Raw genomic sequence first — 67440 nt, forward strand, 5'->3', positions numbered from 1 at the left:
GAACAAATATACATATTAATTTTGATATTCGTTGTATCCATATTCATTGAAAAATATGAATATAAATATGAATATATCAATATCCGAACCGTATCTGGTCCGTTTGCAGCCCTAGTTGCAGAATGATGGATAACTATCTCAATAATCACATTATTTAATTTTACATGAACTATTGCCATAGCATTTGACATCTATCCTTGTATGGTATGGAATCTCCCATCTCAATGCCATTTGAATACAAATCTCATCAAGGATTGTCTTTGGGAAATGAAAATTATTTGAGCTTTATGACCTGCAAAGCTATAAATATTGGGCCCATCGCGTCCTTCAAGATCATTGAGAGTTTGAAGCCATATTAGGCCCACTTTTATCGCATTGTTTCCAGAGAAAGATTCCAAATTCCATTTGGAAAAATCAAATTACAGGTAGTAACGACTTTTTAATCATTGCGCAGTTGTCATCGACTTCTTAATCAAATTCCATTTGATCCAGAGTTCAGTCCACGAAGGGATATGGTGTTAACTTCCGCACATTTGGCGTGCAGCGTTGGATGGTCCATGGTTAAAACCGCATACTATTCAGGGGGGGTCCAGAGTCCAGTCCACGAAGGGATAACGTGTTTACTTCCGCACTTTTGGCGTGGTCCATGGTTAAAACACAAGGCCCACAAGTCTGTATAGCTCTAACAAGCGATTTAAGTTTTAAGAAAGGTGACACCTTCGAGGCATACTCTTTCACACCTATCCTCCATTTTGAGCAAAGCTAACTGCACCCCTAAGACAAGATCGACAAAAGAGAATCCTCAGCTGCAACCGACAAAGTAGCGTCCACCTCTCTAGCAACCATTAAAGACTCATTTGATTCGCGGGAAAAAAGTTTTTTTCCTGAAAAGCTGATTTATGGAAAATATGATGCATAAAAAAATGATTTTGGCATATTTGGTTGACCAAAGAAAAGTGGTACATTTCAGAGCGGCTTATGTTTGCTTAGGTATCTACTTTTTAAAAAAGTTGTGTGAAATATCTATTATACCCTTAATAAAGTGAAAGACCTTATTCAAAAATTTTGATGACTTAAGGTTAGTTTTAGAAAAAAAAGATTCCACTTTCCAACTAGTGGAAAAGTAGTTCTTTCATGTCACTCATGGTTTTTTTTCATGAAATTTGGAAATCTTATTCCATAGCAATGCTGCTTTTCAATCTCTTTTCTTTAAAAACTTCAATCAAATAAGAGATCTTTTTTTATTTTTTTGTTGACCATACTTTTCTTCTTCTATTCGCTTGTGGCAAGGAATGAACTAGGCCGCAACAACACGTTGCTGCCAAGGGTCTTCTTGGCCCGCAGCTACTTGATACGCAATGTAGAACCATCAGACTATTTCCTACTACTACCACAATTCATATTACAAAAAATTTGAAAAAAACAATGAAGTTGCAACTGGTGGCAGCCTTTTCTGTGCAAATTTTTCTTCTTATGCTCTTTGCAAAAGAAACAGTGACAATTGATTTCAATTAAATTTCATATACTATCTGTAAGTTTCAAAGAAATGATCATCTAGTTTCTTGCTTGCTGCATTGTGGGCTTGAGAATCATAAATCCCATATCTAACATATTGTGAAGGCCCGCACTACAAGAAACTTGGACATTAGCGACGCTTTTTTTGGCTATTAGCGACGCTTAACAGCGTCGGTAGAAACCATCCCGATGCTTTCCAAAGCGTCGGTAAAGCGTCGCCTATGCTACAGTGGAAAAAATATTTTCCGACGCTTTTAAAAGCGTCGCTAATTCCAATTTAGCGATCTTTAACACGTCGCTCTTTCCCGACGCTTTAAAGCGTCGCGAATTCCCGACGCTTTAAAGCGTCGCGAATTCCCATTTGCAAAAAAAATTACCATTTGCGGTCTGCATCTTCTCCTCCATTTACAAATACAAACAACCTTCCCGATCGGTACCTTCATTCCATCCGTGCAGAGTGGTTGGGTTTGGCTATATAAACAATTTTTTTTTTCAGATCCGCCGATGTGGGACTAAAATGAGGCGATTTTTTGGCTTCCGACGGCGCTTTTAAGCGTCGTTATTTAACAACGCTAAAAAGCGTCGTTAAAAGTGTCGTCAATTACATATTAACTTCGATGACGCTTATAAGCGTTGTCATTAGCCGACGCTTTTAAAAAGCGTCGGCAAATGTTGACGGAAAATTTTTTTTGCCGACGCTTGGAATAAGCGTCGGCAAATAAGAGTCGGTAATGTCCTTTTTTTGTGTAGTGCCGCCTGGGCCTGGTCCGCTTAACTGGCCTGACTGGGCTTGAGAATCTTTCTCAGACCAGGCCATGTTAGCCCTGCACGTGCTTTGCATGTGATGGGTGGAACTTCCATCAGGAGTCTTTCTTCCTCCCTTCTCCCAACGAGTTCAACTAGGAGTCGGAGACCTAGGGCCACCGGAGCCGTAGGTCTCGTCTATATAAACACATTTTACCCTTTCTAAGCCCTCCACCGACGATCATCATCTCTCCTTCTCTCTTTTTTCTTCCTTTGAACTCACACTTGCCTGTCTTCGTGCCGCTGGAATCATGGCCTAGTGCCTCCTCAGAGCCAAGGTAAGGTCCCCATGTCCTCCCTTATTCTTTCTTTTTTCGATTGACTCGGTAATGGCCGAAATCCAGCAAAAGATCGTTGGAAATCCCCATGTCTCTTTCTCGTTCTTGTGTTGGTCACCTCGGCAGCCGTTCTCTTGCCGTCGTGCCATTGGTCCTCCACCTCAGCCGTTGTTCCTCCGGCCACAACTGCTGTCGAGCTAGAGGCCCCTTCCTCCTCCCTCCTATTTCTCGGTGGGGGCGGGCTCACACCCCCTCCCCTGTTCCGCGAAGAAAAGAGGGGAGAGCGATAGAGAAAAAAAGAAGAAGAAAAGTTAGAAAAGAAAACAAGAAGAGAGAGAACTTCTCTCTCTTATTTCTTCTCTTTCTACCTTCTCTCTCATCTCTCTATTTCTCTCTCTAAGAAGATCCATGGATCCATGAACCAAGTCCTATTTTTCTATTCTCTGGACTCGTGTTGACCCTTGCAAAAGGCCCTGATCTGTCCTAGTGCCCAGGCAGCCTACTAGGCCTATCACTCCAGCTCTATAAAGTGCCTATGAAACCCAGTATTGATGAACCCTATTGAATGGCCTTAGTCCTAATCTAGTCCATGCCCCATGCCTCAACTAATCGGGTCTCTATCATTTGGCCAACTGTTTTCTTTGTCTTGTTATTTCAATACCATTTAAGTTATCGAATGAAAATTAATATTACTCTTAATATCTTTAAATAGGTTTAACTAGTTTGCCCAGTGAAGTTTGAAAGTCTAAAACAGAAGAGGTATGTAACCCTCACACTTTTTATTAAATGTCAAATTTTTACATATTTTTCATGCTTATGATTTATATGAAAAATATGAAGATAGTATTAAATATTGATGATAGTATGTTTTCTTAAAATTAAGGATCAAGCATACGATATTATGAAACTCATGATGTATTACGAAATAATGGTTTCATAAATATTTTAATATTAATGTCTTATTTATGAATTATGAACTCCATATTTATGAAAATTATATTTTTGTTATAAAAAAATAATTTCATGATTATTCATTCTATTGTTAAACGCTTATTTATAGACTATGAACTCTATAAAGCCATTTAGTATTTTATTCATATATGATTCAAGAAAATATAATTTTAAAAATATGACTTAAGAAAAATTATTTTAAGAACTATGACAAAAGACTCTCAAATAGCTATGTATGACCCCTAAAAGTGGGGTAGATCGACATTTGGAGTTAGTTCCATAAAATTCTGTCAGTGGATAATAGTAATTGGCTACGACTCTGCCAGCGGATAATAGTAGCTAGCATATGACCTTGTTAGTGGGTAATAGTAGTTGGCATACAACCCTGCAAGCGAGTAATAGTAGTTGGCATATGACTCTGCCGGCAGGTAATAGTAGTTGGCATATGATCCTATCAATGGATAATAATAGTTGGTGTTTATCGATTACGGCCCGGGTATAACAGTGACCTTACCATTTAGGTTGAGAGAAGTAATTGGATCAATGATATAGTTAAATGTTAAATAATTTATGATTTTATTTATGCTATACATTTGGGACCATGTTTATGATATATTGATGATATTGCATGCATGATTGACTTTATGTCTTACTTTATCATATGATACTATGAGATGTTATATCTTGCAATAATTATTATTTTATTTTATGTTACATTGATTCATGCAAAAACTTATGCTTGATCCGGTAAGCTAGTGAAAAGTTTACTTATTGAGCTGTATTGCTCATATATCTCTATTTTTATTTTTCTTTTTCTAGACAAATAAGTTCGATAGGAATGAAGGATGGTTTAGACTTGGAGTTCGTGCTAGAAAGCTTAACGATTTTTTATAAAAATTTTAGTATTTTAAATTGACTATGAATTTATAGTTAATAATTTTCTGAATATTGAGGATTATGGATTTGGTATTTATGTTTGGATTTAGATGCTTTGAACCAGTATTGATTTCATTTAATGGATAATCAAATTAGACTTTTATTTATTATATTATGTTTGAGATGAATTTAGAAGTTAAATGAAATATTTGACTTCATGTTATTGTAGGATGCACCCCTCGGTAGTATGGCCATGTCATGCTCTGAATCTGGAGTGTGACAAAATGGTATTAGAGCAACAGGTTTTATCATGGGTAATACATAAAGTCTAGCAATAGATAGTTAGGTCTCCTTTAGTTGAATAAGAGCAGATAGATTTTCTTAACCTTACTTTTGCTCAGCCATGAAAATTGATTAATGTTAGTATTTTGATAGGTGACAATGAGCAACAGAGAGAGTCTTAGTAAATTTTGCTGCTAGAAGGAGAGGAGCAAGAGTGACCGCAAGAGGAGATGCCAACTAGCCGGTCGAGCAAGCTTCAAATGGGCCAGCCACTCGGGCAGACATTGCTGAAGTGTGCCAAGTGGCAGCTTAGCTCCTTCAGCAGCAATAGCAGTTGTAGGCTGCTCCTCGACATGCACCATCTCTGAAGATGTTCGATGCACTACAGTATTCCGAGAATGTAAAAGTTAGGATGGCCATATCGATGTTGAGGGAAAATGCTGAGTTTTGGTGGACTGCTATAAGAGTTGCTAATGGGTATGAGGATGACCTGTTGACATGGGAGGAGTTTAAGAAGATATTTTATGAGCAATATTTTTTTGAGCCAACAATATTAGCAAAGGAGAATGAGTTCTTGGCTTTGAGCTAGAAGGATGACATGACAGTATTAGAGTTTGCAAAAAAATTTAACGAGTTAGGCCAATTCTGCCTCCAGCTCATGGAGTCCAAACAAAGCAAGGCAAACATATTTGAACAAGGTTTAAGATATGAGATTTGATCTTGTTTATCTTCTCATCTTTTTAACAACTATAAAGATGTGCTAGAATGGGCTTTGAAAGTTAAATTGGACATAACGGGATATGAACAAGAAAGTGATAAGAAGAGGCCTAGACTAGTGAGAACATAGAATGCCCTGCGGAAAAATTCAGGGAACAACTCTGACAAAGGAAGCGTGCTGATATTTGTGGTTGCGGTAGGAATCATGATGGGCCTTGTTTCAAGATACTTAGAGCATGCTTTGAGTATGGCAAGAAGGGACATTTGGCGTGGAATTGTCTTAACAAAAAGAATGACTCTAAGCCACCAAACCTACTAATTAGAAACAGAAAGAGAATGCACAGATGTTCGCTTTGATCCAGCACAAGGCCGGTGCAAGTGATCAAGCAGTGACAAGTATCATTCTAGACAACTCCATAAATGTTCTTGTGTTATTTGATTGTTAATCTTCTAATCCCTTTGCATCTTTCGAGTTGATACCTCTTTAAATTGCAAATTTAAAGAATTGAATGGACCACTATGCTGCCACTCCTTCTAAGGAATTTGTTCTTGCCGATGTTGTATTTAAAAATTGCATCACTCAGATGAGGAAGCTAGGATTAACACAAACCAGTCTAGAGTTTTGAGCTATAGAAGAGTTGGTTTCAATTAGAGTGGTGCGACGGAAGCATCGTGGAATGTTAGATTAAAGACTAAGTAGTCCAATTTGCTTAAGAATTTAGGAACGTTAAGTTTCGAGAATGAAACTCTTTTAAGGGGGACGAATGTGAAGGCTCGTCCGGGCCCGGTTCGCCTGACTGGCCCAACTGGGCTTGGCCCATGTTAGCCCCGCGCGTGCTTTCCATGTGATGGATGGAAGACTTTCATCAGGATTCTTTCCTTCCTCCATTGTTCCTGATGGCGCCAACTAGGAGTCGGAGACCTAAGGCCACCGGTGCCCTAGGTCTCCTCTATATAAACGCCTTTTACGCACTCCACCGATGGTCATTAGCTCTCCTTCTCTCTCTTTTCTTCTCTTGAACTCGTGGTTGCTTGTCTTCATGTCGTTGGAATTGTGGCCGCAAAGCCAAGGTATGGTCCTTGGCTCCTCCCTTGTTCTTCCTTTTTTCGATCGATCCGGCACTGACTGAAATCTAGGAAAAGATCATTGGAAAATCCTCATCTCTCTCTCTCTCTCTCTCTCTCTCTCTTGTGTTGGTCACCGTTAGTGGGCCTCAGCTGCCGGTCCTCCGACCGTAGCTGCTGTCGAGCTGGAGGCCCCTTCCTCGCCTCCCCCGTTTTTTGGTGGGGTGGGCTCACACCCCCTCCCCTGTTTCTCAAAGAAAAGAGGGGAGAGCGATAGAGAAAAGAAGAAGAAGAAGAAAAGTTAGAAAAGAAAAGAAGAAGAAGAAGAGAGAGAGAGAGAGTCTCTCTCTCTCTTGTTTCTTCTCTCTTTACCTTCTCTCACATCTCCCTATTTCTCTCTATAAGAAGATCTATGGATCCATAAATTGATTCCTATCTTCCTATCCTATGGACTCGTGTTGACCCCTGTAAAGGGCCCTGATCTATCCTGGTGCCCGGGCAGCTTGTTAGACTGATCACCCCAACCCTGTTAAGTGCCTATGAAACCTAGTATTGATGAACCCGGTCGAATGGCCTTAGCCCTAATCTAGCATGTGCGCCATGATTTATTGATCAAGTTGCTTAGACCCGACCTAATCGAGCCATTGTCATCCGGCCAATCGTTTCCTTTGTCTTGTTATTTCAATACTATTAAAGTTATCGAATGAAAATTAATCTTACTCTTAATATCTTTGAATAGGTTTAGCATGTTCGCCTAGTGAACTTTGAAAGTTTAAGATGGAAGAGGTAAGTAACTCTGACACTTTTTATTAGATTTTAAATTTCTACACATTTTTCATGCTTATGATTTATATAAAAATATGAAGATAGTATTAAATATTGATGATATTATGTTTTCTCAAAATTAAGGATTAAGCATATGATATTATGAAACTCATGATGCATTGTAAAATAATAGTTTCACGAATATTTTAATATTAACAACTTGTTTATGAATTATAATTTCCACATTTGTTAATATTGTATTTTTTTATGAAAAAAATAATTTCATGATTATTCATTCTATTGCTAAACGCTTATTTATGGATTATGAACTCTAAAAATTCATTTAGTATTATATTCATGTATAATATCACTTAAGAAAAAATATTTTAAGAACTATAACAAAAGGCTCTGAGATAGCTATGTATAACCTCTGAAAGTGGGGTGATTGACATCCAAAGCTAGTTCCATACGACCCTATCAACGAGTAATAGTAGTTCGCATACGACCTGCCAACGGATAATAGTAGTTGCTATTTGTCAATTACGACACTGTCATGGATATAATAGTAACCTTAGCATTTAGGCTGAGGGAAGTATTTTGATTAATTATATAGTTAAATGGTAAATAATTTATGATTTTATTTATGCAATACAACTAGAACCATGGTCGGCGGAACTATCTCGAACTGCTCGGTTTGGAGCTTCTCGAGCTGTACCGGTGACAGACCAGGATAGCTCTAGCAATGAAGCCGAGATCGGCGATGGAGGGGGAGAAGGAGAAGAAAAAAGAGAAAGAGAGAGAGAGTAGAAGAGAGGGAGAGAGAGGAAAGAAGAGAGAGGTTGGTCGGGGAGCCTCAGCATAGAGGTGGAGGTCGAGGAGCCGTGGAGGCGGGGCTTCACCTTCGAACCAGAGGTGGAGCCCCGCCTTCGCGAATCCTTGGCCTCCGTCCCCGCCGCACGACGGCTCTCCATCCTCCGCCTTCTCCGTGCGGCGACTCCTCGACGCTCTACTGGCACTACACCGGCCTCCATCGGCCTTCTTTTTTCTCTCTTTTTTTCTTCTATACTTCCTCTCTCCTACCTCCACTGTGTCGGTACAGGGCCAACACAGTCCAACACAGGGCCGTACCAACCTGTGCACTAGGCAACTGGTCCGAGACCCGATACCAGCACAACTTATGTTGCTTCACTACAGGAAAAACAACCTATCCCGTCACTTTTTGGGACCTTTAGCGACGCTTATAAGTATCGGTTAAAACCCCACCGATGCAAAGCGAAGCGTCGCCAAAGCGTCGGCGATACCCGAGTGGCAAAACTTTTTGCCGACGCCGGACAAAAGCGTCGGCAAAAATCGGGATTTGCCGATGCTTATAAAGCGTCGGCGATAACCCAACGGCCAAATTCGTCACGATTTTGCTCCTAGTTTTTCCCGACGCTTATAAGCGTCGGAATGTTCCAAGCGTCGGGATATCTTCATTTAAAGCATCGGCATAAGCGTGCCGGGGTATGCCACGACGTTTTTTACCGATGCTTAAAAACGTCGAAAATTGTATTTTATTTTTAAAAAATAAGAGCACACATTCATATTATAAAACATACATCATAACAGTATAAACCTGTATTACATTGATACATTGACACAAACACTTAGATCATTCGAAATATGAATATTATCATATCTGATTAAAAATTTGCTTAATAAGTTGATCATTACAATGTACTCTGAAAAATAAGAAATATATACATATCAAACTCATAAAAACTTGTCTAGAAGGCATCAGGGATGGGATTCAGCTCCATCATCATCATCTCTACGAGCGTTTGAAGTATTAGGAATCTACAAAAAAAAAAGAGAGAAATATTAGAAGTTAGGAATAATGTGATACATTAACTCATATATCATAATTGATAATATGTAAAGTATTCAAATATATATAGTTATTTACCTGAGAAGGGAGAAATCGTTGTAACATAGATGAAATATTCTCAAGCTGAGACTGCAAATTTGCTTGGTTCTGCTTCAGCTCTTCAATAGTTGATTGAAGATGACGAACTTCTGCAGTGTTACTACCTTCTCTGGCTTTTTAGGCGAAAACCAATTTTGCTGTAGTGCTTGAAACCATGTTTATGACATATTGATAATATTGCATGTATGATTGACTTTATGACTTACTTTATCATATGATACTATGAGATGTTCTAACTTGTAATAATTATTGTCTTCACTTTATGTTGCATTGATTCATGCAAAAACTTATGCTTGATCCGGTAAGATAGTGAAAGGTGTACTTAGTGAGATGTGTCACTCATATATCTTTATTTTTATTTTTCTCTCTCTAAACGAATAAGGTCGATAGGAATGAAGGATGGTCCAGACTTAGAGTTCGTGCTAACAAGCTTGACGATTTCTTAGCAGAATTTTAGTATTTTAAATTGACTATGAATATTTACTTAATGATTTTTTGAATATTGAGGATTATTGGTTTGGTATTTATGTTTGGATTTAGACGCTTCGAACCAGTTTTGGTTGCATTTAATGGATAATCAAATTAGACATTTCTTTATTATATTATGTTTGAGATAAATTTGGAAGTTAAATAAAATATTTGACTTCGTATTATCGTGGGTTGTACCCCTCGGTAGCACGGCCATATCAGGCTCCAAATCTGGAGCGTGACACATATACTAACATCAATTGTAATTGTAAGGACTATAAAATTTATAACAAGATGATTTTATTGCTATATGGATGGTTAATATTCAAGCCAAATAAGAATAAAAATACCAATTGGCTTTTAGAAAACTTAGATATTTTTCTAGGCATGACCAAAATCCAAGTTTACTTACGTTTAAACAACTTAGTAATATATATATATATATCTAACAAAGAATCCTAAAAATCTATATTGCGCTGCTTGGTATTATTCTATATTGAATAATGTAGGTCTCATATCGATGAATCCGAGCTATTGGATGTGATCTGCTATTTTTAATCTTCTCGTATATCAATAATCATATGATCCACTACTTTTATTTTTTTAATTTTTGTGCATAAATTTTTAATTTTTTTAAAACTATATAGCTTGGATAGATAAAATACATTTGGTATAGCATTTGAACACTTTTTAAACTAAGAAAAGAGAAATGGCGGGGTAGGAGATGTCAAATATGGGGAGAAAGAGGAAGTCACTAATTGGATAAGTAGGACGACCGCAAAAGTATTTTGTTTTCTAATAAAAAATAAACATATTGTGGTAATGAGACGAGAGAATTGATAGCAATACAGAAAATTCCATTAAAGAAAATCTTGTGATTTTAGAATCCATGGAATTTTGTCCTTTTTATTTTCTAAGAAGGAAAGGAGTCCTACCCTTAACATGCAATACATCCTTCCAAATGACTTTTCCTTAATTTCCATTTAATCTTGATTTTGAATTTTGTTGTTCATAAATAGAACTGCTTCTTATATTACTTTTATAAAATAACTATTTAAATAAGAGTTCTATTTACTTATTTTTGTAGTTGTTAGTCTATAAAAGTTCAAATTTATCTTTTCTATAAATGTTCATCATTTTACTAATGAGATGCCCGAACTAAAATTATAAATCAATTACTAAATACATTCCACTTACACTTTATATGTCATTTTTTTTGAGAAATTACTTATTCTTCAATTGTATAAATTCCCGTTTATAATTTTATTACCCCCCCCACGCATCACGCGGGCACCATACTTGTGATGGTTTAATGGTTTAAGATTTGTTTTATTATTAATGTTTAATGGTTTAAGATTTATTTTATTATTAATCTAATATATCTGATTTTTAAAGTTAAATCGAGCCTCAAATAACCAAATACAAATTATAAGCAAGAACTAATTAATTAAATAGCATGTAGATATTATCTAAGAACTTATTTTGGATCAAATTGATTGAGTACTATATATAAATGTTCATCAAAACAACAAAATCATGATAGCATACAATAATATATATGATTTCTAAGTCCAGTAACCTTTAATTTTTGGACCAAATTGACCTGATAAGTATTTATATTGGTTATGTGGTCATTATTTTGTGACAACAATCACTATATAACAAACATCGGCAACTGTTACAATTTATATGTCATCCTTTTTTCTGAAAAATTGCTTATTCTTCTATTGCGCAGGTATCATACTTGCATGAAATTAGACAAAAAACACATATTTCTCAAATTTACTCCAGAACTCGGGATCACAGCAGTCCCCGGACAAACCAGATGCATCACAAGTAATCAAATATAGTATTATAAATTCCCAACTTATCACTATTCAATTCAATCCTTAGAAGAAAGAATGAGAAGCTCTCAAGTCAAGCAGATACATTTGAGAAAGCTAAGGAGGTAAGCGAATTTTTTTCCCCCCGTCCTCGTCCCTCCCCGTGGTTGCTGTGTGCCTTTTGATAGTACCTTCCCAAGTACACATTGGCCAGTGCTTTCCTAGTGCCATCTCCGGTCACATGCAGTGGAGGCGCCAACCGAGACCTATACCTCTCCCTCCAAAGCGTTATTCCCACTTGGCTCTGTGGATTTCTGGTTTTGAAAGAATGCAGAATAAAAAAAAAGAGTAAATCTTCCACAACTCCTGAAAGATTCTTTTACTCCATATAGAACTCCTTTTTTTAAGGCTGCTGAGTCCAACATGGGGACACTTAGCACTGTTTAGGTTGTAAAGAAGTTGGGAGTTTCCATGAGGCTGCCTTTCTTCTTGGCATGCGTTTGGTTCATGATAAGGCGATGATTGACACCTGGCCTTGGAATTAGCTAAAGGCATTGGGAGTATATTTTTTATAGTTCATAGTAAAAGCCATCGATTCCAGGTTTTAAAATTTTTTAAAATCAGCCATCTTGATCATTCATTGATATTGTGTTTATAATATTGGCCGAGATGATACGCGAGAAAATTTTTAAGAGGATTAATATAGTCCAAAATCTCAGCCAATATAGCAAAATCGAGGTGTGGATAGTCTGTTCAATACAATGAAATCGAAATCAAACACTACTTTTAAGCAACAATCTGAAATATGCGGTTCATTAGTTTTGTTTTAGTCTAAATTAATTCATTCGGGTTCGAAGTGGAGATCGATATTTAAAGGAAGTCTTGTTTATATAGATCTAAGTTTAATCCATGTAACTTCAATCCGAATTGGATTAGATTATCTTCACATCAGACTAATATCCATTGATTAATCCATGTAACTTCCATGTATTAGTCAAGCAAGCGCCTTCTATTTAAGCAAACCAATAGCTGAAGAATCCTACTTAGCTCCAAAAGCAACTGAACAACTCATTGGAGGATCGAATCGTGTCCACGTGATCATGGCCAACTTGGGAGCTATCAAATCATCTGTCTCTCCAGGACAACTCCAAAGCACCAAACTTTGATGCTGATGCTGTTCGTGGGTGCTTTCCAACCATTCTTTTCACTGGCCTCCCTGCGAGATGGCTGAGTTCGATGTAAGCGTGCGGAGAGAGCTCTCGAATGGTGGACGGGATAAGGTTTCATGTCGTTCGCGCGCATGCCGGTTGCTAGGGTTTTGACACGTGCGTGAGAGTGATCGGAGCATGACGAAGTTCAGTGCTAGAGTTCTGAGACCAGGTCACTTGAACTTATCCATCTCTTTTAATTAACTGCTTGATACTTTATTCTCATTCGCTCTTTAGGTGCCCATCAGCTCAAGAAAGACAGCGTTTTTATTATAGGATTTGGTTTGTAACATGGTTTTCTTCCAAAATACTCGCCAGGCCAATTACTTGACAGTGAAGCATCAAAGGAAGGTCGACGTATGATTACAAAAGAAACAGGGCCAGATGTCAGTAGCGAGCTCGCTAACCAAGCAGTTTGCTATTGCTATAAATGGCAAAGAGCCAGTCTTGGTCAATCTAGTTGTTGTACTCTTTCTGATGTCTCTGAATCAGGGTTATCTAAATCTCTCGATATATAAGCTTGTTGCTTGGTACATGTTCAAGCGATTAAAATTACATTGTATCTGACAGATAAGATTTAGAGTCTACCGAGTTATTAGAGGCCTGGAGTTTCGAGTTGTTTGAGATTCTAAATAGTGAGAAGAATCAAACGGTAAGGATACAATAAGGGTTTATTTAATTTGTAGAAAGGTATGAGGTTCAATGAAGTTTTTTTTTTTTTTTTTTTCAAGTACAGTCTTGTGAAACTTCTTTGAATAAATACCGGGTGTCATAAAAAAAAAACAAGTACAATCTTGTGAACTTAACTAGATCCTTTATTAAATTAATGGGATAAATTAGCATCAAAACATATGTTATTGAGCCATAGAAGACCTTAGTTGTTTTCTTCTGTTTCAATGCATGCTTCATCCTTCATCCTAGACCTCAAACTCATCCCGCCACCTCATTGCCATCGTCCTAAGACAATCACCCCATCTCCTTATTGTCACCATCCTTAACTAGCCATGCGGACCTCGGTTGATTCGGATTCCTCTTCTTCACTTACATGTTCTCCCCTTCTTATTCATTCCGTGTTAAAAACAAAGATCAAAAGCACTCCACTAGCCTAAAAATATTTTTTTTGATATTTTTGTTATTTTTTATTCAAAACTTGTAGTTGGATAGTAATTATACTAGCCTGGTTTAGATTATTTTTTTGCTCAAAATCACCATGCATCCTCCATCTTATCGAAGAAAAATGTTTAATAAGACATGCAAATAGAAATTGATATCCTTTCCTTGAATTGTACTTATAGGGGGAGGAGCTTTTGATGGCTAATTATGCATGTCTCTTCAATTACTAGATTGTCTTCGAAAAATTGAGTGAGGAAAACTAACATGCCGATAAATTAGAGTTAGGCTCGGCTTGGCTGCCAAAAGTGAAAGAAAAAGTTTGTTAGGAAAAAAAAATCTTCTTTTCTATTGTTTAGTGGTAAAAAAATCGAGAAAACAAAATCAAACAACCAAAATTTTGGATAGTAGGCTTATTTTTTTCTCCAAAAGGTCGTGATTTTGAGGTAAAATGAATGTAGGCAATGGTTCAAGACATGACTTAGTCATATATATCTTAGCTAGTTGCTCGAAAGCTTTCTTTATAAATTTCTTAGTTAACCAACCGTGAGAAAATTCTTAGTGTCCTCAAATCAAACACATACTGCTAATCAAGGCAAAGACATCATGCACAAGACTAATAGCATCGATCACTTCTTTAGATAATATGCGTCATTTACCAGAAAACGTTCTTTATTTGTCCAAAATTTCTAGCTATAGGATGGAGGGCCACCATTACCATTAACTAGAATTGTTTTGGTGTTAAACTTGTTTTGTGAAGTATTATTTTTGGCAATTGCTAGATACTAAATTTTAATAATAACATTTTCAATTATAACACACACCCGTCAAAATTGTTATTGATAATATTATTTTATGAGTTTCTCTCTACCTCAAAATGTATGACTTGAAAATATTTAACCACTGTAATATTATAATAAAAATAACAAACAACAATAGAAGAATGGCAGTGTTATGATCAAATTACTATTCATTTATAAATAATTATTATTATTTCAAATGGTAAAAACTTTGTTGAAAGAAATTATTATAAAATTTTACTTTAAATATTATATTATTTATAAAATTAGTAAAAGTATAGATAATTATTATTTTTGTTACAAATGAATAGTAATAGAAATATAGTTTGTTTGCTACAAAGCATAAATTACTGGTCTACAGAGCATCTAACATGCCAGAATGCTTAGGTTGGTTAGTAGAATTAAGTCAACCAGGAGACATGCATGGTTCGGTTTGCCTTAGTAAGAAGATTTAAATATCTAATGGGATGAAAGTTTTGCAAAGAAAGAAAACAAATAAGGGAGTAATAACTTGCATATAGTAATAACTCTTGAGTGGAATAGTCCATGTATCGAAGAAGAACTGGATATGTCGATAAGGGACAAGGTTACAAAATCATTTTAATGTTCAGTCCATCTTTTTGAAGATGGAGTGAGACTTCATATTGGAGAATATTAGTCTAGATTCGAGGATGTAAAATCATCTCAAAGCCCATTATGGTATATTGGTGAGACAAAAGCCTTGTCTATATTAGGGTAGTCAAATGTCTACGTGGCGGAGTGTGAGTGATCTCGAATGAAGTCTTCTTTCTGTTATTATATTGTAGATTAGTAGTTATCTCCAACAATCTTCTAGGTGGTTTCTTGTCTTTATAACTCTTCCCATGGTGGTTGCCAATAGTTACCTACATGAATAATGTCCTGTTATTCTAAAGGTAGTTAATTTCCATGATCAACTATCTAAATGTGATCTCTTGTATAAATGATAGGTTGCCAACTATGATCTTTCCAAGTGTCAGGATATAAATTATTATTTAAATCTTTGTTAATGTAATATTATTGATTAATTTTTAGTGGTAAAGATTTTCCCTGTGGCTCAATCAAATGAATATTTTCTCTTGTGCCAAACAAGCATGTTATTACCCAATTGACCAATTAGTCATATAGAAATAAGCTATTATATGTGATTGGTCAATCATATATTTTGACTAACATATAGCCCCTAAATCATGCCTATTAACCATGATAAAAATTAAAATTTTAAAATTGACCAAGCATGCTTATCAGCCATATCATAGATTAGAGCTTTATATTATAGTTGGCAGATTATTAATACATATAATCGATCATAATGATATATTATTATACCTGATTGATCACATATGTTAACTATGGTGTTTGTTTTATTATAAGCCTATTAACAATGTTTATTTGATATAAACTGTGAGGACCATGCGGGCATTTATTTAGTCCTATATCGGTTATATACTAGGTAGATCTTAGATACTTATACAGGAACAAAAAATTTAAATCATACCTTCTAGCTAGCTTTCATGGAGGAGGGCCTAGGTTGTGATAGAAGTGGTACAAGAGCTAAATTTAAGATAAGTAGGGATTATAACAGAAATGGTATTAAAGCTTAAATTTAGGATCACTAGATATTTTGATAGCAATGAAATCAAAGCCTAGGTTTCTCATCCATAGAATTTGGCTTATAATGAGTGTAGAAAGGTTGGATAATTTGTGTTTTAGATTATAATTAGTAGGGTTTGACAAATTTTGGGCCTTATCAATTCCAATATAGAATAGTATTTGAATTGAAATCCATCTAGCAAACTCAGGGCTTAAATGGAGAAAGTATGTAAGGACTCGTATAAAAATGTATTTAGTCCCATATTGGCTATATATTGGGTAGATCTTGAGTACAAAAATGTAAAGCCTTTTATGTCTAATGGTCAAAAACATATAGAGAGGCTATTAGTTTTTGAAGCTTGACCATTACTGCCTAATTGCTCTTTCTTTTTTAGTGCATGTGCCCCTTATAATATCTAACTTGAGGAAACCTTTGCATGCCTTCGTGATGTTTTGGGAGGCCTATGCCCCATTCAAAATGTCTATTTGATACTATCTCTTGTTTTGTAGGTCATGGCATAAGGTTGAGGCTGACAATAAGTTCTTTCAAAATTGACTCTTTGTTCTTATGTTAGAAGTATTGCAATGTACCATCAAGTAAATGGTTCTACTCAAGTAAATACCTCTATGAATGAATGATTTAGATTGAAAATGGAAAGATCTGTACCTCTATGAATGAATGATGCGAATCATGCTTCCTATACATCAACAAAATTGACTCTTTGTTCTTATGTTAGAAGTATGCAAATTCATCTGGATGCTCAATTAATCACCTCCAAGGTGCGATAAGATCTCATGTTAGAGAACTTCAGACATACAAAATTCTCTTGATGCTCATTATGGTACATACGAGAGCTATGAAATTCTTATCTATACGTGGGTAGTTAGTTGTCCATGTAATTTTTTTTGGTGGTGGTTATCTATATCAATAACTCTTTATTGTCTTAATAATTTTTTTCAGATAGTTAATTTTAGTGATCAACTATCTAAATATGATCTTTTGTACTAATGATGAGTGGCCAACCATGCTGTCTCCAATTATTCCAACACTCAGCCTTCCTGAGGGACAAATTGGCCATTTCAAAGAAATGGGTAACGCTGAATACCGTAAACCAAAAGCGGAATCGCCAAACCACGGGCCAGTTGGGACCGTAGGACGCACGTACTCGTCCAACCACGCGTCGGCGATCTATACGGCAGGCGGCGGGTCTCAAAAGTCTCAATAAATCTAAAAGCAGTCGACGAGCGAAACGAGCTCCGTCGTTCTGCGGACCACGAAGAAAACATAAACAAAAATAAGCATGATAAACAAGTGTATAAAGAAGGAAGCGAGTGCAGAGCGGGGGCTCAGAATAGTTGGGTTTCATATGGATTTTTTTTGTTTTTTTGGTGAACATATATGGATTCCTTTCGCCATCCCAAACAATCGCCTCGTCCCTCCGTCAAAGGGAAGGAAAGCAGGGCCAGGGAGAGAGGGAACCAAGCCCGCCTATTGGCCACCACCCTTTTCCTTTCCTTTCTATTTTTGTCTATAAAATAGTAGACTTGATAGGAAAGGCACCACCACCCACCACTTAGGCCAAAGCCAAATACAGAAAGAGGCTCAAACTCCAGTTGTCTTCCCGGAAATTAAGGTTACAATCTCTCCACCAGATCTTCTCTCTGACCTTCTCTTCCTTTCCTTTTCTCTCCCACCTCGTTGTCTCTCTCTCTCTCTCTCTCTCTCTCTCTCTCTCTCTCTCTCTCTACCCCTATCCTTCTGATTCCTTGTTGTTAGTTTTCCATAGCCAGATCTGATACATCTGATACTGAGTTTTTGGTGGTTTGAGTGAAGGAGGGAGGAGAAGAAATATGGGGAGGGGAAAGATTGTGATCCGGAGGATTGACAACTCCACCAGCCGCCAGGTGACGTTCTCGAAGCGGAGGAACGGGCTATTGAAGAAGGCCAAGGAGCTCGCCATCCTTTGCGATGCCGAGGTCGGCCTCATGGTCTTCTCCAGCACCGGCAGGCTTTACGATTTTGCCAGCACCAGGTTCGTGCTTGCTTCCTCTTCTACAAACTCTCTATGTCATCCTACATGATAGATATGGTTTCAATTCGATCAGTCTTTCGTAAGGTCTTGTTGAGGTTATTGCATGGATGGACTGGGAGTAAGTCTAACCTATGGAAGAGTATTTTTACATTGAAATGATAGATATGGATGGGACTTATCGATCATGTTAGAAAAGGTGGTCGGCTGCATAGTTTTGATTATCTTTGTTGCATAGATGGTTTAGCTGATATGTTTTAGAGAAAGAACTAGAGAAAAGAGGAATGGTGTATCTCCCCCACCACTTCTCTCTTATTTTATTTATTTCATTTTATTTTTTCGAGAAAATATCACTTCTCTTTTATAGCTTTCTTATTCTTAGTTTTAATGTTAGCAAGAACTATTGTCATATGTTTTTTTTTATGTAACATTGTCATGTGCTTTTATATGCTCATGTCGTATATCTCTCTTCCAATTTCTGTTCTCTCCGCATAGATTTTCATTAGACAAACTCTCTCCCTCTCTCTCTCTCGCTCCCCACTCCATTCTACTTCATTTCTCGGATATTCAAGAGTGTATTTGGTGGATTTATTTTCTTGTCTTCTATACTTACATGTTATAAGGCATGATATTGCTTCCTAGAGTACTAAATCAAAAAAAATTGCAAGTTGATCCAAGGAATGTCAGTTGTAAGCCTGTTAGGTGCCTGAAGGTTTTTTCGAGTCTGTAAGAACACTGAAGTGGGATAGGGAAAAAAAAAACAATATAAGAATGTGGCAGTTTCTCATGCATCTGACACTTCTCATCTTTCCAAGTTTCTGATTTTCCCCAATCAATCCAAAAATTATCAAATGATAAATGCTCCATGCACGTTCATCTTTAACCAAAGCCACTGATCATACCATCTTCTGCTTCAGAACACTGTTGGATGTGACGAAGGGGCACTGTTAAGGAAGATAAATAATCATCCATTCACGTGCGCATTTGTGAAGTTAGGGTAGCGCTGAACATATATCGAGAATAACAAGGACGAAGTCCAGGGTAAAACTACTAGAATTAAATATTTTACTTCTCACATTATTACTGTAGGCAACGAACATGAGGACGCATGTATTTTTTGAAGTGTGTGAAATGTTATTTTAATAAAACTGAACTTTTAGATTCAGAAGTGGAAGGGATGCTGAGGGTTAGAAGCTTGGATATATATATGGCTATCCTCCAAAGGCATGCACCGCAATTGCTAAGCCGTAGCTGGATTATCATTGTTTTTGTGAATGCATCCTATTTATACAGATATGGTTTTGTCCAAGGAAGAGAGACAACCAATGATGGTACTGAACGTGGGAGTGGGGCAGGTCTGACGTGCCTTGGACTATTTGATCATTTGATGCAATAACCGCTACAAGTTATGCCATCAGTATATGAAACTTGGGAACAAGTTAATGGCTTGAGTCCAGTCCTGATCTAGCTTACTTTAAAGTGGGATGTGTAGCGGGAACCATATTGGAAGATTAAATAGTCTAATGTATAGTCTAATGCATCATACTTCCCTTGCATCCATCTCACTATCAGATCCGATAACATTCAGAATATATGAAAGTGCGCAATAAAACCTCCTTCGAGAAGTACTGCCTACACAATTTTCTGTATGTGATGTTGATGTAACATTACATAAAACTAGGTAGTCATACATTATAACTTCACAAAGCAGTCTATAAGTAGCTGTTTAGAGTTTCAAGATAAAACAAACGAAAAAGTGTCGTTAGGATCAATTGAGAGGAAACAGTATCATTTTAAGGTTAATTATTAGATTCTAATTGGAGAAATTTGTTAGTTTGTAAGGTATAGGTTACCATCATTATTTTTTGGGTCTGAAAGGTTGCCTTCATTATGACTGAAGAGTTAAACTAATTTATTTCGTCTTGTAGCATCATTCAGATGCATGCTCTTGATGGAAAAAAATCGCCTACATATTGCGTGAACCTTGGAACTTCCTCTTGATATATACTTTTCTGTCTCTCCTTTTGATTGTTGAAAGGAAAATACAATCTAAAACTACCTTCAAAAGACAAGAGAAGGAGAATAAACCCAAGCCATATTCAACTTGGTATAGGAAAAGTGTAATAAAAAAATTACCATTTGAGCAACTTTGGTAGCATATATAGTTAACTAAGCAATCAGTGGTTTAGTTACTTTCTTTGCAAATGTGAAAGTCTATATTTAGTTCAAACTACAAGATGAAAAACCTCCATCCGTGATCTAGAAAAGATGATTGCTGAATTTGCTTCAATTTAAACATCCTAAGTATGTAAGACATTATCGATATATTTATAGCTTTCCTATTCTCAAAGTTTAACCAATGGGATTGAGCAGGTGAAGAGCTGTTTGGAATGTGACACAAGCATTCTTCCTACATGATCATGAATAATGATACAACATATATTGTTGAGATATGTCTAGAAGAGTTAGTGGACATGATAATAACTAGATTCTCTTTGTTTTTCATATTCTATGGGTTTTGCATATTTTTTTTGATAGAAAGGATAATCATTCTAATCAAGAAGGGTAGTTTGTTACTTGCTTCCATGTATCAGTAATAAAATCTGGTGAATCTTCAATTCAAGAATGAAGATGCTTTGTTGGTTTATGCGCTGTTCAAATGCTTTATCTTCTAACATGACAAAATATGCATTTTGAAAAAAAAAATCCTTAAAGCTTTTGCATCCTCAAGAATGAAGGATGCAAGTAAGGAATCATATAGTGTCCACTGCATTATGAATTCATGATGCTGATTAAGTCTCCTTCTAATATGACATCGTGAAGTCCCAATGCGACCCGGCCCATATAGAACATTCCCTGGTTGTAAATGCTTTGATACATTCTGCTATTGTCCTAGCTCCAATAAGCTCCCCTTTGCTATCTCAAACTACACATCCAGTATCAGCTTTTCCATCTGCAAAAAATACACCATCAGCATTGATTTATATACACCTTTTGGCAGGGTAGACCATCTTTCTTGTATTTGAACTTTTATACTAGTATTAATCTCTTGACTACTTTGGAATTCTTATAATAGCCAACAAGCTTTATTAACTATTTTCCATGGCTTGAGCTTTTATCCTCCAAAAATGAAGTCATTTATGCTTTTCCAAATTACCCAAGCAATAATAGCAAATGTAGTTAATCCTTCCATTTCCATTTCCAATTTGTTAAAGCTCTTATACCTAACCCAAATGCTTTCAGCTTTGCTTCCCTTGGTTCTCATCTGGAGAGATGCAAGACTCCAAACTTGTAGTGCAAACTAATAATATCAAAAAATTCCACTCATGTATCATTCTGTTCGTAATATAGTTCACATAATTCATCCTTCAACTTGATTTTCCTTTTACTCAAATTTGCTTTTATTGGAAGGATATTTAATTTTGCGAGCATATCACATAAAAAAATTGATTTTTCTGGATTATGTAGCTTCCAAAAATTACTATTCTCTACCAGAACTATGAAAATTAAAACTACTTGCCTTCTTTAAATCTTCTTGCTCCAGTATCAAGTGAAAAGCACTCTTAACAGTGAAAATTCTATTTTTTGTATCATGTCATATCGATCTATGATCTGTTAATCTATCACTAATTAGGATTTTAAGAATGTTCTGTGCAAAGAATACCTGATTAATAACTGTCTCGTTATAGCACCCTCTATCCTTGCCCATCAAAATACCGACTGTAGCTTTAGGGCTCAAGATGCTAACAGGCCCCTTGGAAGGCTGTTTTCACCGATAGCCATTTATACTTCCAAATTTTTACCCTATTCTCATGTTCAATTTGTGAGCATACACCTGCTTCAGGCAACGGTTTTCTATATTTGAAACAACATAGAGTTCAACCGCCGTAGAAATCTCCATTCTTTTTTTGCTAGTAGTGCTCTATTGAGAGCTTGTAATTCTCTGAAGCCACATCTCCTTTCTCTTTTACTAAACAAAATTATTCCAGTTTATCATTCTAGTTTATCCAATGAACCTTCTCACTTTTCTTTTGCCCCTACCAAAACTTTGCTAGTAATAAATTTAACTCCTTGCATGCTTGTTTGGGAACAAGAAAACAACTCACTACATATGTTGGAAGTGCTTGTGTGATCATCTTCAATAAATAATTTTCTCTTTGATTTCCCCATCATAGTTGGAAGCCCTAAATAATTTCACTCCTATTAAATTGCTAATTTCTTCCTTTACATCTCGTGGTATCTTCATGATGAATGTGATGGCTGACTTATCCAAGTTGATCATTTGCCCCAAAGCCTTCTCATATCTCTATAACAAGTTCAATATGTTTCTCGTTAGGATTAAGCCAAGAGAATGGGTTGTGAAGAACTCTCATTATAACTTTTAGTATTGTATTAGGAGAGAATCATATATACATGGTGGTACAAAAACATGAGGTGAACTTACCACCAAGGTTACATGCATGTAATGTATACCCTATATACAATACCTAATACTCTAATTACACCCCTCTCAAACTCATGGTGGGTTGTAGACCATGAGTTTGGAAAGAAGATAAGATGTTCGAGCTTTCGTCTGAGGCTTAATTAGTAAGTAAATCAGCAGGCTGAGCCTCGGAAGATAATGAAGAGAGAGTGTCCCTGCAAGATGATGATAATGGGTAAAGAAGGCATCAACACCAATTTGCTTGGTGAGCTCATGGTTGGTGGGGTTGGTAGCAATTTGAATGGCACTGGTATTACCATAGTAGAGAGGAGTCGCCTCAGAAAGGATAGCACTCATATTTGCAAGAAGCTAATGAAGCCAAATGATCTCAGCAGTAGGAGTAGCCATAGCGCAGAGTACAGCTTTAGTAGATGATCATTTACTGAAGTGCCAAGAAAAAATACATTGGAAAAAGCAGCCTTGAAAAATTGCATGGATCACTTGCCCAAGGAGCATTGGAAAAATTATAAAGCTGAGGCTAGGAAGAATTGGATAAAAGCAAAGCTTGTGAAATGGTACATTGAAGAAAACACAACAGGTGTAAGAGATGGAAATAGAGAATTGTTGTGGAGGCTGAAACAAATTGGCTCAAAACATGCACAGCATGAACAATATATATCTAGCCTGGAAATAATGAGATAAATGAGACTACCTATAAGATATTGATAGAGAGTACGATTAGAAAGAGGTGCACCAACTCTAGGCTTTAAGTTATGATGGAGCACCAATGGAGTATTAGCAGTGTGGCAATCGACCAGCTCTAGAAAGAAGGTCGGCATTGTATTTCTATTGGAATAAGAGGTAGCTCTTAGAGCTATATGCAACCTCAAGGTCCAAGAAATCCCAAAGTGGTCATTGCAAGTTGCTGACTAAGATACTGCATAACAAATGCAATATGCTTTAGGTCATCCACGGTAATAATCATATTATCGACACAAAGCAGTAAAAAAAGTCTGACCACGTAAGAAGAATTGACAAATGTGGTAGGATCATGATCAATGTAGGCCAAACTAGATCGAACTATTTAGTTCGGCCTGTACCGAGCCAACCCGGTGAGAAACTGAGTCGGTTCGTCTACAGAAATCGGTTTTGGCCCCGAACTGGCCGGAACATGTCTTGACTCGACCGAAAAAGACTCAAACCGGACTGAATTGGCCGGAACTGATCTGAATCGGTCGGAACTGATTGGAACCAGCCAGTTCCGTTCGAACTTGGTGCGAACCATCCGCTTCGCACCGAGTCAATCCGGTTCGGAACTGGGCCCTGCCCCTCTCTTTTTTTTGTTAAAAATAATTGTTTCGGCCTTTCCAATAGTTTATTTTGAAAGTTCGTTCTAAACGACTCCCTTTTTTTTACCAATCTATGAAATCACACTGATTTAGTACGATTGAAGAAAGATTCAAGCCCAAATAAGATGTGCTTCTTCTTCCCTATCTCATTTTCTCTATTTTTTTGTTTGAAAAAATAGCTCAAAAATTATAAAATAAGAAAAAATCTTGCCAAAATTTTTGATTTGGCATTGATTTTATTAAATATTGTAGATCTATAGATGATCTACACGATGACATAAAAATTTTTAATTTTTGGATTATATATAATTTTTAAAAATTTAAAATATACTTTTGGATTAAAACATAAAAAATAAAAAAATAAAAAATCAGAAGTATATTTAGGAGCATGTAAGCTACTCTTCGGCTATATTTTGTGTCTATTTATTTAAGTTGATGCGATCTCGCGCATAGTGGCCGAGGCCTAAATTTGAAAAAAATTTAAGAAATAAGTAGCCTTTAATGTATGCCTATTTGGCACTAGAGTGTATTTTACAGTGTGACTATTCAGGGCGTGCTCACGGCCTTATGTAGTGAGACGCCATTACACCAAAAAAAAAAAAAGCATGCCTACATGCCTAGAAAAATATATGTAGCATCTATTATTGGATTCTACGTGGATCTGAGCTGAAATTATTTTTTTAAAATATTTACATTTAAAATTATTTTTAAATTTAAAAAATAATTAAAAATATATAATTATACCAAAACTTATGAAAAATTAGTAGTACATTGGAAGTAATTTATGAAGTAGAAAACATATTTTTCTGAATTTATGATATTTAAATATATTTTAAATTTAAACATTGTTATAAATATATAAATAAAAAATATGAAATATTCATATTATGTATTAGATAAACTACATGTATTTTCTGAGGTAAAAAAATTATCTTTATCGTAACAAAATTTTGGTATTGTTAAATAATTGAAAAACTAACATACATGATAAACTCACAGAAATGGAACCATTAAGAAAAAAGGAGCCAGAGCATGATATTGGTTGGAATCATGGGCAAATGCTCTTAGGTCGGCATCATTGAAAGTGCAACTGGTGCAACATAGAGTTTAAAGGAGGAATAATCAGGTTGAAGCAGCACTTAGCTGGTGGTTACCTCGACGTATTTATGTGCCGGAAATGCCGTCAGAAGGTTTGGTAGCAGATGAAGAAGCACTTTGCCGATTTCAGAGCAGCGAAGGAGAGAGTTTCTAAGAAGAAGGCAGAGATGGACTCCGAGCGGCAGAGCCACTTTTCTATTACTCTAGGAAGTTAGAGAAGACATCCGCTCTAGATGACGAGAAGGCATAGATCTAAGCTGTCATGCAAGCGATCCTGGATGACAGTGACAGCAGGATGAGATAGCCAGGCAAAGGGCTTTATTAGGCCCCTCATACTACTAGTCAGGCTCTGGTTCTACGATCAGCAGGGCAAATCTAGAGTTCAAAAGGGCCTCCTCAGTTAAAGAGGCTGTCAGCAGAGGCGATGGCATATTGCATCTATGTTGGAAGCTTTTGGTAGCAAAAACAAATCATCCAGAGAGATTCCATCAGGAGTATTAATCCATAATTTAGATCCATATGCCTTCGCCCGTAGAGATTCAAAGCAGTGAAGGATTGACACAATGCTGAAGAAGGATAACAAGAAAGATATGTGGCGAGCTATTTGATCATGATTCTACTTCAGCCACATCCTAGCGAATGTGACAAACAATATGTACTATAGATCTGCTATTTCCTCCATATAGGCTGTCAGTCCCGATGTAGATCCTCCAGGCCCGAAGAACATCTACGGTGAGCTTTTTGACAATAATAAAGAGGAGCTAGAGATATGGGTTGCCTCACACAAGAGTAAGTGACCCACATATGGACTGACAATTATGTGTGATGGTTGGACCGGTCCTACCAAATGGAGTATTATTAACTTTCCGACATATTGTGATACAAAGACTTTCTTCTACAAGTCAGTTCATACTTCTGATCAGGTGCACGACGCTACGTACATCCTTAAACTGATAGAAGAGGTGATTGATCAGGTAGGAGAGAAGAATGTCGTGCAGGTCATCACTGATAATAAGCCATAATATAACGTCGCCGGAAAGATCTTGATGGAGTGACAGTCACATATTTTCTGGACGCCATGTACTACACATTGTATCGACATCATGTTCACGAATATTGTGAAGATTCATAGGGTGCAGCAGATAGTGGAGACAGCTCAAAGTATCACCAGATATATTTCTAACCATACGTGGGTTCTTTAACTAATGAGGAGGTATGCAGGGTGAGAGATCTTGAGACCAAGAGTCATATGATTTGCTACCAACTACGTTGCACTTGATAGCTTTCTTGAGAAGAAAGCGGTCTTACGTCAAATGTTTGTTTAATTCCGAGTGGTAGAAAAGTAGATATGCCAGAGCATTATTAAGGACTTGGTGATGAGGCAGACATTCTGGCAACAAGTACTGCAATAGTGAAGGCTATCAGACTATTGTATGAAGTGCTTCGGATTCTAGACAACGAGAGATACCCCCAGATGGGCGATAGTGAGAGCAAAAATTCATATCATGGAGGCAGATCCGACGTATGCTTACGAGTACATCGACATCATTGAGCGGCGATGGGTCTATTAAATGGATAGGGACTTGCATGTAACGAGTAAGTAGGAACATTGAAAATTAGACTGCTCCTGTACTTGTACAATTTTACTAGACAATAACGAACTCTATGTGCAACATACTATTTGAACCCTCAGTTTTAGTATGCCATAGCTGGAATCGAAATGGATGATGAACTTCTGGCCGCTCTGCATAATGCGATTTATAAGATGGAGCATGATCCAAAAGTCGCCGCCCTATGTCTAAAAGAGGTAAGTTAATTTAAGTGACATGTATAAGTTAACTAGTATTTTTAATTATTAACATATTACAATACAATTCTTTTTTATAGATCAAAATATTGAGAGGGAGCACTGATAGCTTTGGAGTTTCGACAGCTGCCGTATGTAAGAAAAGTATGAATCTAGATATATTACACATCGGGAGGATTTTTACCTGGCCATAGATGGTTACTAATATAACAATATCTTATATACAATTTTTTTTTCAATATTTTTACAGTCGAACGATGGATCCATTTTGGTTTGTCCGCAAAAAATCTCAAGCAGTTCGCTATTCAAATATTTTTCCAAACGGTCTCCTCGAGTGACTGTGAGCGCAACTAGTTAACCTTTGCCCTTATCCATAACAAGCAGAGAAACCGTTTGACATAGAAGTGTTTCAGTAATCTTGTATATATTTCTATAATCTGAGGTTGACACTGAAGTGCATTCAAGAGAAAGTGGAGCTAAAGTATAGAAATTGAATCTATAGTGCTTTTGTTGATGATGTGGATGATCCTATGATCGAATAGCTTGTGGGCCAGTAGCAGGAGTCAGAACTTGATAAGCGAGGATTGCCTCCGCAACCAGCCAGCTTCATAGCCAGCGAGGCTAGGGTTGATGCAGGACAATGGGAAGAGAGCAATATTTTATGCATCCTTCAGCCGATTAGCCACAACCATAGAGGAGTCGGTCACCATATGACTCTTTGTTCAAGACAGCCTCTTAGAGATATAATCGAGAGATGTTTAGACGAGGCCACTATGCTACTCGATCGACTCGGTCAGGAGGGTGACATATATCCTCCCAACATAGCCAGACAGACAGGATCACGAAGGATAAGCAAGCAGAGAGTGACAAATAGAATAAATAGGCAGCGAGTGACATGAAGGATAAGAAGATAGCTGCCCAGCACACCAAAAAAAGAAAATAAAAGACATCTACCCAGCACACCAAATGGCCATAATGGATATTGAGTTTGAATTCTTGTAGCAAACTTTTTATAAATTTGGCATAGTTGAGAGTGAGACTGCATAAAATAAACCCATGTAATGCGAGAATAATCAACAATTAATATGACATAATAGCAGTTTCCATCTTTAGAAATAGAAGGGGAATAACTCTAGACAACTGGGTGAACTAAACCAAAAAGTGAAATAGCTATAGAATTACTAGAGTGAAATGGAAGTCTCACATGCTTTCCAAGAACACAACCTTAGATATAGAGCCTATGACACCACTATGAATTAATGTGGTAAGATGGGAACCCTAAAGATGGTCAAGACGACAATGATAGATCTCGAAAGTAGAAGTGGAAACATCTACCAAGGTAGAGGCAGGAGAATTGGGCACATGTGGGTGGTCCATCAGATACACTCCATTATGGCGATGGCCAACACCAATCAGACGACCGATTTGTTGATCCATCACAAAGCAAGAGGATGCATCAAAGGAGACAAGGCAACCATGATTAGTGACACTACAGGAAAACTAACTTTACAAGAACATTTCAATGATCTTTATTATCTCCTTCCCTTTTGCATTTTCTGGAGCAATAAACGCATGATTTTTGCTCGCAAGACACACAAGCACCTAATAATTTGAGTAATGCATGAATAGTATCTTAGCAGCAGCATATAATGTAGTGAATCTGATCAAACCGAACGAAGTCAAGGGATCACCGCGGACAAAAAAAGGGAAGAGGAAGGAGAGAAGATGGGAATCGAAAAAGGGGAAGAACATAATACCTCTAGGGCTCTTCCGGTCGGCGCCGCAGAGGAGGGAGGAGAAGAGTGTTGAGGACCCCCGCAAACGCCGCCAACCAAGGAAGGCATCGAGCCACAAAGAAGCCAACGAAGGCCAACTACATTACTTGGAGAGCCTTGGTCAAAGCTTTCATTCGGCCAAAGCACACCCATGGCCGACCCATACCATACATGACAAACCCCGGCCAAGCATGCCCAACCTTGGCCGAGCACGCCGCGCACATGTCCAAGCCTTGGCCGAGCATGCCCAACCTCGGCCGAGCCCACCGCGCGCTTGCCGCGGCCAAAGCCGGAGTTATTGCATTGATTTGGCGAGGTTCAGGCCAAAGAACCTTGCCAGCTACAGTGTTCTGGGCGAGGTTCAGGCCAAAGAACCTCGCCAGCTACAGTGTGCCAGGCGAGGTTCTGGGCGCCGAACCTCGCCAGCTACAGTGCTGGGCGCGCCCGCCAGCCGTCCGCACGCCCGCCAGGCCACCCGCCAGCCGTCCGCACGCCCGCCAGGCCGCCCGCGCCCAGCCAGCCAGCCCAGGCGAGGTTCGGCCGGCCGAACCTCGCCAGCCGCGCGCCCGCCCGCGCGCGCCCGCGCCCGCGCCCGCCCGCGCGCGCCCACGCCCGCTCCGCCCGAGCGAGGTTCGGCCCAGCGAACCTCGCCAGGGCCCGCCTGGTGCCGCGCGCGACTCCCCGCGCGCCAGACGCCTGCGGCCGCCCGACCAATGGCGTGCCGCGGCCCTGCCGCGCCCCAGCGTCCCTGCGGCCGCCCGACCAATGGCGTGCCGCGGCCCTGCCGCGCCCTGCAGCGCCCCAGCGCCCCTGCCAGCGCCTCAGCGCCCCTGCCAGCGCCCCAGCGCCCCTGCCAGCGCCCTGCCCGAGCCGTGCCAGCGCCCCAGCGCCCCTGCCAGCGCCCTGCCCGAGCCCTGGCCGCGCCCAGCGCCCTGCCCAAGGCCTGGCCACGCCCCAGCAGGCCTGCCAAGGCCCTGCAGCGCCCCAGCAGGCCAGCCAATGGCCTTGGCCAGCCTTGGCCAGCCTAGGCCTTGGCCAAGCTAGGCCAAGCCTTGGCCAAGCTAGGCCACCCCTTGGCTAGCCTATGCCACCTATTAGCCACCTCCCTTTGAATGGTTTTGACCCCTCTTGAAGAGCCTATAAAGATGTGTTGAGGGGGCTTGGGAGAACATCTTTGGTCATAGTGAGTTTCCTTGTATTTCGGCCTAAGGGCTTGGGAAGGCTTTTGCCTTAGTTTATTCGGTCTCAGAGCATGTTCTAAGACTTGGGCTAGTGAGGACCAATCATAGTTCCACTAGATTGTTGTAACCTTGTCTTTGGGAATTAAATCAACCGTTAAGCGTTCCTCTACATAATTTGAGCTTTCTACTTGCGTCATCGGTTGTTTTTCTTCAAGCCAAGGGTCGGGCCAAGCTGCAACCAGTAGACCCGCCCCTTGCCTTGATTACCACCATCACTTAGAATATCCGAACACCTTCCGGCGTTACCTGCATCGGCCCAAATCATTCATCTTCGAGGTGCGCATAAGGAGCACGGGACATAGAGTGGTGTGGAGGCTTCCGGGCCGAAAGCCACCCTCCATCAAAGAGGAGGTTGCGGACGCGCGGTCGCTCGGAGCTGGAGAGGAGGGAGGAGGAGAGGAACTTAGCGTCGGACGTTGCTCGGCGCTGGAGAGGACAAGGGTAGCTAGGGCATCGACCGAGAGTGGATGACTGAGGAAAGCGAGCCAGGCGAGCACTAAAAACAAGAAGAAAACAAAGAGGAGGAGGAGGAGGAGACTTACCTTAGACGAGGGCGAGGTCGACGGCGACGGGGAAGCGGAATCTTCGATCGCCGATCAGGGCTCGGGATGGAGGTGAGAGTTTGATGTCGGCAGCTAGGACATCGACCGAGAGAGGATGGGGAGAGGGGGCTGAACGAGCAGGTGGGTTTATGTTTAGTTTTTTAACGACGTTTTTAAGCATCATCGTTTCTTAAACTTTTAACGACGCTTTTAAGCCTCGTCGTTTCTTAAGCTTTACCGACGCTACGGGGAAGCGTCGGCAAAGATTGGCGCTGAGCTAAACTTTCCCGATGCTTTCCTCTAGCATCGGAAAAACTCAGATTTGCTGTAGTGTGAGTTGACAAACAGATAGTAAATTAACAGATAATTGAGGAATATTGAGGATGGAAGGAACAGTAAAATGGATGGTCTTAAGATCACCCTGTTGAGATGGTGTAATTGGGTGCCATCACCTGTAACAATATGAAGCTACATAGGAGGCGAACAGGAAACAAGAAGAGAAGCATGTGGGGAAAGGATGCATCAGAGTCCAAGATCCAAGTGAAACAGGATCTATCTGTAGAAAAGGCTGAAGATGCATGACCGGAGGGTAAAGCATCAGTGCTATGAAGTTGTCAATGAACCTGTCATGGGAGACCTAGAGCTTGCATCAAATGAAGAATCCATGGCAGGCGCGGCAACAACTGGTTCTTTAGGAGTAGCGCCTAGAGCTTGTTTGTAGCGTGGTGGTCGAATACTGCACTCCTCAATGATGTGTCCAGTGCGTTTGCAGTAACGGCACAACTTCTTCCTCTTTTTCATAGCATCAGAAGAAGGAAGGAAAGTGGGACAAGAGCCAATGCTAGTAGGCTGCATACTATGGGCAGCCAAAATAGAAGTAGGCTCGCCAATCTGAGATTGTAGGATACGAAGATGGGTCCCCTCAGCTATCAAGTCAGATAAAGCAGCATCCAAAGTAGAAAGTGGCGCACAATAGAGCAATTGACTATGGATGGTCTCAAACTCAAATCGGAGACCCATAAGAATCTGAAAAAAATGTTGCTGATCAAGAGCCTTGCGTTGCTCATTAAAGCAAGTGCAGATTGACCAAGTAGAGCATAAATGATGCTGAACCGAGTGAAGTTGATGATGCCACAATTCCTGCATGTAATTGTAGAACTCCAATATAGAGTAGTCCTGTTGATGAGCAGTAGAGGGCTCTTGAAATATAAAGTATGTACGAGCTTGATTAGCGAAGATAATCCCACAAGTCTTTGGTTGTAATATCCTGGCCTTCCATCAGATGTAGAATTTGAAGCCTAATGGCATATGTGACACTTTAAGAAATTGCAGCAATGACACGACGATCAGCCATTGTCCATGTAAATAAAAGATTAGGGTCCGAGCCAGCTGGCAGACAAGGCGTAGTCCCATCAATATGGCCCCATAGCTGATGAGCAAATAGTTGAAGTTGAATAGATACTGCCCACAACTTTTAGGTGGCATAACTATCTAATTGAATGTCTAGAGTGATGGTGGAATTGGTTGAAGATCTCACAGCTGGAGGTGAGGAGGCTCCTAGAACTCCTGAAGACGAACTTGAAGGAGTGCCCAAAGGAGCTAAAGAAGTTGGTTGTTGATTCATGATACCTTAGGTGGCTTTTGCCCTTGGAGTGACTGCTAACAAATGGCTTGCAGTGGCAGCTTCTAACAATGTCAAGCAAATGTATGATTGTAGGCTGTAGCAGTTAATTTGAGGCAAATCATCAAACATGTAATCTGCAGTTGCTGTCACTGAAATGCAATGTTATAGCAGCTCATTCAGATATTCATAAACATGAGAGCTTGTCTATGGAAGACCATGGAAACCATGAAAAGAGCAAATGCGCAATTATTCTAGGTGTTGGCTGGTCCAGGTGCCTTGGAGATATTTGGAACAAGGCATGGATCAGCTCCAATAGAGATCCAAGAATAATTCAGCAGAAGTTACTTTAGTTCACATGCCAACATGGGCTGATGACTTTTAGATGGCCGCAGGCTGATATTATGCTTGGGTGGTTTGGACCAATTATCGAGTAGCTGGTGGGTGCAGTATTGAGCATAACATAGGGATCTATAGATAAAGACTTGGATGTCCCAAAGCTTTAGCAAGATAGCGAACCATCGGAGATGAATGGTGGAACTGAAAATTCCAAAGAATTAGAGAGCCCAAGATTGAGTCTGCGGCCAGCAAAGTTTGATAATGTCAAAATCTTCAAGCAGTATTACGAGGCTTTGTCTTGAAGCTCATTTCCAAAAATGTGAGGAAAGCTTATTTTAGAGGTGCATGAAGCTAAGAGCATGGGCTATGAAGACCTCTCATTCTATCTATTGGTATTGTATTAGAATTACCAAAAAAAGATGAGAATCATATAAAGATGATGGTTGAAATAACTATGAAGTGAGCTTACCATCAAGGTTACATGCATACAATATATACACTACATACAATACATAATACTCAACATTTCTTCCCTCTTCATTATTGGCATTTGCAAATAGTAGAATGGTCTTTGCAAAGAGAAGATAAGATATTTTTAGCCCTCTTTTGATAATAGAAATTCCAAGGACTTCTTTCCATTACTTTCATAGGACCCTTTTTTTTTTTTTTTGGGCTTAAGCGGGTTCTTCATACAACACGTGTACGAATACATCCAATTAAGTCAAAAAACACCAACTCGTAGAGTGCCTGTAGCAGCTCCTCTTCCCCTGACCAGAGGGTGTATCCAAAGTGGTAAGCCGCATAGGCAGCTGCCCAGTCGGCCACCCCATTGGCTTCTCTGAATACATGTTTGGTCTAAAAGGCCACCCCATCCCTCATCATTATCCCTATGTCTCGGATCAGGGGGTGGTCCGTGCTCTCACCCCTCGGTCTCCCTTAAATTCGCCCGACAATCGTGGCCGAATCGCCCACCAGAATGATCGAGCTGGCCTGCAGCACCTGCCGCACATGTCGAAGACTAGCCCAGGAGGCTCGCAGCTCTGCCTCCGGAACTGACGTGTCAAACAACTGGTAGCCACCCACTGCCACCATCCTGGAGTGCGGGTCCCATATAACAAACCCCGCACCACCCCGCGTTCCTCCATCCAATACCGATCCGTCGAAGTTGACCTTGAGAAAACTCGGGGATGGGAGCTCCCAAGTGAAAAACACCATCTGAGGAGCTGCCTGAGCAGAGAGGGAACCCTGAATGTCCCGAGCTGTTAAAGATCTATCTGAAGAGAGAGTGGGTCTGATCTCCATCGTCTGTGCTCGAGCGAACTCCGCAACAAACCTCGGTGACATTCCGCGCTCACCAAAAGTGCGGGCGTTCTTCACCAGCTGGATCTGATGTGCTATGCAAGTCGCTTTGATGGCCTCCTAATATTTCTGGGGGATGGCCAACCACTGCCGTATTACCTATAGAAACTGAAGCCTCTCACTCTAGGCCTCCTGCGGGATTCCTGTCCACTGCCATGCCAACCTTGCCAATGTACACTGGAATAGTACATGATTCACCGACTCCTCAGCATCACATGTCTTGCACTCCGCGGGAATCCCCCAGTTATGCCTATTCAGCACTATTTTCGTCGGAAGACGGTCCCATGTCACATTCCATAAGAAGAGTGCTGCCCTCAGATGAAGCCCCGACATCCAGATCTAAGTGTAGTCCTACCTCGGCTCATGCTCCTGTTGGATGACACGGAAGAGGTCTCCCAATCTGACACTGGCCCTGCACGAGGTGCCCCAAACCCTGACATCTGGCCACGCATATCCGGGTATCGGAAGAGACCGGATCCTCTCAGCTAGGTGTACCCCGAACAACTGTCGTAGTTTGGCCTCATCCTACGCTGCCCCTCCTGAGGCTAGGAGGTCGCACACCCGTAGCCCCTCCATTGCCTCAGTATCAACCATGGTCGGCCAGCACCTCAGGAGAAGGATATCCACCCATGGGTCAGCAGTCACCTCGATGCTCCGCCCATCGCCTATCAACCACCTGGTGGTTGCCGACACAGTCGGCAAGTACCTCCTGATCTCGCGCCACATGAAGGAGACTCGACGGCCACTCCGTGCCACCTTTGAACCCCCTCGACCATATCTGGCTGCCATTATCTGACTCCAGAGCCCGTGTGGCTCTAACAGAAACCGAACAGCATGCCGAGCAATGAAAGCCTCGCGTCGCTCCAGGAGGGACTGCACCCCTAGACCGCCCTCACTGGTGGGACGGCAGACCTGCTCCCAGACCACCAAATGCACCCTGTGGCCTCCACCGTGTGACCCCCATAAGAAGCACTAAAGGAGTCGCTCGATCATCAGTAAAGTCATCTTCGGTACCACATTGTTGGCCATGAGATATACCAGCATGGATTCGAACATTGAGCTGATTAGTGTCAATCTCCTCATCATGGATAGGGAGGACATCCTCCAACTTGCTCTGGACCCGCTGCACCAGATCGGAGCACTCTGCCACCCGTAGTCTCCGGCCAGTGATGGGGACTCCCAAGTAGGTCAGTGTCCCCTCCTGCTCTGGTATCTGCCGATTCTTCCGGATTTCCTATCTGACTCTGCTCTCCGTACTCGGGCTGAAATGGATAACTGACTTCAGAAAGTTTACTCTCTGACTGGACGCCGCGCAGTAGCCCGCCACCATTCTGTGGAGGACCCGTGCATCAAAAATCCGCGCCTTGGCCAGAAGAAGATAATCATCAGCGAAAAGTAATGAGAATAGGCTCCCCCTTCTGAGACCTTTTGATGGAAAAAATAATCTGTTTGCTTTCCTTTTAATGAGAATAGAATGAGTCATGTAAGTAACGCATTTCATAAGCAAGGCCAAATCTATTTCGGTTTCAAACCTTGAGTTCCTGTTTTGTTATCTTAAGTTTCTCCGTAACTCTTTCCATTCCTTGACTTATGTTCCGGCTCTCACGCAGCACTTCGTAAGTCCGGACCTATCAAATTTAAACATTTTCCTTTTCCTTCTTTGATGACCATGGTGTTCAGCCTGGGATATTATTAAAATTTGGGTATGATCTGAAAAATGTTTTGCTTGTGCCTTTTGAGTACTTCATGCACCAATCAAGAGAAGAAAGGATTCTATCAAGTCTTTCCCTTGCAAGATGGTATGCCCATCATCTAAAGGTAATTCAGTTTATCATAGACTGAAATCAGGCCAAGGTGATAAGGTTAGGGCAAGTGACAAGGTACCTCATTTCCAATAACATAAGCTTTATTATTGGGCTTAAGGTGCCATAGAAGCAACAGGAATGAAAAGCATATAACTTAATGACTCTAGTTCATGTTTGATTGGAATTATTATTAGAAAAAAAACAGCTGATATTTGTGAATAAATACATAATGTTATGCATGCTTGGAAGGCCTAGATGCTTCTGAGCAAGTGAGTATGAGTCAGAAAAATTACTCTGAACCTTGTCAAGCATAAATTATCCAATCAAATATGAAAGAAATTGTTTCATTTCAATAAAGAACCTTGATTTCCCACACTATAGAATTAATGTGCAGAGAATGTCACAAAAATTGAACAAATACATTAATGCAATATCATTGATTTGACTTGGTCCCTGTTAGAACAAACCAGTTATTCCATCCTACACATGTTCAGGAGACTAAGAAATTATGCTTAAGCTGAATTGAGGACTTGGTTAGTAACTTGAAGAAGAACTTGGGAATTAGAGACACCCATTCTAAAAGGCAATAAAACGATCTTTAAAAATTCATCCCGGGTATTTGACTTGCATCTCATGAACTCGTAAACCTGCACAAGAAAATCATCAATTATATTTAGATGAAGCTTATACTTAATATGGAGGAATATATGAAGTATTATTTACAATTCTCAAGCAATAATCTAGGCACTCGTAAGTTATAAGCATTCCTACAGTCAAAACATGGGCAACTAGCAACATGGTAACAATATTTTGTCAAAGTATTATGAATTTTAAAACCACTAACTTTTTCTTTGACTGAAAGATACTATGCATTATGTCAAATCAAAAAGAACTATTAAATGTTGATAATTTATTCATGACTTATTCACCAAACATTCATGAATCAAAAGTAATGGCTTCAAGCTTTATCACTGGAAGTTATTTTGTTGCCATTGTTAAATGTCCTTGTCCACTAGATTTGCAGAGAAAATTGAGAAACCTGGCCTGATTGGACAAGTCTAATATGCATGCTAATAGAATTTTAACTTTGATCATACCTATTACCATAAAGAGTTGAAGTAACAAGTAGTCCAGGGCAAACCACTAGGCATGTACCATACCGGATTGACAAAACCATAACCATTTTTTTGAGCTAGAAACTAATTCCAGCTAGATAATTTTCTTAATTTTATCTTTTTTATATTTCATCAATTATCCAAACACTAATTCAAGAGTAGTCGGTAAAATTAAGGAAAACCCCCATAAGCTGAGATTAAACCTTCTCAGTTCACTTGCTCGATGCCCAAAGTATGAATCCAAGATCAAAATTAATGAATTTTGGGATTTTAGATTGATCCCCAAAACCCAAATTGTGTAAATTAGAAAATAACCCAAGCTATGCATTTGCTAAAGAAGATTTTCCGAAAATGCAGACAAGAAAGGTCCAATCTAGAAAGCTACCAAAATATTTTTTAGGCTATCTATTTAAAAACAGAATTTTCTAGAAGTTAATTTATATTAAAAATTATAATTTCTAGAGGAAAAATAAGTTGTATCAAAAGAAATACGGTAAATGCTCCAAAAGATGCATGTAATGTCTTTGCACTTTAGGCAAGCTATACAAATTTTGAAAAGCTCAAAGTGATTTTGAATTGCAATTTTCACTACTTCTAAATAGCATTTGAAATATATTTTTCTTCGCTTAATTGCATTTCAATTGCAAATTGTAATACATATATCTTTTAAATAAATTTTAGATTACAACTTGTATGATCATAAATGAAATTTGTATGTTTATCACACATAGAAATCCTCAAGTAGGGAATAGCAATACCATATTAGAATTTCAATTTTTTTCCTTTCTTGTCTTTCTTTTTTGGTTTGATATTTTTTCTTTTAATTTTTTTTCAAATATTTCTTTAGGCTTAGGTGAGTTTTTAAGCCTATGGTTGGGTTTATGATATCGTGCGAGTCCTAGTACAAATTTGTTATCTAGTTGTCTTCTTCATCCTCTTTTTCTCCCTTCCTCTTCCTCCCCATGATCCAATGCAATAAAAGAGGAAAGAAAAAAACAATGAGGAGTCGCCTAACTATGTTTTGGTTAGTCTTGCATGAAATAAGTTTCCTATCCCGTTTGGTAGCCGATCAGCTCAGCACCAAGAACACTTATTTTTATGGCTCAGAGTCATGAACCCATCCTAGGACATGGTTGAGCACCAGTCCGATATAGGACACTAGGTATGAGCCAATATTGAGTGAGACCTAAATACTTGTATTTAGCTTTATCTTTGTGCTCTAACCAAATTTAATAAAATATAACATTATACACCATCCTAGTGTTTTTTTTACAATTTTCCTTTTATGCCACCATTTTTTACATGAAAAAGCATTATGTTGGGAAAAAAGTTACTTCTATGTGTTAAAAACATAAAGGTCACAGAGCTTTCCTTTTTGTAATATTTGTTTCATCTTTGTCATTTTGATATAGAAGGTAACCATTCATTTATCTTTTCAAAATGATAATGATATGATTATCTTCATTCATACTTATCTCGATTCTTGTGATTTTGAAGTAATAAACTAACAAACCTTTTATTGTTAGCATGAAGTCAGTGATAGAACGCTACAACAAGACCCGAGAGGAGCATCATCTAGTTATGAATGCTAGTTCAGAGGCTAAGGTACATTTTAAGCACAAGTATATCTTGTAATATCCCCTAAATAGTTTAAAGTTGTAATCTTTTCTCTAACTCATGCTTTTACAATTAGTCAATACAACCACTTAACATTAGATTCTTGACTTTTATGGTTCTCCAACTAGTTTCAAGCAAAAATGCAACTAAATAGCTCATCATCATAGAACATGCACTGCTTAGGCTCAAGTTTCTTTTTGTTGCTCAAATTTATATACTTCTCTTCTGAAAATATCACACCCTAAAATGTCCTCTTAATTTCATTCATAGCTCAAGCAAATAACATGAAAAAATGGGCTATGTTTACAATAATTAATTAAGTAATCATTCAATAAGGAAACCAAATACAGATTTTTTTAAAAATACATGTTATCTGACTTTTTTTTAAAAGCATACCAAGGTATATTTTTTTGGATGGTTGTAATAGACAGATCTTTACATATTAGAATAATCTTAACAATTTTTCTAGCTTTAAGGTATCATACGTAATGGTTCTAGATCACCACCTTGAAAAAGTTTATTTATGGAGTGGAGAATTAGTTCACTGTAAGTATCATTCTTGGCATATGAGAATTTAGTTTATCCAGGTCCGACTATGAGTCATAGATTGGCATGGATGGAGTTTTCCTCCTTTACCCAAACAATTTTGGTCACTAATAATTGCTTTCACAAGATCCCTGCTCGTAGCTATGCTACATAATTGCAAGGTCAAGAGTAATGAGGCCTAAGGTTAGTGACAGACATCTTTTAAGCTTAACTACAAGTCTACCTTCATGATTTCAAACCAAATATTATATGAATCAATTTTTAATTGATCAAAATATTTGAAATAGGATCTTGATGTCAAAATAGAATAAACAAAGTGGAGAAAATGGAGAATTACCTAGAATTGAAGGAAAAAATTTACAGTTGTTGGTTATATTGGGTAAAATGTGAGTACTATGTGTAGTTCCTAAATCAAAGCAGTTTAAAGCTAAGCTACATGGACTAAAATACAAAGCAGAGCACTAAACTAATTCACAACTAAGTCTGATATCTAGACACTACGATCACAAGAAGCAAGAGATGAAGATAACATAATTTTAACAATGATTATCTACTTGGAAGAGTTCTACTTATACATGTTTTATACCCTCTTGATCTCATTATAAATTTTACATCCCTAAGTATTTTTTGTTACTTTCTTAGCTCTGAAAGTAGCATGGTGGTTTGTGAACCAAACTATGTGCATGTTTGCATATGGTCATTCTATGTCTTCTCAGATGTGATTTCTCACTTTTTGATGCTGCTATGGTGCTAGCTATTTCAAACTGATTCCTTTTTAATTCACTTTAATATTGGAAGCTTGATCATTTTTTTTTTCAACCATATAGTAGCCATTACCATCAACCATTAAGTGGGCGGTACTGCTAGTTGCTTGATTGTCACACTTAATTACTACAAGATTGCTACTTGTCGGTTGGTATAGTTAATTGCTGATTGCTAGTTATGATCATGGATAATTACCAATAGCCAGTAATCTCAATCACTACTAGTGTTGGCTAGCAGCTTTTCAGTTGGATGATCACACCACTGCTTCTGCTTCTGTATTTCAGAGTCAAGTATCATACCATCCAATGGCTCCCAGTTGTTCACAAGTCGAGGGGAAGAATTCTAGATCATCCCCTAAATAGGGAATTTAGTTAGTAAAGTGAATAAGGACATTTTTGTGGTAAAATGTTCTCTCTTAGTATGTTTGATGGTGAGCTATTCATCATCCTTGATAAAAATGTTACTCTGTAGTCATCAACAGTGGTCATCCAGAGTTATACTGCTAGAATCTACACCGATCTGTTGGCAATGATTTGGAGATGCATTCAGGTGTCCTAAATTATAAGTTGAAAAGTTATAGAAGCAAAACAAAGCAATCCTAACAACCACTGAGTAGTCAAGATTGAAAAAAGGCAACTGGTGAAATAAGACCACATTAGGATTATTCCAGGAGACATAAGGCCACAGTGAAAAATCATGACCAGACATGTTTGCATGGGCAGTCAACCAGTTTTGCCTACTACTGGAGATTTGAACCATTGACTCACCATAAAAAATTAGTATACTATTAACTGCTATGTAGGTATTTGTTCGACCATCTTATTCAAAGGGTGGAAACTGACGGGAAGACCGGGCTGCTTTCACTGAGTTGATCTTCCCAAGTCTTGTTAGGAGAGAGCAAAGGTTGAGGCCTCATCAGGCTTTCACAAATTTGGTGCGTAATTGTTGGCCATACTAATTTGAAGTGAGTTGGTCTGTCTAATATCCAGGAAATGATGACCTTGAATTGGAAATGCTATGAAAGCATCTACCTCATTCCAATGCATTCCTATAACCCCAACCCACAGCTTAAAAATCTATAAACAAGAGCTTGTGATGAAGAACCATGACAATTTTACAAGAGCTATTAACTACCAAGAATTGGGACTTGGCAATTGACAGGACTTACAAGTGTAAAATCCATAATTGAGTTTTCCTTTGATAAATATTGAGTGAACATGGTGCAAAGTTGATGGTGGTGATTTTTGTTTTCCAAAGGCCTAATAATCCATGGTTCAAAATCAGTTTTCAATTTAGGTTAGGATTTTGCTCACTTTCCCTACAGAAAAGGATTGTACTACTTCTTCTCATGTAGAGTCAATTGTATAACACAATAGTTACTCAATATACATAACGTTTCCCTAGGCCTACGTATGGGCATTGGTCATTGATTGAGGACTACCTGTCAAATTGGAGATAGCTTTGAGCCAAGGATGTATGACTTGCTGAAATGAGACAGCAGGGTTGGTACCATACCGTTACTGGAAATCAGGACCCAGGACATCTGTGGGACACCGATCTATTTATGGGCTGAGACATCCTGCTCGTCTTGGTTCAAACTAGTCAGGATCAGCCAGTACTAAGACCGATTCAGCCGGTACCAAGCATGAGTCGACTAGGAGGAAAGATCCACCTACCCTTGAGGTATTGGCACCGGTGCCAGCACTCGTTGATTCAAAACCATATCAATAATCATTCAAATACTCATTTAGGACAAAAAAATAAAAATTGAACAAAAAATTTGACATAATAGTATGGTACTGGGACACCAAACCATCCTAAGAGTTAAGATGGTAGTGTCTTGATATCATCCCAACTCGGCCAAAATCGGTACAGGGCTTAGTACCGATATCTTGAAGCATGCTTGGAGCTATGCGCGAAGATGCTAAATTACTAATTCAAGTCTTAATTTAGTTATAATTTATTAATTATTTTCTATCATGTTGCACTAGTTCATCAATCTTAATAGACATTTGGATTGTTAATCTAAAGCCTTGGTCCAACTTATAAGCTTAATAGCAATCATGGTATGATACAGGCTATAGCTAAAAGAATGCATGACAAACAGAAATTAATAATAAACTGGTGGAAGAGCTAAGAGATGTACAAGAGTTGCGTGACTTCAAGATGTCATACATTATTTAGAGGAAAATTGGAAGCCTATAAAGTTCAACCTAGCTTCAATTGCTAAAAGTCACATTGCTCATGCTGGGGCGGATGACACGGCAAAAGAGACAAGTAGACAACTTTAATGCTTGTAGATGCTCATGAGAAGTGACAAGAATTGCTCGTGAGATCATGAATGACTCGAATACATTAAAAGGCTAAGTGTAGAGATGCCCAAGTATCAGCTCTTGTCCTTTAAAATTTATCATAATTTACTTGTTATTTTATTTTATATCATAAATTCATAACTAGTCATGACTCCTTGTGGTAGGTAGAAATGTAAGTTCAAGCTGGTTTCAAACAAGCAATAACAAAGATACAACAAAGTGCACTAAGGTTTATCAAATAGAAATTTTAATGGTGTAAGAAATGAATAAAATAATAAATGGAGGGCCAATGGTCAAAAGTTCAGCATTGAGAAAAATTTGGCTATATCTGGCAAATTCACCAAAATTAGGAAAGAGTGTGGATAACCAAAAATCTGGAACATATATAAAAAAATAAAATAAATGTGAGATTTCTAAAATATTTAATTTTCATTATGTAGAAACAAGGACTAGAAGGAGAGAATAATAAATGGTAGCAAACTAACACCATCCCCAATGATAGATTGTATCTTTAGTCTGTAACACAGAATTTTAAAGTAATCAAGATTAACTCATCAATAAATCATAAAATTTATGTAAAATTGAGAACAATTGATTAATTATGAACTTGTTTGTCTACAGGGAATAGTATGGAAAACAGTTCAAATATGGAATAGTAAGAGAAATTTGAAAATTTTTCAATAGCTTGGAGAATATTGATACTATGTGGAGGAGATATGGTTCTTTCACCAATTGGGGTTTAGTAATTCCATCAATATAGATCATCATTTTAACAAAATCTTGAGTTGTTTTCAATAATTTTTAATGTCTTTTTAAAGAATTTCTCAGGTCTCAAAGAGTCCTAGGTCAGTGTGGAGGTCTGAGATCTATCTTTCTAATCCCCAGTTCTTCAAATTACAAGTTAATGAAACTTATTCATTATACAATCAAATTTACCACTGTATATTATTTGTCAGCTTTTGCATGACAAATTCTTTGTCAACCCTGTGTTGGATCAAAAGAAGCTCAAAGGAGGCTTTGGTGAATTTTTAAGGAGCTAACGAGCAAGTTTCTAAAGGCCACTTGATTTTCAAGAGCAAAAAAGGCTTTGAAACACATGGATCTATATTGCTACTCTCCCCCTTCCTCATCACTTTGATTAGTTCTTTTCTGTATCGCAAATTATTTTATTCTCTTATTATTTTGGCAACCCTTCTCAACTTGCATCCATATGTTCCTCTGGCCTCACGTGATTAATCAAATCTTGATGGTGCAGTTCATTGACATAGCTTAAAACTAATCGAACTTTTATCATCATTTAGTGTGATTCTCCAACCCTTAAATCACGGTTCGCTATCTCGGTACCAGACATCCCCTCGGTACCATTCTATTATAGTGTTGGTACTCTGGTATAGGAGCCAGTTTGGTATACCAAGTGCACCCTTTGTACAACGTATTGGTTCGATACTAGTATGGTACGGTACGGTTGGCATGCACTAGTACCAACTGGTATGGCGAACCTTGCCTTAAATGGTAAGTTACCATTGATGGTAAACTCATTTTCATCTTTAAAGAATTCTCTAATGCATGGAATTTGCAATCTTGTTTTGCTTTTTGCCCCATGAGTTTTATGTATCTCTTAGTCATTTAGACCTTAAAATGAATTCCAATATTAGTATTCAAACTGTGTTAAATCAACAAATACAATTAATTAGGTTAGTACATTCCTTGGATTGGCAATGAATATTCTTAGGAAAAGAACATCACATGGAGACCACAAGAAATGGCAATAAATCCAAATTTTGTAAATTAAATTGACAACATTTTGCAGTTGAATTTGCTAGACTTGAGTCAGCTGCTTGACACCTCTCTCCTCCTTGATAGAAGTCCTGTGTTTGAAGCAGATGGTGTCATTGCCACCATGTTTCTCACAAAAAAAAAGAAATAAATTAAAAAAAAACTAAGTCGTAGCTTATAAAGACCAATCGATTATATGGTTGATCTGTTATTGTAGTTTTCATCCTCTTGTTATCTTTTTTACAAATTTTACTCATTTTATTTGCAAATGAGAAACTTGTGGGAGCTTTTAGGTTCCAAGCTCCCTTAGGAACCATATCATTAACAAGATGAGTAGCGGGGAGGGCAATTTCCCTATGATATGCTATTGCTCAAGTCTCATTTAGAACAACAAAATCAGGACATTTGTTTATGAAATTTTAATAAGAATAACCAAGGTAGCTTGATGAGAAAATTTTCTTATTTACAAATAAATGGAGCCAGTATCTATAGCTCTTCAGAGTGAACTTTCATAGAAGATCTTCAGAAACTAAATCCAAGCTCTCGATCATCATATATGACAACCTATGATTTGGATAATTAAGATGTCATTGGAGCACTTCAATCTTGAATCTCCAATTTTCAATGATAAGTACAAGTGTCTCAAAATTAGACGAAGTTATCGATTAACAATTTGCAAGCATAAAAAATTGTAATCATTATTCTCTTTTCTCTGAATATATGCAGTAAAACATAAAACCTCTTCAAAATATCAAAGTACCTCTGATGGCCTTAGAAGTCCCAATCATTGTCTTCGTCATCCATGTGATCTTCCACCTCATGAAGGTCTTATGAATTATGATGATAGTCAATGGAATCCAAGCTATCTGACATCATAGAACATATTCAGAATTATCCAAAAACTCGTACTTTCCAACATTACAACACCAAAAGAAGGAAGAATCAAGAAGGCAGATTTTCAATACCTTTATTTTTCGATCATACCTGCTTCTTGTCCAAGGAAGAATGTAGTTACAGCATGTCAACATGAAGGCATCGTGCCTCTCCCTCTTTCAATAAGTCATCCTACACTTCTCCATGTTGATTTGCTGGTTGCATTTTGTCCATACATCTGCCCTGAAAAAAGCATCTGTGGTATTTCTGTATATTATGGAAAAGCCATGTGGCATATGTTCCCTTTGATCTATATTAATTAGAACCTGTGGTGTAAAATACCTTTGGCAAACTAATCTTTGCATATGGAGTACTTGATCCAATTAATGGTGCCAATGAGTAACTCCCACTATGGAATATGTTTCACGACATAGGAATGACTGATCAAAATGAGAGAAATAAAAGAATGTAGATTTAGGATTGTGAGATAAGCGGAGGTAAGATTACAAAGCAAATGACGTGGGAAATGAAGAAATGGTTATGGGAGGTTAGATGAAGGCATTCTCTCATTGTTTTTTGTCAAGGTTAACAAACTATGCATTGCAACTTCATGTCCATCTTGAGGTTTCTCTTGAGTTAGGTTCTCATATGGTTCTCTTAGTCTACAACAGGTTGCGGGTTAAAGAAGAGTAAATGGAACAAAGGTCCCATTAGCCCATTTGTTCCATTTTAACTTGTCAAATGGTAAAAAAATGACCATTTATTTGGAAATCAAAACAAGTATTTTTAAAAAGTTTGTAAAGCCATTTTCCCACCTAAGCAAAGAAAAATATTGCACATTATAGTGTGGAGTATTTTATTTTGGAAGAACGAGGGTCAGGACCAACTAAACCAATTTCATCTAGGTTGACTTATTCCACAAACCACAACCAAATGCAGCTTTCACGTGGAGTAGCAATTTCCTAGGAGGTGCAGGATGCTTCCATCCAAGAGAAAGGAATTGCCTTCCCATTATAAATGGTCATGGCATTTCTAGTGAAGAAATTTAATATGTTTTTGATTTAGATGCATAATTTGGAGGTAGCCATGTAAAATAAATATTTTATTGCTATTTCTCGTGCTTGCTTGTATCTCTTTTGCTTGCTAATAACTTTTTGCATATCTTTAGGGATAGTTGTGTTTGAGCCAAGTTCGCCGTCTCGGTACCGGACCCCGTATCGATGCCACACTAATATAGCGTCGGTACGGTATGGTATACAGTTTATTTGGCATACCGAATGTCGGTACGCCACTAGTACCGGTACGGGTACCGAATTGGTACGGTACGGTGCATCCGGTATCGTTTGGTTCAATACGGTACAACATACTATGGTTTGAGCCCATTAATAAAGAAAAGTATTACAGAACCTGCTGTCATGTGGTGCTGAGTACAAGCTTAGGATCCACTTTTTGAAGAACTTGATCCTGAGACTTCTTTCTGTGATGTAATTAAGAAAATTTAGATTGTTTAGAAAGATTAATGCAGTGCAATCAAAATGTTGAATCTATAATCAGAAATCATGTAATGTTTAAATATTCAACAAACGTAAAACCAGATACCGAAGCTTTTGAATGTTGCCTCTACATTCCATAATAATGATGCGGAAATTACACCATTTATTAGTCACGCAACATGAATAAATCATACAAATAATTTAAATGCAAATCTTATCCTCCTCCCCTCTTCCTGTCAACAGTCTCCTTATCAAATATATTATTTTCCTTTTTTCTTTTGTGTGTTGATTTTTCTTTTTCTTTTTTTCTTTTTTTGTTGGGGACTGGGTGGGTGGTTATGCAACAGATGTTAGGCAAAGCACCAAAAGTATCAGAATAGCTCATCAACTATTTAAACAGGAGCATTCAAAGATCACTACAGCATGCATGCATAACAATAAGGATTCAAAAAGTTATAGTTGAGAAATTGTAGTTTACATCAGCAGTAAGTCATCTAGTAGAGGTTCAGAAGTATTTAACCTTGATGCTTTGAAACTGGATTTGTAATAGATTTGATGAAAAACTGGAGGAACAAACTTCAGATTATAAGTGATCTAACAGAATGTTTCTTTATTGAACCTGGTTACTGTAATACATAATCACTCCATAGCAGTAATATAGTATTTTAAAAGAATCTGTTGCATAGGCTAAACTTTATCCACTGTACTCACTAGTTCTGGCAAAGGGAGGCAGCAAGCTTGAGGCAGCAACTGCATAACTTGCAAGAAAGTCATAGGTATGCTCACTTCACCCTGCATAAAATAAGATTTTTTTAGGCATTATTTCTCAGAAGGCGTTCATCGCAAAATAAGCATATTGTTACTTCTGCCAAGTGGTTTAAATTCAGGAAGTTGTGACATGACATATGGAGGCTAAAAATTATTCATCATCTTGTAACATATATAATACTATTTTAATGTGACACTAGAAATGACATATTCCACTTCAGAGGCACTAGCATATCACATGCCCTAAGAGTCAAGCTGATTAATAGTATCAGAAATGCCAATGGCAGACGGATAAAATGTCTCCAACAATAAATTACTTAAATATCTAACATACTAAGATCTAATACTTAAAAGAGAGTATTATTGAAGTCTAGATAACAATTTCAAGTTTGTGGGTAACTTTAGAATGAACTAGATAATTAGCAGTCTTCTCACCTATCGTATCAAAAAAAAAAAGAAAAAGAAAAAGAAAAGCTTATATGAAGCAAATGTAGTAGAAGAAAATGTATCATTCCAGCACAAGAAAAACGAAGGGGATTGGTTCACACATCACACGTACCGCTCCAAAAATCAGTTCTTAAGACCATAAGACTATGTCTATGAAATATAGTAAAAGCATTTTCTCTATAATTGTAGAATTTCTATCTCACTTTATTATTCCGCAATTCAAAAACAATGAGGTATCTTAAATACAGCAGATGAATATAATTAGACATTTCTAGAAACCCATAGGACAAAAATAGAGACTGTAGAGCAACATCAACAGAAATGATAATGAAAGAAGCACAAATTCATTGAAATAACAGCAACAACATCTTAATCAAAGTGCATGAACATTGCCAAGTTCTCAGTTTTGATAACAATGAAGAAAAAGAAAATATTTCTAATAAGGTTAGAGCCAGTGTAAACAAAACAAAGAGATGCTTCTTGGTCTAGGTGTCCACATATGCCTGGGAAACAACAACTGATTAAAAAAAAGTATATTAGTGGAGGTGAAGTAGCATAATTGAGAATAAAGTGATTAAACTAGTTTAGATGGTAGGGATTTGTGCAAAACCAAAATAACAGAACCCCATTTAGGAGGGGCTCATATCCCTTCTAATCTTCCATAGTGCATCTCTTCATCTCTTTATAGTCTCTTTCTTTCTTTCTTCTGCTGCTGCTTTCTTTTTTGTAACTTCTACTTTTGGTAAACACCATTATTTTGTAAATGCATATCACCTTTAGAAAATCACTTTTCTGAAAAGATCCAAATAATGTTCCACTCCATTCTCTTCAATTAAGCACCTTGTACTTCTGCATTCTTTATTTTTTTTAAAAAAAAAACTATAGTTTAATCTCATATGGATAACTGTATTAATTTTTTGATCAAACTTGTATTTCTTTAAAATACAAAGAAATGGTTAGATTTATTTTGTAGTATCTCAAATTATTTTACAAAGATGCATCCTAGGAAGTTTGACATCCTAGATTTTCTTAGTTGTCTGTTTCCACTCCCACACCAAAATACATCCCCAATGTTGTCCACCTAGAGCGACTAAGGTCTTCATCAGAGAAATTAGCTATTGACTAGCTTTAGAAACACAAACAAAGGTCTCCAAAAACCTTATCTGATGGCTAGGTCTATAGCAATAGTAAGTAGTGACTGATGAAATCGCAACAAAATAACCATGAGTCTTTTAGTTCCCACTTGTATCCCAAGCGATACTCGGTGCACTCAATATACCAGACACTATGACAAGAAAAGAGTTCTAAAGACGATACTACATATACAATATCCATCTAGATACTAAACTCTCATATTTACAATTGACAACATTTAATGTCCAACCATAAGAAGATTAAGTCCATCATGCACCAAAACCCAAACTGAACTCATGGTTATGTCTCTGTGTAAGCAAAGCTCAAATAAGTGCTTAATATCAAATTGAGAGAAATCATTTGAAACATACCTTAAATAGAAATATATAACTGGCATAGCAAGGCATACACAACAACATTTCAATGATTGCAGGCAGTTGTTGGGAGAAGAGCTTTCTGGCCTAAGTGTCAAAGATCTACAAAATCTAGAGAACCAACTTGAAATGAGCTTACGTGGTATCCGAATGAAGAAGGTCTTGGTCATCTTTGCCTCATTCAATATTGATTTGCTGTCCTTTCTAACAATAGCCATTTTCAACGTATTAATTTTTTGCTTCTACAGGACCAACTTTTGATCGATGAAATTCAAGATCTAAACCGAAAGGTTGGAAAACACGTGTTTACCACATCTCCTCTTCTAAGTTTTAGGTGATGAATATCAACTGCTTAACATTTAACTGGTTCATAACAGGGGATCCTTATTCACGAAGAAAATATGGAACTATACAAGAAGGTAAACCTCATTCGTCAAGAAAACATGGAATTACAGAAGAAGGTACTGAATAAGAGAACGAATAGACTTGATACATCCATACAGAGACTTCTGTAATGAAATCCTTTCGACCATGGTAAATTATGTAAGTTGCAGGTATAGCACAAGCTAAGCATTAAATCTTGCATCTCAGGTTTATGCAACAAGGGGCGTAAATGGCATTGATAAAGGTCCAATTACTCCATATGGTTTTAATGCCACAGAGGATGTAAATATACCCATTCATCTCGAACTAAGCCAGCCACAATTGCAAACAGATGGAGCGCAAGCAGCAGCACCAAAGCCAGGGTAATTTTTCTTTCCTAAACTCAAACTGAATAATATTTTTTAATTACTAGTTTAATCATAGAATATTTCGCTGAATGTTGCAGCCGACTTCAATTGCATAGACAAGACGATGCACAAATCATGGGTTGTTCCTTGTGATCTTTTGTCAGTGTAGTTCTAAGGATCACCACAGCATGTTATTAATGATAACCTGTGGTGTACAAGGAAGATAAGGATCTACTTCCCAAAAATGGTGTAAAATAATCAGAATAACTAATTACTCTGTAAATCTGTGTTACTATAAAAAGGTGATGACTGCGCCAGGAATTTCAGTTTAAGAGCTTCAAACAGCAATCATTTGCCTATTTAGAAGTGTATTACCATGTTTTAAGTTAGTCATTAAGCCATATGATCAAGAAACTCCCAAGTTACATTGCAGGCATATGGGATTATCACTGCCTTAATGATGCTTACATTGAGAGGATTGATGCCTAGAGATGGACTGTATGCTGAAAACAAGTTTTTCACTTGTCACGTACCAAAAATCATGAGAATTATGCAACCACGACAATCTGCACAAACTATTTTATTCACCATTAGTGAAAGAATAAGGTGGAAAGGCATCCCTACTCTCCAGCCCAACAGAGTTATATACAAAGCAAGCTAAATCATTTTGCTGAAATTATAAAACCAACTCCATCTGAATTCAAGTTAGTAGGTTATACATAAGAAAATGTCGCGCCCTTCAAATGAACTTCCTTAAATGCTTGATTTACTCTCCCTTCTAGAATATGCTGATAAGGAGCAACACGGTCATGCAGCCATACCAATAAATCTCTCTCATGAATATATAAAACGATAACAGAAGCAGCAGATTTCTTCCTGCAGAATTTGCCTTACTATAAAGCATAAAAGAAGGGGCCTTCCTAGAAAACAATTTTTTTTATGTAACCACATGACCTGATTGAAATTCAAAAGAGAGGGGAGGCAAGGGTTTGAAGCATCTGGAGGGGGAGGAGGTTATCATTTTGACGAGAACCCCTGAACCATGCAGTAACTGATCAGTCCAATTCAATACGCCTCGAACCAGCTGGTTCGGCACGGTTCACTACACCTTGATGCAAAACATAGAAACGAACCATATAAAATTGGAATCCTGAACATAAAACATGGTGGTACACATAAATTTCAAGGGCACATGACTACTGGTGCTTATTTAGGAAGTGTGAAGCAAGCAACAAAAGACAATTACTATTACACAATAATGCCTCCTACCAGAAGGAAGATAAGAGGTCTGCACTGATAACTGGATAGAATGTTCATGAAATCTTGGATTTCTTGTAATAATGTCGGGTTGTGTGCCCAAAACAAAAACCATTTTGGCAAAGGTTCACACAACCAGTAAAGCAACAAAAGATAATGAATAATTTATAATAGCAGCAAATACTGTTTGAGCAACATAAGAGGAGAATACTAGCAAAGCATGTAATGATATCTTGCATTTCTTTCCATCTCAATAACACTAGTCCTTGCAATAAATACTGGTAGATGTGCCAATAAAAGCCTACTTCAACAAGAAAGTACCAGCAGTAGACATCTCTAAAGAGGATTCAACTGTAGTGCAACACTCTATCCATATCTCAAGCATCCACTCAAAGCTTGCTTCTGTACTGTATAGAAGATAAAAGTCTCTAAGAAGATGCAGTAACACAATCAATCACATCCCTAACACAATCAACATATGACTAGGCATGGAGATGTAGTGAAGGATGAGACAAAAGGACTTCAACAATGGTGCTACTGAAAAACAGAAGATGCAAACGACCATATAGAGTAATGATCATCCCTTTTTGTAACAAAAAACTAGAATGGAAAATGAACAACATAATTCTAAATACCCAGCGCTTCAACAAGCTAGAAGGCACTCCTAATCATGCAGTCTTATAAACTTTCGTCTGTCAAGTGAGCACAAGCAGTGATCTCAAAGGATTACTGACAAGAAAGCAGATATCCCTAAGCAAATTCAACATGAACAGGAGACAGCTCTTCAAGGAAATTAAGGTGGAAAAGAATAAGAGAAGGAATGAGGACAGAAGAAAACAAACATGGAAAAGTTCCAGTCCAGAACACTCAAAACTTCACTAAATACTTAACTCTCAGCAATCATCTCTACAACAAAAGGCCAATGTAAGATTGTTTCTGCAGTCAACAAGGAACTTTATAAACTAAACAAAGCATCAATTCTAACCATTGATAACAACCAATAATCCAATAATCCAAAATTTCATTTAATTACCAAAAAAACACAAAATCCAACTTTGTCCTTAGGTCCTTTCTCGATGGCAAAAATCATAATTTTAGGCATCTCTCATAAAAAGGCCAACTGAGCCATCAGTCTGATTCTTAAGAATATTAAGAAATTAGGATATAATTGATGCCAAATCTGACTATGTCTTGATGTATTCTCAACCTTAAATCTCTTGTAACTTTGATAGAGTTTTCATTTAAACCCCGAGTAGTTTGTATTGGTGATCTTCAACAGGACATTCTCATATTTATGACTTCCATCCACAAAATGTCCTTCAAATACAGGCCTACTCAAGGCCAAGCAAGAAAGGAAGTTGACCAAGATCATTCTCATCAAACTACCAATGAAGATATAATGCCTTCCAGTCTCACCTTAGGTAGAAAAGTGGATAAACATATCATTGTCATGCTTACTATAGAATAGTCCTTACCACAATAATCACCTAGATTGCCAAACAAGAACTGTAAACATGTTGAGGATGTAGAAGACCATAAGGAGGAAGCATATGAAAACTCGACTTGAACATTTATCATGAAGAGATTTATCACTTATATCTTGGTAATAAAAGATCTGGTTGCAGAGCTGCAACAACTATCCAGAACCACAAAAATAATCATCCAGGAAACAGGAGCAAAGTCTCATTAATCTATAACATAGTTCTCAGACCAAATATGAATTACCAATTCAAATATAGTTTAGTAGACCTATTTTGCAGGAGATAGGATTTCCCATGAGAAGGGAACAACATCACATGTCTCGGGGTGCAATAATGAACAAGTTTATTAGCCATATCATGGTACTGATGAGTAATCCCAGCTTGTGGATGACTACAAAAAAATAAAAATAAAAATAGGTGAAAGTTGGTATATGAGTCTCGAATCACGAGATAGTCATGCCCAGTAGGAGTTACCAGAGAGCTGGGGTCCTCAGCTGTAGAGAAAACAGAGAACCATGCAGTATTAATGGCATAAGTGTTCATAAACAGGTACATATGCAGTCTTAATACAATGGAAGATCAACAAGGAAACAGCACGTCAAAGCAATATAAGACTGATAACAATAGGAGAAAATAGGATCAGAAAGAGCATAATAAGATAGATCTACAAAGAAGGTATTCCCATGAGAAATATGCAAACAACAAATAGCAGCATATAACATGTGTACTCTTTAAGCAGGCTATAATATCTGAAAAAGCACAAATGGCTGATCAAAATCCAAACGTTATCCACTAAACATGAGGATGGACAAAATAGGTAAAGCAAAGAAAAAAAGAGAGGACATGGGTAGGAATTAGAAAAGAGATTCTAAGAAACAGAAGACTAAAGTGACATTCAAGGTGCAAACATCACATCACAAAAGAAAAACTTTGGGTTCAAAAGTTTAGACAGAAGCAGAGGGGAAGGGGAAAAAAAAAGACCAAATGACCATGAAACCTTTAGAGATTGATGGTTTTTATGCTTATTGCTACCAAACATACAGCTTTATGAAAGTCATGGGGAACCAGAAATATCAAATTTTTCATGCATCTAACACATTTGAAATTCATTATACAAGTGTATACAACTGATAAACAACATAAATACCACAATGTTTACTTCCGCATCTAGAAAGAATAGGTGGAGTCAGGACATTCATTTGAATGCATCAGATTAGCAGGTGGAGATACAAAACGATGCCACCAACATCACAAAGAAGGGTTGATTCATGAAGCAGTTTGCAGCCTAATAAAGATGCCACAAATATTATAATAAGAAAAACCATCATAAGTCAAAAATAAGATTCGCCATCTCGGTACTGGAGCCCGTACCGGTGCCACCCTAGCACAGTGTCGGTATTGTATGGTATAGGGCTTTTTTGGCGCACCAAGTGTTGGTACGCCCTGTACCATCCGGTTTGGACAGGTACGACGTACCTTGTCAACATATATCAGCTAACTTTTCCAAAGAATTATCTCCTAACATCAAAAATTCATTTTAAATAAGAAGGCAAAAAACCGCCAAAAAAAAAAAACAAAAATAAAAAAGAATTCCTCATACTGAAAAACTTAATTCACTTTTCCATGTCAAGTTGTGTTTATCTCGCATACATCAACAATAATCTGCTTTATACAGTTCTCGCTCTATGCCATCTGCTCAAAGCCATCCATAACTTTCTTAGTTGTACAAAGAGAGATTTGTGAACAACAATGTGCTTATCAATGTTAATATTTTTATGAAACTTTTCATTAGCTCACCCAAAAGAAAAAAAATAAGCAATTTCCATTAAATGATTCCTGGCATAAGTATTTGGCATCCCTCAACTTATTTTCGCCACGATAACATAAGAAACTAAAGTAATAATTTAAATAATAGTGCATATAGCTGCATGTGGTCAACCATGCTAAAGTTAATGAATGGTTCATTTTCATGGCATATATTTGAAAATGTTGACCATGAAATCAAATTTCCAGCTCACAATGTAGACACCAAACCAGTTGGTTTTTGAAAACATAATCATTGAGATAACAAAGTATTGAATCTTCATTTAGTAATCATACATTCTCATACATTTCAAATTGATCATATTATTCTATCAAATTAAAATTTCTGAATGGTTTTAGCAAGGTAACCTTGAACAATTTTCAACCATAGGCTTGAACCAAATTGAGAGGTACCATCGAGTGCCCTAGACATACTCTTTTACCAAAAAGTTCAAAGTTTTGACATTTGTAGGTCACGATAGAAATATTCCTGATTCTAATTATTGTATTTAATGGACTAGCATGTTAAGGCCTTCAAGGAAAATAGATGTACCATTGAATTTCTAGCAAGTTATGCAGTTGCCGCCTCGATGCTTGTTACGTCCACCTGCATTGACTGGTGAAAACAATCAATAGTTTAGTCCAAACGAAAGTATAGATTCAACTTGACAAATAATTACCATGCAAATAAAACTGTAAACTCCATTAAGTTCTTTATTGAATTTCTTGCAAGTTATGGCCAGTTGCCACCTTGACCAATAACCACCACTAATTCATGTACAGCTTAATTAATTTTTTTTTGACCATGTTTAGTTTCTGTGCATTAGACATGAGTGGTGGGAGTAACAATCTTCATAGAAGGTTTGGCAAGTAGACAACAATCTATTTGAGAACTGCCTGACTCAAGAACTTGGCTTCCTAGCTATCTAAAGGAAAATCGCCTCCACCAACTGCATGGCCTTGTCAGAATTTCCATCAGTGAGGATTGGGTTAAAGAGGGAAATTCCACCTTTATCTCTAGACACACTCCATGTCAGTAACGAGCTATGAAGCCTCCCCTATATCTAAGATGTTACATATTTTTATAAGGTCAACCACTCGATTTAATCCACTATGGTTGAATGGTCCTTGTTTTGATTAGAGTTGTTCTCCAACTTGTTTCTATAATTGGGGGTAAAAATATATCTGAACCTCCTAACATTTTGATAGTGATGTTCTCAACATATCAAATTGGCATAATGTTCTCACTGGATGAACCACCACAAAGGATCATGTCATCTTGTATCTAGATAAACAATCTTTTATTTCTACTAGCAATTTAGTAAAAGCATCAACACCTAGGTTAGAGACCCTTAAATGGAAATGATTAAGCATATTTCCCTTCGTCACTAGGAAATCAAAGCTAGTCATCTCAAATTTAGATTGAGGTTAGAATTAACTTCATTTGACTCCAAACTATGTCAAACATTGGATATCAGTGGTTGTTTGATACTAGTGGCCGAGCTGATAGCTTGAAGCTCTTGAAAAATTTAAAATCCAATTTCCAAAAGGATACCACTATTTAGTGCATTTTTGCCAAGCCGTATATTCAACATACTTCTCAAATTCACAATACCACAATGCTCTGAGATCTTCAATAGGGTCATTCATGGTTACATAAAATGGGGCAAATAGAATAGTGAAAGCCTCGCATCTAAAGATTAAAAGTGTCCAAAAGATGGACGTTAACTCAAATTACCGCTTCTAATTGCAGTGTCTTCTTGTATATTGCACGGCTGACATGTCCAATGCATCAATGTCTAGATATTAGGCATCAAATAGGGGTTTCACTACAACCAATCCCCTCTATTAAGCATCAAATAGGGTTTCACTACAACCAATCCCCTCTATTCCTTTATGATCAAATGCTATCGCCTTTCATCCAACAATTCCAATTTGACATTGTTTACAAAAGACATTTATGAAGGACTGGATTACAAAATATTAGAAATTTAAAATCCAATTCAACTTTAACTCAAAGCCTGCTTTCACTCTTTGAGGATACAAGGACAAGATAACTGTGTTAGAGGAATCAAATGTTACTAGGTCACAATTACAATTTCCTATTTAAATATATTATTTAGAAAGGAATCTAATTTGAAGCAAGCAAAAATGCTTTGAAAAAACAATCAAGCAAATTTTTTTGTCATGCAACAAATGCAAAGGTCTGCTATTTCAGGCCAATGTTCATGCATGACAGTTGCTAGCAAGTAAGACAAAGCCAAGATTTAACTATGCTTGGAATCCAAGAAGCCCTCGTCCTACCACACAAATAGAGGTAGAAAGATTGGTTGCAATAGTGAGATAACAACCAAGAACAACTTCCTTTAATAGCAATCTCATGAAAGTTCAGGTAGATTTCTCTTCCTATAAAGATTAAAGTAAAAACAATCACACAAGCAAAACAACAATAAAGTCAAGGATAATAATATATAGCAATTAAAGGTTAAGTTATACCAACAAGGATGAAGGTCTTGCACATCCTCTGTGCTATCAACACTCAACCTCACATTGTTAGTCTTCGTGGGACTTCAGTTAAAGACTTTGCCCCTCACCAAGTTTCCTTCCACAGACTACCATTCTGAGTTGTCTCACAATGACACACCACACACAAGAATAGAAGAGAACTTGAATAAGATTGATTGTATGAGAAAAGATGAGTAATTGGGTTATTCATGGATGCATATAATGATTCCTAGTCCCTTAAAATTATATAGTTTGACTAATTCATGTTGAATTCAAATGACAACCAAATCAGATTCAAAACAAATAACAATTCACTACCATCTTCAATTTGTAGATCTACGCATCATTCAATCTGAGCTATAAATTGAAATGGAACAAGCTTCAACATTCAAAAAATGGCTCTATTTTAAGATTGGCATGCCAAGCATGAGAACATATTGTTTGATTGAACGTCTATAATCTATTATGGTATCTCTATCAAGGTTTAATGAATATAATGAGAACATCCATTTTCAAAGCATAAGGCCAACACATCATATAACCTAACAATTGATATTGTGAGTCATCCCTTTCTTAAATCCAAGACTTGCATGAGATATGATACGAGAAATTGCCCTTATATTAGACCAACATTGTCATATTAGATGAGTTTCTGAGGTTTTTATCATGATTAATTAATTATGATTTTTTTTTTCAAAAGAAAAGCTATTGAACCATGTCTCATTTCCACACAGTTGCTTCTTAGATTCGTGTATCTTTCTTCAAAGTTTTATTACATAAGTGTTTCTGAATTCAGTTTATGCACCATTTTTAAATTCATTTCTCATTCCACCAAGCAAGGATTCAAAATAATAGTAGCTCTGGCTGGTCCAAGAGTAAGATGCCTAAGTTAACGATGAAGGTAGACTAGATTCTTCCCACTGTGTTGAGGCACCTTCTGAGAAGAGTATGATGTTTCCTATTTTTGACATGTCAATTTCCGTCTACCTCATAAATAATATATCAGAATTTGACACCATCAAAGTTATTCAGTTATATCATAGGCAATTAATGTGTCTCTTCTATCTCAGTATAACCAACAAAATATTTGGTGTTTCACAGTAGAACAATTTGAAATGAAATCTTTTAAACATATACCTTCTTGATTAACCTTGCTTAGTTCTGTCGACTGACCATGATTATTAGACACAAAAGATTGATAAATCTGCCAGTTTTTCAAGTTCAGACACAACAACATATAGAAATATTGAAATATATAACTAGTTGTACCTAATTCACTTGAGCCTTTACACATTTTATGGATTAGCCAAATTAGAGCTGATCATGGGCTGGTCCTCGATCTAAACTCTATTCATTTTTAATCGGGCTTCGGCTAAGCTTATGTAAAATTTGATATTTCTTGTGTCCAAGCCCGGTCCATGATCAGCTCTAGCCAAAACATGTATAACATACTAATTTAGATCTAATTCACCATTGAACCTTGACTCATTTTATAGATTAGGCAAAACATACATAATGGAGGATTACTGACCATAACTTATCCTTTTGAATGTGTAGACAAGAAATTATCCTTATCCCTCAGGATGGAAGGCATTACTGGCCTCCTCCTCCTCCTCCATCACTTACAAAAAACTGCATTACAAATTGATTTATCTTTGCTCCCCATCTTGACAAAATATGTGTTTTAAAGTTGTCATTGCGCCGTACTATGCATGATGAATGTTAGATACAAATCCAAATTTTAGGCCAACATGGTTAGTACGTTAAGATTTTGCTAGCTGTGGTCAACAAGATCCTAAATGTGCATCTCTTGCTGTAATATTCTTGCTTCAATGTGAGTACATCTATAAAATAATGAAACAGAAATTTTATCCAAACAACAATTGCCAGGAGTTACTCAGCAATCTGACAATAGCCATGCTACTACTAAGTGTTAGTAAAAGGGGTTACCCACCAATTTTAGTGTGTGAACATGACTATTGAGTGTGACATTGACATGCAATGATGTCATGCATGTAACCTATGGACGGTTATGTATGAAATGAACAAATAAATTTAGTGTTGCTTTAGAGAACATTACAAGAAGAGTGTCCGACAGTACATGTCCTAAGAAAAAGGCAATATCTAATCTAAAAGGTTTGGCTTTCTAAATCAAGGTATGACCCATCAAAGTCCAAATATGTTTACAACTAGCTCTCAAAGTGGCAATAGTTTTCTATGAGGTCATCTTTAATTAATCCATACAGCCAAGTCTTAAAATCACTCCATAACAGTACTGGTAACTGATACTCACTAAAACTTGCATGCTTAAGTAAAATCAGGTTTCAAAGTAAATTTAATTAAAGCAAAAAATAAGCACATGGAACTACCCACTCAATGAAATTTATGCCAATATACTAGCTCACAAAAGCCAATCTATGGCTAAAGAATTCTATCAAGAACACAGCAATCAGCCCATAATACATCTATTAATGTACTCTAGTTGGTTGCTCAACATTGTGGTGCACAGATAACACTAATAGTATTAGATTAACAACAGATAAAGCAAAAGAATTTTTTGTGCGTGCGTGTAACACACACACAGAGAGAGAGAAAGTAGTAATATAGGGGTTGAAGGAGATTAGCTTGTCACGGAATTGGAAACTCTTCAAAGGGTAACATGACGGAATTGGTTGATCCTATATACATGCAAGAGGGATAAAAGAAGAAGAAATAAAGAAAGCAAGTTCAGCCATTATTCCTTTCGAGAGGGGAAAAGGGGGTTGATGCATTAACTCAAGCCACACCAAAATCACAACCAAAGAAGCGAACGAGAATAAATCAAATCAATAACAACGAAACACATAACATATTCAAGAACCGAATTTTAATCTCGCACTAGCACATCTGAAGTCAACATATATATGAAATCCTCTTTACCTGAGATCCCCTCCCGAGGCTAAAGACTTCCACCCTCAGATCCTCTCGATAACTCTCCCTCTCCCTCTCTCTCTCTCTCTTCCATTTCTCAGACTCAAACTGATCGACCCTCCGGCCACAATCCGACAGCAAATTCACGCATAACCGCGACAACCGATCCAACAAGAAGCGAAAGCCAGAGCAACGACGTATCAAACGTTCTACAAGAATGCCGAGAGAGAGAGAGATTGGATCCAAAAACCGGAAGAGAATGGAGAGGGAAAGCCGAAGGGACGCCAAAATATCTCGGGGGTCATGTGCTCCCAAGGGTATAAATAAATGGAGGAGAGCAGCGGTCGATCTCCATCCACATCGCCGCCTCTATTTCTTTATAACCCTCGAAAGTTTTGAAACGGAAATGGTGCACACTTCAAGGTATTTTATCCACGGAATCGATAAAGTGTTACCCAGGAGCGATGCAGGGTGACAGCTGGTGTACTGGATGCCTTCCACGTGGTCCATCTCCCGAGGGAGGGGATCGAGCTGTGGGAAAATATCTGGGCGATGCCATGATGATGGAGGGTTCCTGCGGAGTATTATAATCGAGGTGGAGAAGCGGACCCGGTGCGCTCGTTTCGCTGCTTTATTGAATACGTGTTGGCCGTTGAACAGGTAGTAACGCGTGCCCCCACTGCGCGCTTTCCACCTGGCAAGCGGGGCCCGATTTCGTATGGTACGTGCCAACTTGCTTCGTCGACACGTGGGTGTTGTCGGCGAGTGGGAATGTAGGTTAAAAAATACCATTAGATACGCTTATCCCTCTATCCGTACGATTGGGGGATGGTTGGATTCTTTTAAGGCGACTGTGGTCCCCTGCCTTTCCTCAACGGGCATCACGGAGCGAACGAATCGATACTAAATTCGCACTTGCAAGGGAAATATTCACTTTTGGCCTAGGTGCATTGCACCTAATGCTAGAGATTGCAAGTGCGAGTCAAGAAATCGATGCTAAATTCGGACTCGCAGAAAAAGCTGGATTGCACGTGCTTGCAAGGGAAAGTTTCACTTTTGGACTAGGTGCATGGTATCTAATGCTTGCAAGTGCGAGTCATATTTACTGCGAGGCAAAATTCAGACTCGCATAAAAGTTTGATTGCATGTGCGAGACATATTTACTGTGAGGGAAGTAGTAGAATAGGTTATATTATGAATGGGTGATGCTGTCTTGTTATTCTTTTTTTGAAATATTTTATTTTCTGATTTTTAGAATAGAAATATATTCATACTAGATTTGTGTAAGTCAACCGTTTTAACAAAAAAAAAAAAAACTGATTTAATTAAGTCTTAATTTCACACTAGTTAGGTTGGCTATATCAATTTTTTTCTTTCATTCTAATAGATTTGAGGACCATAAGTAAAATTATGTTTGCATCGATTATAAATAGCTGCTTCGTTTTATAGGTTGTTTGGTTTCATGCAGATGCATTAAGATCAAGTTACTTGCAACTGAAGGTCAGTACTAGACATGTTATAACCTAATCTTATAGTAAAACAATCCAAAGTAATTATTTAGTAAAAGAAACCTAATTTTTAAGTGAAGAAATTAAATTGAGGTACATACCGAGGAGTAATCTTTGGTCTTAACATCATTGTAAATGTCACCAAACACATGCTATATCTAATTGATATTGTGATCAGACCCTGCATGTGATGTGAAAGAAAATAGTTCTTATATCTGAAAAAACAAAACAAAGAAGTAAATTAATCCAATTGGGAAGTTAAAAATTCAAATCAAGGTGCATGCTGAGAATGACAATCTTAGGTCTGCTGCATAAGATTTTATTAATGCTCTGTTCTTCACTTGTCAATTGTTAAGTCTTGTTCCTAAGAAAATTGAAATTAAGATTGAATCATCCATGTCATATGAAAGCAATTAGTCATTTTTTAGTAAAATTAATCCAGTCATTTTTCGGTGAAAGAAATATAATTTTGAAGTTAACTACTTAAATCGAGGTAAATGCTGATTACTACCATCTTGGACCACCATCTTCTTTGGTAAACTACAGAGGCATCCTTCCAATTTGGGTCGAATATATTTAGGTCCCAAAAGTTAAAAAAAGTGTCGATTAAATTTTCTAGAGCTTCAAAATTATTATAATGTAGCCCAATCATCTGCTTAAAACTGTAAAGGTTAAAAGTGAAATGATTAAAATACCGTTAATTTTTGTTGAGGGTTACCAATCGGAAGGAAGCCATGGAGCACGACCGTACTAAAAGAGGGGGCACTCATCAGAATCCATGATGTCACAAGCACCAACCAAAGACCAGCCCAAACCAAAACATCACTCCCTTCCAACTCTCCCCAGCTCCCTTCTTCCATTCCCCATCAATCCTTCCCCTTCCCTCTTCTCCCATTCGATACCCCTCTCTCCCAAATTAATGCCTCAAAATTTTCATTGTACAACTCTAGTAGAGAACATTACACAGATAGCTATTAGAGAGAGAAGCTCTGGCGTTTCTTTTGGCAGTGGGGGAGTGGGGGAGGAAGGGAGCATTAGAAGGACTTGGGGAGGAATCTTGATCAATGAACCGGTCTCTGTTGTACCCCAGATCCAGAACATGACGTGCCAACATTACTTTTAGCTTTCAAATCCATTACAATAAAATATAATAATTAAATATCTAATTTCATCATCCATTAAATAAAATTAATATTAGTTCAGAGCATCTAAATCCTACATCAATACCCAAACCCATCACCTTCAACATTCAAAAAATCATTAGCTACAAATTTATGGTCAATACTAAAATTCTTCTACAAAATTGTCAAGCTTGTTAGCACGAACTCTAAGCCTGGACCAACCTTCGTCTCTGCTGATCCTATTTGCTTGGAGAGAAAAAAAATAGAGGTATATGAGCGACACTACCTTACTGGATTAAGCATAAGTTTTTATGCTAATGCATCATTTAAGAAAAATAACAGATATTCTAAAACAAGTATTTGATAATGCAATATATTAAAAAGAGGTTATAAAGTAAATCATGCATGAACAAATCATCCATCTTTCATAAACACAGTGCCAAGTTTATACTGCAATTAAATTTATAAATCGTTCTTTATGTCATGTACTTCTATCATTGATCAAAATATTGCTCATAGATATTTGTGCTATAGTCACTATAATCGTGACAGGGTCATTTTCGTAATCGACAAAATATTATAGTTTATATTCGTTACCAATTTTAACCCGTTGGCAAAGGGTCGTTTTCATTAGATGCTAGCTCCAGGATGTCAATTGACCCCTATTTATAGAGGCGGTCATAGCAATCTGAGAGCCTTTAGAAAGCTCTTATTTTTTTCTTAAAACATACACATAAATAGGTAAAAAACACTAATGGCATGATCAGATTTATATTTCATAACAATCTATTTTCATCAAAATATTCATGAAACTATTTTTCATAATAAAACTGATTTTCATAATATATATGCTGATCTATAATTTTTTAGAAAAATATGATATTTCCATAAGCAAAATTTATGCATAGAAAATATGATCATTTGAAAACTAATAAGGAGTGCAAGATCTACTTACCTCTCGTCTTAAATCGTCAAACTTCACTAGGCCTTCATCATTAGTGGGTTCCATGGACCTTGACAAGGTTAGGTGATTGGTCGAGTAGGCGACCCTAGGCACCTAGGCAGTTCAAGGCCTTTTTTTAGGGATTAACTTGAGTTCGCAGATCAGGTCGACATGACCCAACTCTGAGTTTCTTGAACATTCTAGAGAGAGAAAGCAGAGAGAGAAGTGGAGAGAGAAGAGAGAAATTAGAGAGAGGAAGTGGAGAGAACAAGGGAAGAGGGAACTGTGAGGCTCTTAACTATTGAGCGGATTTATGTTGACTCAAAAATCCAACCTTGATACTTCAGATTCTCCAGAGAATTCTGCTGTAAAGGCCAATTAGTGGCGGGATCTATGACCTCCCCACAGGTCTGCATTTTCGAAAAAAAATCTAAAACAATCTGGTTGAAGGGCATTCAAGAGTGCACAATGTCATCAAATGTTTGCATAGTCCTTTTATTGAAAGGGAAATGATGTTTTTAACCATATCTCTGAATGTAATGTTTGTCAAAGAAATAGACAAGAAACTGTGGCTTCTCTAGGATTTCTAGAGCCATGTGCCAATACCAACCAAGATATGGATACAATAAAATTTTTTGTACACTAAATTTAAAGGCAACCTGCTTCAGTAAAGGATTTATGATAGTCGATTGTTGGCATAAACGCATCCATTTCATGCCATTTGCCCAACCTTGCAGAGCTATAGGTGTTGCACATACATTCCTTGATGAAAACAGATAAAATAACAAGAAGTTTTAGCATCAATATTTTTCTTGAGCAAAAGAGTATTCACTTCCTGCATCTTCATCTAGACTCAAACCAAGCAATCTCGATAAAAAAAATTTACATGCAAAACTAGATAACTAAATAAAACTACCACCTACTAATATAATACAAGAAAGAATAAGAAATAAGCATAATGCTTGTGTTGGTGTCGAGTGTTGTTCTTGATAGAAAGATGGTGTCTGGGTTCTTGCATTGGTGGTAGTAGTCGAGGTTGTAGTCCTGCTGTTTGCTATGGAGGTGGAGACAAAGGTAGAAGCAAAGTTGGAGGCATTGGTCGTGCCCGTTGAGGATTCACCCAAGGCGAGGTTGGAACCTCGGGATCCATAAGCTCTTCTCTGGTACCTGGACCCAAGGATGCCAGGCCGGATGGGCTCTTCTAATGTGCTTCGCCTTTTGGACAGAATCACCACCACCCGCTTCATGTCAGGCCTCAGCTTGCGATCAGCCTGAGTGCAAAGGAGCCCTATGTGCACACACATTGCTACTTGTTCTGGAACTGCAGTGGATCTCAGTGCAGGATCCATCATCTCCAGGCTCTGTCCTTTCTTGTAGAGCTTCCAAGCCTGAGATAGTTCCAATGCACCACTTAAAACATAAAGTAAAGGCAACACTATCAATACATAAATGGCAGCCACAAAAGACAGATGGCGAGAGAAATTTGGATACAATACACAAGAATTCATATTGTTCGGGTCAAAATTTTGGATATATCCATGTCATTGTTTGTTGTCAACTGAAGTTTGAACTTGGTGACAAAACATGCTAGCTATATCATTTTTAGTTGTTGGAGTAAACGACTCCACATCAATATTTGGGTTTAAGGTCGGCCGAACCGGACCGAACCGCTCAGTTTAGCCCAAACCAAGCTGACTCGGTGAGGGACCAGGTCGGTTCGCCTATTAAAATTAGGACCGGCTTGAATCAATCGAAAAAGGCCGAACTAGACCGAATCGGCCAGTTCCGTCCAAAGTCAGCTTCTTTGGACGGTTCGGAATTGGGCCCCCTCCCTCTCTCCTTCTTTTGTTAAAAGAAAATGTTGGGAAGGCTTGAGGCCTTCCAACATTTATTCTTTGTAATGTTTAGAGGTCTCCTAACTCCTCATTTCCTCAATTTGCAGAATTATATTGATTCAGTGTGATTGAAGGAAGATCCAAGTCTAAATAAGGTGTGCTTCTTGTCCCCTATCTCATTCCCTTTATTTCTTTTGTTGGGCTCCAAAATATAGGTATAAATGCCAAAAGAAATAATTTATACGAATTAACACAAGAATCGGTAGCGATTTTAAAAGAAACTATCGAGCTCCACAATAGCACCTATCATCTCTATGCAAATTCTGACCTTAGCTTTTCGTCTTGATTAGTAATGTAATTTTAGATATTTATAAGGGTAGACATTAAAAAAAATATGACGATACAAATAACTAGTAAATTGGTTAGGGTATCCACTTTAAACAAATTGAAATATTTATAAGCGTAAACACAAAAACCTCTAGAATTTATGTTCAGCACAATCTCTTTGGAAGGCTTTGCCATGATCATGTTGTTCTTTTCAATAGGTTGTCATCTTATGATATTACATGATTTCAAGATATTTATGTAAACATAGCATGTTTAGAACTTTATGCGATGTTATGTCTCTTGTTTATCATCAGATAAAACATGAAAGCCCGAATAGTGATTTTGATTATATAAGAAAGAGAGATGAAAATTGATTCTGATTTTTTTGCTATGCAATGAACCTATCAATTAGATTATGTCAGGTTTCATTATCTCCTAAAAAATGTAGTTTCATGCCCTTATATAATTAAATTAGAGAATGAAGAGGCAAACCTGAATAATGTAATTGAGAGGTCTCCATGATCATTATTTATAATAAAGGCCAGTAGCATGGGCTTCTTAAAATGATAGTATAACAAGATCCAAATTTTGCAATTAGAATGTTGTATCCTATATGTATGAAGCCGTCCTTCTAAATCACACAAGTAAACTTTCAAGAGGTAAATCCTACAGTAAATCAGCTTGGTTAATTAGAAGATTCTCGTTTAATCTCCTATATTTAATTTCAGCTTCCAAAGGGCACACTACAAGAAATGAAGGTTTTCCGACCGTGATCCGCCGATGTTATAAAGAAGCATTGCTAATTTAGTCACCATGCCAAATTTTGCCGACGTGAGTGAGTAGCATTGGTATATTGTGGCGCTTAAAAGTGTTGGGAGTAGGAAGAGAGCTACGACGACACTTATAAACATCGTCAGAAGCCTAAGCTAATACGATACTTGCTAAAAGCATCGTGGGAAGCCTAGGCTAAGATGACGCTTTCATCGTCAGAAGTGGGGGAGGGTAAGGTCTGACGGCCCTTATAAGCATTGTCGGAAACCTAAGCTAAAACGACGCTTTAGAAAGCATCGTCGGAAGCCTTAATGCATTAAGATGATGCTTATAAGCGTTGTTTTAGACTGCACTAGATGATACTTATAAGTGTCGTTGGAGGCCTAATCGCCTCCCAATAATCCCTAACCCCTTCCAACCCAACTGCTATCATCCCCATTTTCACCCCCTCCAATCGGGGTGTATGCCTCAAGAGGCGGCGGCAGAGGTGGTGCTCCAAAAGGAGGCCCCCGACGAGGTTTGTGTCGAGTATGATGGCTCTCTCCATAGTTTTAGCCCGAAGATCTTTGATACTATGATGGCTCTTCAGATCTCTCTCTCTCTCTTCTTCTCCTGCTCCCTGATGCTCTCCTTCTCCTTCTCCTTCTCCTCCTCTTCCTCCTTCATCTTTGTCTCTTTGTCTCAACCCGGCTTTCAAATGGGCCAACCGGAGAGCTACGGGAGTGGCTGCCTTGGGGTTGTCGAAGGGCGCTGCCAGGCAAGGGGGCACTGATGGTGAGTTTGTTGAGCCTGGAGACGGTGGCGTCGGCCGTCAGGTAGGTGACTGATGTCAACAAGGACACCTTCTTGCCCCTTGTGAAGGCTGCTGGCACCAAGATCGTCATTCTTGACATGCATACCCTATGGAGGATCCCCTTTGTTGTTCCTCTTCTCGATCCTTTTTAGCTTTTAGACGAAAGGGTGTATGCGGTTACCACCTTGACTCTGTATTTCAACGGATTACCATGCTATGTATATTCTCTAACATTGATATAGTCATCTGGATTGATCCCCTAGTGAAAGGTTTTCTCTAAATAAGAGTATTTTCTCTGATGCTTGTGATTAGAATTAAATGAATTTGAACCCTTAGCAGAACCTAAATAATACCTTTCAGCTAGCCTTTTTGGGTGAGATCCTGAGTTGTTACAATCTTCTTGAAAGCTCGAAAAACTGTAGTGTTTTATGGTGCTATCAAACATTAAAAATGAAGATTAAGTGTTTTATAGTCACATATATTTGTTGCTTTTAGAAAAGAGTGAAAATAGAATCAAAAAACAACAAAAGTTTTGTGCAAGTTCTATCTTCAACATCAATCTCTATGCTGTATTTCACTAATTTGCATAGAAACAAAAATATAAAAA

At 37.8% G+C, this 67440-nt stretch overlaps 1 protein-coding gene and 1 long non-coding RNA gene across 20 annotated transcripts; one reads left to right on the forward strand and one right to left on the reverse strand.

Moving 5' to 3' along the window:
• The first annotated feature begins 17644 nt into the window (after positions 1-17644).
• LOC120109097 (MADS-box transcription factor 23-like) lies at positions 17645-49968 on the forward strand. 5 transcript variants are annotated; one of them, XM_039122840.1, is made up of 9 exons: positions 17658-17873; positions 18074-18272; positions 38270-38348; positions 46840-46901; positions 48908-49007; positions 49097-49138; positions 49226-49309; positions 49440-49594; positions 49678-49968. In XM_039122840.1, exons 2-9 carry the CDS (start codon positions 18091-18093, stop codon positions 49730-49732), a joined length of 759 nt encoding a protein of 252 aa, XP_038978768.1. In that variant the 5' UTR covers positions 17658-17873; positions 18074-18090; the 3' UTR covers positions 49733-49968. The 5 variants fall into 5 exon arrangements, 3 of the variants coding, with proteins under 3 accessions (XP_038978770.1, XP_038978768.1, XP_038978769.1); XM_039122841.1 differs by lacking the exon at positions 17658-17873 and having other exon boundaries at positions 18091-18272; positions 49226-49267; XR_005510127.1 differs by lacking the exon at positions 49678-49968 and having other exon boundaries at positions 17645-17873; positions 48908-49138; positions 49226-49267; positions 49440-49539.
• On the reverse strand, positions 35957-59832 carry LOC120109098. Of its 15 annotated transcripts, none has more exons than XR_005510135.1 (6): positions 59545-59832; positions 54674-54736; positions 46837-46917; positions 44725-46109; positions 44520-44625; positions 35957-36275 (listed from the first exon to the last, which is right to left on the reverse strand). It is a non-coding gene; the product is annotated as an uncharacterized LOC120109098 (long non-coding RNA). The 15 variants fall into 15 exon arrangements; XR_005510142.1 differs by lacking the exons at positions 54674-54736; positions 59545-59832 and adding an exon at positions 51158-52291 and having other exon boundaries at positions 44725-45072; positions 46040-46109; XR_005510133.1 differs by lacking the exon at positions 59545-59832 and adding an exon at positions 51158-51238 and having other exon boundaries at positions 44725-46917; positions 54674-54711.
• Between the last annotated feature and the right edge of the window lie 7608 nt (positions 59833-67440).

Source organism: Phoenix dactylifera, unplaced genomic scaffold (genome assembly GCF_009389715.1).
Source record: "Phoenix dactylifera cultivar Barhee BC4 unplaced genomic scaffold, palm_55x_up_171113_PBpolish2nd_filt_p 001800F, whole genome shotgun sequence".
In the NCBI taxonomy this organism is placed as follows: Eukaryota; Viridiplantae; Streptophyta; class Magnoliopsida; order Arecales; family Arecaceae; genus Phoenix; species Phoenix dactylifera.

Excerpts from the sequence above, each read along its gene's own strand:
- LOC120109097 (XM_039122840.1), top strand. The coding sequence starts at position 18,091 with ATGGGGAGGGGAAAGATTGTGATCCGGAGGATTGACAACTCCACCAGC. Across the intron at positions 38,349-46,839 it reads ATGCTAGTTCAGAGGCTAAG|TTCTGGCAAAGGGAGGCAGC; the intron begins GTACATTTTAAG and ends TGTACTCACTAG. Across the intron at positions 46,902-48,907 it reads AACTTGCAAGAAAGTCATAG|GCAGTTGTTGGGAGAAGAGC; the intron begins GTATGCTCACTT and ends CAATGATTGCAG.